Source organism: Dendrobates tinctorius, unplaced genomic scaffold, assembly GCF_039654945.1.
Source record: "Dendrobates tinctorius isolate UK_male_01 unplaced genomic scaffold, ASM3965494v1 ptg000028l, whole genome shotgun sequence".
Classification (NCBI taxonomy): domain Eukaryota; kingdom Metazoa; phylum Chordata; class Amphibia; order Anura; family Dendrobatidae; genus Dendrobates; species Dendrobates tinctorius.
In genome coordinates this window covers 22,677,555-22,749,643 of record NW_027361696.1, presented here as the reverse complement: position 1 = coordinate 22,749,643, position 72,089 = coordinate 22,677,555, and positions in this window count along the sequence as shown.

The window sequence follows — 72,089 nt, the reverse complement described above, 5'->3', positions numbered from 1 at the left end:
CCACAGATGATCCCGCCGGGGTTTGCTGCACCGGAAACGGCTGGAAAGATGTCCAAAGAGGGGGGTCCTTGGAACAATGCTCCATCTTCTGGCGGCAGTGGTCGGTCTCCAGTACCTTCTGCTGAGCCCCTAGCAGCGCTCTCACGGTCAAACGTGGACTGGCATCCAGCAACTGGCAGGGGAGGCCGCAAATGAGTGTCCAGTGCTCGGCCTTCCACCCTCCTCATGTGTGCAGTACTCACAGACTCTGGGAGCACGGCACCTCTCTCACTCTTGGCTCCACTGGCGATGACAGGAGCCAGCAGATGCAGTCTGGCACAGCGCCGATACTTAGGAAGCGGAACACCGCTCACCCTGTTGCACACTGCCCGTTCGCACCAAACTGCCTGTTGCTGTACTAGCTTTTCCTTTTATAGTTCTACCCAGGTCATGAGGTTGGTCCAGTCCCTCATTTCTTCCCCCAGGAAACATGGTAGGCAGCCCTAACAGTTCTGGACCTGGCTCAGTGCAGGCACCCGCAGTCCGGTCGTCCTCCTTACACTCCTTCTCTCCTTTAGCTCGCCATTCCACGGGCAAGAGTTCTTGCAGTAGACGTCGACACTCATCCATCTCTTGAATGATTCATTGCCAAATAAATTGGTCTTGTTCATAACGATTGGAAGGTATTCCAGCTGTTGTTCCTTCTGTGCAGTGTAAATCAGGTTGGGTGGTCGAGTCAGGTTGGGCAACTGAAGATGGGGACTCGTCTGAGTTCAATGGAGCAGTGACCTCGGGAGTTTTAGGTCTTCACGCTTCCCCTGAGCCAGTGGGTAGCTGACTGTCCAAATCAGGGAGTAAGGCAGGCGGTTCTTCTTAATCACAATTGAAGGTCACTGGAGCGGGAATTTCGGGAACACTTTGCACTCCCTCTTCTCTTCCTGATCTCATGACAGAAATGGATGTACTGTAGCATGCTTCGGTGGACCACTCGGGTAGGGACCCCTTCTTCCCCCTCAGGTTGAACTTCATAGACTTCATAGACGAGACAATTAGATCCAATTCAGTGTTTCACCCGATACAGAGGTTTTTCCCATCGATGGTCTAACTTGCCTCAAGGTTGCTTGTCTAGGACCAATACTCGGTCTCCAACCTTGAGAGCTGTCACTCACAGGGGCATGACCTCAAGGTGCTCAATTTCTCGAAACTTGATCTGTACCAGTCAATGTAGAATCTACAAATGATGTCAATATTCATGGACCCAGGTGGACACCCCCCGTCCATTGGTAGTCCTCCTCTGGGTCCAGCTCTAGCTCGGTAATCTCTCATACTTTTTGGATGAACAGCAAGGTGTATGGCGTGTATCTGGTTGCACTGCGCACTCGGTTATTGAACACCCAGACCAACTCAGCTACATACTCGACTTTCCTGTCTTTCTCCAACATTCTCAACATCTGAAACAGCATCCGATTGAAACATTCACAGGCTCCATTCCCCTGTGGATGATAAGGTATCGTTCTGGACTTTTCAATCCGATACAGGCGGTGGAGCTCCTCCATCACTCGACCTTGAAAGCAAGAGACTTGGTCAGAATGGATCTTTTTTGGGCATTCATACACCCAGATGAAATCTCGACAGATTGCCTGCGCAACTGACTCCCGAGTCGAAGTCACCACAGCAAACTTAGTGAAGTGATCGGTCATCACGAGACAATGTTCATATCCAAGGTAAGCAGGACCCACGGTCAAGTAGTCGATCATTAGCAGTTCCAGGGGACCAGAGGACCCAATAGTCTGTGTAGGGGCTGTCTGCTCGGGAGGTTTAGCTAATTCACAACTTCGACATTGTTGACAGGCCTCTGAAGACTGCAGTCTTCAATCGGGAATGATAGACCAGCTTCTGTAACCACTGAAATGTCTTCTCCAGACCAAAGTGAGCTCCTCTTACATGGGCTTCCATGGCCACCTCACTGATCACCTTTTTGGGAAGTACCACTTGCCAGGTGACTCCCAATTCTCATAGCAACTGTACCTTCTGATACAGCAAACCATCTTCCAGTTGAAGCCTCTTACACTGTCGGAGAATATGCAGCATTCCTGGGGACAAGGCATCTTGCTCACTCCAGCTGGGAAGTTATTTTAGGGCCACCCATTGTCACAACTGAGCGAATTCTCTGTCTTCCTGTTGAAGCCGCACCCAGTCATCTCGAGGTCGTCCCAACAGGTGTTTTATTGATGCCTTTTCAACCTATTCCCACGTCGTCACCAATGTCCTGGTGAGGTTCAGGAACCCAGAGATCTCTTCTGCCTCCAACTCTTTGTGTCAGTCACGGCCAGGTCGCTCGCAAGTCATCCTGGACAGAGCATCGGCATGTGTATTCTCAGCTCCTTTTCAATATGCAATTTTGTAGCGGTATTTTGCCATACGGGCCACCCATCTTTGCTCCAAGGCCCCCATTTTCGCATTATCTATGTGGGCTAGAGGATCGTTGTCGATGCGTACCAAGACTTCGGATCCGGACAGGTACTCGGTAAACTTCTCGGTCATTTCCCACACTAGCGCCAGTAATTCCAACGTGAAAGAACTATAGTTGTCTGGGTTTCGTTCTGAGTCCTGGAGAGACTAGCTCACGTAGGCAATCACTCGTTCCCTTCCATTCTGCATCTGTGACAATACAGCTCCTTGTCCCAGTAGACTTCCATCAGTGTGAAGAATGAAAGGTTGAGGGAAATCTGCATAGGCCAGTACGGGTGCTTCGGTCAGGGCCATCTTCAGGGTTCGAAAAGCTTCTTCCTGGCTATTGTCCAACTTAATGGTCAAATTCTTCGCCCCAAACGGCACTCCTTTCAACACTTCCAGCAATGGATTTACTATGCGAGTGAAGTTTTTCAGGAATCATCGATAGCACCCAGTAAGCCCCAGAAAGGCCGCACATCCTTCACTGCCTTCGGGGTGGGCCAGTCCTGTATTGCTACTATCTTCTCACGTGCAGGTCTTACTCCCTCAGTGGATACAACTTGTACAAAATATTCAATCTGTTTGCGGAAAAGGTGGCATTTCTGAGGTTTCAATTTCAGACCATGCTTCTGCAGCCGACTCAACACCTGCTCCAGAGATGCTCCTCAAAAGTCGCTGCATAAACAATGATGTCATCCAAATAAATAAGGGTAGCTTCAAAGTTTAGGTCTCCTAAACACCGCTCCATCAGCCGCTGAAAGGTTCCAGGCTTGTTGGTAAGACCGGAGGGCATCCGGTTGAATTTAAACAACCCCATAGGCAGTTTTAACACTGTCTTCGGCAGGTCTTGCTCAGTCACGGGCACTTGCCAATATCCACTGGCCATGTCTATTGATAAGAAGTACTTAGCTTTTCCCAGGGCCGACAATGATGCTTCAATTCTTGGTAGGGGGTAGGAGTCCCTCACGGTACAAGCATTGAGTCGCCGGTAGTCGACACAAAAACTCAGGGTTCAATCCTTCTTCTGCACTAGAACAATGGGGGCTACTCCCGGGCTCTGGCTCTCCCATATAACCCCACCCTGCAGCATGTGTGCCAACATTTCTTTCACTTCCTGGTACATTTGCGGCAGGATCTATCAATAGCGCTCCCAAATCGGTGCCGCTTTTCCCGTAGGAATCTCGTGGGTTATAGTTTTGGTGCACCCAAAATCATCGTCATAGCGGGCAAATACATCCTGGTACCATCCAAGCATAGCTTCTACCTGTTGCACCTGTTGCGACGAGAGTCCGCCAATTCAGTTCGCATCTGTTCCAGGATCCAGTGCCCTTCTCTCATGGTGACGGACGAAGGCTCTGCGGACACGGTGATGGCTACAGTCCAGGATCTCCTTGCTTAACCAACTCTCTAAGGGTATATTTCCACGTACTGGACTGTCAGTGATTTGGACGGAGCGGTTTCCACTTTGCCCAAAGCCCCTCCCCCTTATGTATGCGCGATGATTCCGGATGTGATCATTGAACACATCCGAAATCGCCGCAGCGTATCCATAGAGTAGGCTGTTTACCTTGCGTAGACCGAGCGTCTCCACAAGGTAAACAGACATTTTTCTGCCTTCATACACGTTGACACAGTGTGCACTCTAGCATACAGCATAAACCACGGCTCTGCTTCCAAAATAAGCAGACTGTTCTCTGTAGTCTAACTTGTTTATTTGTGAAGAGTATAGAACATGCGAGCGGTAAAACTATAAAGAATACAAACGACATGCGTAAGTATTGGGCAGATGATCACACAGATAACACAATTACAGGAGTATTCAGTGTGATGCAACTTACATAGAAAAACCACAGGTGTCTAATTATATATACTGAGCACTGACTGCTATACGGCTAATAACATCTCTATACACAGTGCATTGTAAGAAAGATATTAAGCTTAGCAGATATGCTTTACCCAGATAATGAACTCAAGTTGGAGAGTTAACAGGAGGACAGGTAGACAACGTGCGTCCTATGATATACACAGAATAAAATGGCAGCTTCTTTATCCCAGAATACATTTCTTCCTTCCTACAAAGCATTGCTTCAATCCCATGTGCATTGCTTCTGTCAAAGTCACAGACTGTAAATGCTATTGCAGACACAGCTATAAATTCAACCTCCACTAGATGGTGCTATAACTAATCCAGCACATAATACAAACACATTTGCCCTATTGAGAGGGCAGAACAAACATGCTGCTGTCTAAAAAGATACACCACATGTCCGGTTAAGCGGGTGTGTCACCCACGTAATCGGATGCATAGTGGAGACGGGATTTTATAAAATCCCCTCCACCATGCTGGAACATCTGGCCGCTGCGGCTGTACATGTAAACAAGTCTTAAAAGGTCAAACTCCCAAATCGTTGCCACCCACATGCCGAACCAAAATATCCAGAGCTCTGTTCAGTCGAACACTGTTATGTAACTCCCGCAAGACGCTATTCCAGGCCATCCCCCTATAGCCGAGCCACCAGATCAACGCCATCCTTCTTGGAAAGCCAAGCTGTCTACCCTCCTTCCTCACATCAGCTCGCAAGACTTCCCAATGGACATATGAATGGCCAAAAATCCACACCAGTAATGATGAAGAACCGGAAAACACAAACACAAGACTCTAAACAAACAGGATAAACACCACATTTGGACAAAACACAACCGTCAGATGTTAAAAGTCCTCAACCACCGCTTGCTGCCAAACATAACTGTGATACCGTTTGGACTGCAACTTCCCAATATGCCGAATAGCATCAGCCCCTAAGCCTCCCAACACCGCCTCTGTTGCAGTCCCAATCTGAAAAGAGTGAGGAGGAAAACGAGACTCATCTAAACCCAGCAAATGAACAGCCCTCTTAAAAATTACCAAAAACTGATACCAGTATAAAAAAGATTCATCCGTATGACAAAACAATGAGCTCTCCCGACTTGACTGAATATTCCAAAAACACAATAAACAGTTCACCGGACACATAAACGAATCTTTGACAGCCTAACATGACCTGCTTACCTTTCCCCTCGTGGTCCGACTTTGACCGACGCAACCAAAATTCCACCCATCCAGATGAAAATGACACATCTCTAGCCAAAAGCCCCATCATCACCTTTTTACTTGGTGAAACCAGTTCCCCCACTGATAACGCTCCAAAAAATGCAAAAGAAAAGGCTAACCTAAACAGGCAGAGTCCAAAATCTGACAAACATAATGATTCCACAATCCCCCAATCTTTCCAAGAGACTGAGACACCGGATGCCTCAAATCCCCATGACAATGTTTCCTACGAAAACCTTTCACCGCCTGCTTCAACAAAAAGGCCTTTGACAAATCTTGCTGGCCCCATAACGTAAAGCCAAAAGCCAGAGCTGCCATAACCCGTGACACCTTCACAGATGACCAACTATTCGCCGCCCCTCGACTCAACCATGGCAACAAAATTCCCACCTGTTCATCCATCCCCAGCCAACTGGAGCATGCTGCTAACAAACCCTCCCAAGAAGACCATATTGCCTGGTAAGCCTCTCAGGTCTTGGAAGCCAACGACGACTTTATCAAAGATTCAGCATCCCGGATACCAGATTCCAGAGCTCCGCAGGACACTCCAAGCCGACGACCTCCACCTCCGGAGCCAACACCTGAAAGCGATTGAACTGTAAACGAGAAAGAGTCAGGCATAGCATTCTGGACCCCTGGCACGTGAGACGCCATCACATGAGAATTCAATGCCAAACACATCAAGACCAGCTGTCTCAGTACACGAACAACTGGGGGTGACAACGCAGTCAAACCATTAATTGCGCATACCACTCCCATGTTGTCAAAGTTAAAACAAACCCGCCTGTCCCGAAACTCCTGTTTCCACAAATGTACCACAACTAGAATGGCAAAGATCTCCAGCAGTGCAATATTATGGACTAAACCTGAAGAAACCCAAGCCTCCAGTCATTTAGCCGCACACCACTGGCCCTTAAAATAAGCCCCAAAACCAATCCCTCTCTCTGCATCCATGAACAAATCCAAAGTACCACTGTCAATCACCTTCTCCATTAGCAATGAATAGCCATTATAATCCTCCAAAAACATAGTCCACACAGCCAAATCCTCCCTATGCTCTGCTGACAGTCGGATAAAATGATGCAGAGCCAGAACCCCAGCCGTGGCACCAGCCAACCTCCTCAAAAAAAACCCTCCCTATCGGCATAATCCGATACACAAAATTCAGAGACATTTTCTTCAACCGACGTGCCCATACCACCTCCTTCTTCAACGCGACCACTTTCTCATCCAGCAATCTAAATTCCCAATTGACAGTATCGATAACAATGACCAAGAAACGTAAACACATGCTCGGGCCTTCTGTTTTACCCAGAGCCAAAGGAACACCAAAACGCTCAGCCACCAATTCAATCGCTCTCAAAATCCTGTTACAAAGTTCCGACCCGGCCTGGCCAACACACAAAAAGTCATCCAAATAGTGAATGACGAAATCGAAACCTGAGACATCCCGAACCACCCATTCCAAAAAAGAGCTAAAAGCCTCAAAACAGGGCACACAATAGGGAACAGTCCATAGACAAACACCTATCTACAAAAAAAAAGCATTCCAATAACAACCCAACAATTTAACACTGTCTGGATTAACTGGCGAGAACTGAAACAGTGATTCAATATCCGTCTTAGCCATGAGAGCCCCTTTACCAAACTTCCTTAGCAGAGGCGTAGCTAGGGGTTCATCTCGGCGGTGTGAAACATTTGAGTAGGCCCCTAACAGGAGGACATATCATTGGTGCAACCTGCGCAACCGCACATGGGCGCAAGAGGTAAGGGAGCCCATATCTACCTCCAAAGAAGGTGCAATTTTGCATTTTTAGGAGCTCTTGGGCTGCAAAGGGACCATATATAGTTCTTGCACAGCGGCCTTTTCTGTCTGTGTCTCCTTGTGGCCTCTAACTAGGTAATCATGATTATGGCTATGGTGGTATAGGGGAACCTCAGGAGATGACCGGCCTGTTATTGAAAATAACTCTCTATACAAAGACCAGCACTTATTTTACCGCCTTATGGTGACACATAGTGGTAGATACCAGTCCGACAGAACATATAAGAGATTACAGTACAGTTATAGATAGTGACTTACAGCAGACGTTCTTTCCGATGGAATCGTCAATGTGCCAATTCTTTGGAATGCACTTCCCAGGTCAATACGATTAGTCCCCAATCTCCACAATTTTAAGCGTGCCCTGAAAACGCATTTATTCAGACTGGCCTATCGCCTCAACACATTAACCTAATCTATCCCTGTGTGGCACAGCCAAAAGTTTTAACATAACCAGGTTCCCCGAATCATGTTCCCACATGCTTTATGCATCCATTAGCCCTCTGTGTCTGTACTGTTACACACTTAACATTATGGCTGGTCCATACAATCAGGGCAACTGTTACCACCCACCTCTCGTGTCTACCTCTTTCCTCATAGACTGTAAGCTTGCAAGCAGGGCCCTCATTCCTCTTGGTATTTGTTATAATCTATGTGATTATTGTTATGCTGTAATGTCTATAGTCTGTACAAATTCCCTCTGAAATGTAAAGTGCTGCGGAATATGTCGGCGCTATAGAAATAAAATTTATTATTATTATTATTAATCGTCCACATTCCTCCTGGCTGCCCCAGGCCCAGCTGTCGGGAGGGACCATGCAGTTTCCCACTCCCTTCTATCTTGGAAGGCGGCCAAGCCTTGTCTCTCCAGCCAGAAAGACAAGTCCACCTCCCTTCCCTCTACAACGACCAACTGCTCTCCCTTTTTAAGGGCCTCCTGGAAATGGTGGTGCAGAGCCCAGAGGCAAGGAGACACCCACCCCGAGAAACCCCCTGAGCCCCAGCCGCGACCCCTGCAAAATACAGGGATTTGCAGCTGGGGGGGCAGATGGGCCAGTCCCCCCCTCACTTACCACTCCAACTCCAGCACTCACACCATTCACTCCACCACTCGCACCCTCACCCACATCTACATCCATACCCCCGTCACTCTCACCACCATTCACCCCAGCCACTTCATTCCTACAAATGCCGTTATTATTGATTTTTTAATTTTTTTATTTTTATTTTCACCTACCCTCTCACTTGCCTCTGCTCGGGGCCCCTGCTGGACAGTGCTTGCATTCGTGGCACTGTTTTCATCCATGTGTAAAGGTCAGCCAGGGTGGTAGTCGTGGCTGAGGTGGTCGGGCATTGTACACCCTAGCCTCCCTCTACAGGAAAGCCGCACTTTTTCTCTTGCATGTTACAATTGGTACTCACGGTGCTGTCAGCTTCTTCTTGGATGCTCTGACTGAATCTGGTCCTGGATCCCAAAGAATTGAGACACAGTCCAGAGCAACTCTTAACTGACCATATTTATTCATGGGTCGCCCTCACATCCAGGGCTGTGGAGTACTCGGTACCAGGCCCGATGAGCTTCAATGGGAGATGTCACGGCAGCTGGGACCCGGCCCGTGGCCCTGGGCGCCCATTGTAAAAGGGAAATGTTCAGTGTGCTTATGATGAGTGGTTCGTGACACCACCTGTGGTGTTCAGCAACAGAGATGTAAGCCGACGCTGCAAACAGATCCAATGGGACAGATGGTGTGGTGCAGCAGTGATGTTATAGCCCTCCACAGGCAGGGGTGCAATTTCTGTACCTTTACTTGATACTGCAGTGCAGGGTCCTGATTACAGATGGTAACGGAGCAGGATAGCCTGGAAGCAACTCTGGGATTCTCTCTCTCAGATGGGCTGTGCAGTCTCCTTCCCAGCGCTTGTATGGTGTGAAGCACTCCAGTCCTTAGTTACTCTGGAGTTCCTCCAGTCAGATGTTCCTAGAACCTCACTTGCACGGCAGACAGCTGTAGCCTATCTCTGAGACTCTCCTTCCCGGCTCTCTATCCGTTTTGCTGTTGTGCCTCAAGCCTTAGATGGGAGCAGGGCATTTACAGCCTCCTACTCCTCTGGTATCTGTGGCAGGACCTTTAGTATCCGTGCCACCGTGGAGACCAGGCTCAAGTTCATGCGCTCTCAAGCTGAGGGAGCTCGCCTTCTGCAGCTCAACCTCCAGCTTCGTTCACCACGTCTGCACACTTCACCCTCCGCAGACTAACTAACTACCCTTCCTCCTGGTCCTCAGAGGGCACTCCTCCCCTTAATCCTGGTTTAGAGTTTCCCCTGCTGCCCCGGAGTGGAACTGTGTTGCATGTAAGGATTGACTGTGAGAGAGATCCATCATTGCCTCCAAGCCTGGCATTACCCTCCCCTGGAGGAAGGCAAAGCCAGTGTGGCGACCATATTCCTGGGGGCGCCACATTCCCCCCTAGTGAAAGTCAGCACTCCTGGGCTGAACAAAAAGAAAAACATGAATAACATACAAACAATTAAACAATAATAATTGTACAAGATTGAAAAAGAGAAAAATGCACAAAAAACCAAATGTTTCGAAAAATGGTCCTATGATGACAAGTCCAACATCAATGTCCGTGGTCCATTCCTGGGCAAATGGCAACCATTTCTAAAGAAAGTTTTTGACCACACACAAGTCCTGTGGTTCAGTGTCCATAAACAAAACTGGTAACTTTTAAAGGGAACTCTTACAGGTTACCTGTAGGCACAAAACTGGGAAAACAGTTACATATTTACATTCAATTTCAATATTCACATTTACTTTACATACGGAACCTGACTGGTAGTATTCCCTGTGTGGTACGAGTAGATCTACGTAACACTGGTGCTGTAGTGGTCCCTACCGATTGGTTCTAACTACCGGTGTAGTGTGCAAGGTACTGGATACACTACTGGGTGTTCTACATGGCACAGGAGTACGTGATTGTCTAGTAACTCTTGGACTCACCAGGAGCACAACAGGTTCACCACTGGCAGGGCGAGGGTTCTCTGGCTCCACTGCTGGTGTGACTTCTGCTACCTGATTTTCCTGATCCTCTCGAGTCACGTCCTCCTGTGCTTCCACTTGGGGGAATAACAACACTGGCACCGCTATTGCGTCATTAATTCTAGTCCAATTCACAGGGAACTCCCCAAGCACTGTGCTGACCCTTGCTTCTGCCTCTACAGGTTGGATGTCATCTGACTCTTCTGCTCTTGCTTTCAACTGGTCAGGGCATAACTTCAAATGGTCCCTGGATACAGCTGCTGAGGTCTCTCCTCCATCTTTACTCACAAGGCATACTTTAGTATTATCAAAATTTGAGGGCAGAATGGTATAAGGTTCAGCCTCCCATTGATCATCCAGCTTGTGCAATCTTCTCTTTCTTTTGAGGACTTGTTCTCCCGGCGAAAAGGGAACAGCAGGTGCATTCTGATTGTAAAGCTTCTCCTGCTTTTGTCTTGCCTGGGCCAGACTCTTCTCCACACACTCCTGTACTCTTCTGTACTGCTGCTGCCTTTCTGTGTCCCAGTCAGCTTCTGGGGACGAAGCTTCTGGCGTGAGGACTCCCATGTCCAAGTCAATAGGCAGTCTGCCCAGTCTTGCTCTCATCAGGTATGCTGGAGTACAGTTGGTAGAGTTCACTGGGATGTGGTTGTAGAGATCTACCAGGTCCGGCAACTTTTCTGGCCACAGATTCCTCTCCTCCAAGGGCAGCGTCTTCAGTAGATCAATCACTACCTGGTTCATCTTCTCGCACATGCCATTGGTCTGTGGGTGATAAGGTGTTGTCCGGATCTTCTTACAACCATACAAGTTGCAGAACTCATGGAACACTTCTGCCTCGAAAGCTGGACATTGATCTGTGAGTACTCTTTCAGGATACCCATGTGGCCTACAGAAGTGTTGTTGGAAGGCTCTGGTTGCTGTCCGTGCAATTAGATCTTTGACAGGCACAACCACCAGGAATCTTGAATAGTGGTCCACAATAGTAAGGGCATAGAGGTAGCCTGTTCGGCTTGGAACCAACTTCACATGGCCCAGGGCGACCAACTCGAGGGGCTGTTTGGTGATGATTGGCTGCAAGGGAGCTCTCTGACTGTCTCGATCCTTTCTGCGCAGGTTACACCGTCCACACTCTTGGCACCACCTCTCAAGGGTCTTCCTCATACCAGCCCAATAAAATCTCTCTTGAAGCAATGCTTCCAACTTCATCCATCCGAAGTGTCCGGCTCCATTGTGGTATGCTTCCAGGACCATTGATGCCTCTCTCTTTGGGACTATTACCTGCCAGACCAGTTCATGTGTGCGGGCATTGATACTTCTCCGACACAGCTTCCCTTCATAAATGAACAGCCGACCCTTCTCCTTCCACAGCTGCTGGGTTTCTTCAGTAGCATCTGACTCTGGGCGTGAGTTAGCTTGTGTCAGCAGCTCCTTCACCAGGCGGACTGCAGGGTCACTATCTTGCGCTTCTGCCCAGTCATGATGGGGCAATGGGTTCAGGGTGACCTCCTTCAAGCCAGACCGCCGGTCCCTCACTCCTTGAGCACGTTGGGCCGCAAGTGGCCGGTGGAAGGGAGGTAGTTCTATTTCTTCAAGAGCCTCTGGGTCTTCTCCTGCATCTGGTAGGTTTGGCATTCTGGACAGCGCATCAGCATTGGCATTCTTGTGCCCTGCCCAGTACTTGATCGTAAACTCATAGTTAGATAGCCAAGCCATCCACTGCTGCTCCAGGGCACCCATTTTTGCAGTGTCCAAGTGGGTCAACGGATTGTTGTCCGTGAAGATTGTAAACTTGGCAGAAGCTAGGTAATGCTTGAACCTCTCGGTGACAGCCCAGACTATGGCCAGGATCTCCAGCTTGAAAAAACTGTAATTATCAGGGTTCCTCTCAGTGGGACGCAGTTTCCTGCTGGCGTAGGAGATCACTCTCTCTTTTCCATTCTGTATCTGCACCAGTACTGCTCCTAATCCCACGTTGCTGGCATCCGTGTACAGCACAAAGGGTTTCTCATAATCTGGGTAGGCCAGAACTTTGTCACCTGTGACGGCCATCTTCAATCTGGTGAAGGACTTCTCCAATTCTTCAGTGCATTCAAACGTGGAATTCTTCTGCTTGCCTTTCTTGGACTGCCCCAACAGAAGGTTTTGCATAGGGGTGGCTATTTCAGTGAAGCTCTTGATGAATCTTGGGTAGTAACCTACCAGACCAAGGAATTGGCGCACTTCATGGAGGTTGCTGGGCTTCAGCCAGTCCCGGATGACTGTTACCTTATCAGGATCTGGTGCCACACATTCTGCGCTGACCAGGTGACCAAGGTACTGTACCTTAGGCTTCAGGAGGTGGCATTTGGAGGGCTTCATCTTCAGGCCAAAATTGGACAAAGCTTCAAATATTTCAGCCAGGTGTTTCAGATGCTCTTCGTAAGTCTTGGAGAAAACAATAACATCATCCTGGTACAACAGGACCGTTTCAAAGTTCATGTGTCCCAGGCAGCACTCCATCAGCCGTTGAAATGTTCCAGGAGCAGTGCAGAGCCCAAATGGCATATAATTGAACTCACAGAGACCCATTGGAGTAGTAAATGCGGTTTTCTCCTTATCTGCATCTGCCACGGGAACCTGCCAATACCCACTGGTGAGATCAAAGGTGGAAAAGTAATTAGCAGTTTTAAGTGCAGCTAAGGATTCCTCAATCCAAGGTAATGGGTAGGCATCTTTATGTGTAATGGTGTTAATTTTTCTGTAATCAACACACATTCTCATGGTAGCATCCTTTTTCTTTACAAAAACTATTGGAGCTGCCCAGGGGCTACAACTATCTCTGATAACCCCAGCCTCCTTCATCTCCCTCAACATACTCTTAGCACACTGGTACTGTGTTTGGGGTATAGGTCTGTACCTCTCTTTTATGGGTGGATGGTCCCCCATGGGGATATGATGTTGAACCCCTTTTGCCTGCCCAAAATCTAGTGGGTGTTTGCTGAATACCCGCTCATACTCTTGTGTCACTCTGTAGACCCCATTTCTCTGGTATGAAGGTGTAGAGTCAGTTCCCACCTGCAGTTGCTGACACCACTCCTCTGGCTGTTTCACAGAACCATTGTCCTCCACCGGATCGGATGAGACCAAGGGTTCTGCTGCCTGCAAAGAGTTGTTATTAACTGTGAGCAGCTTAGCAACTGTGGCGTCCTCTTCCCCACAATTCAAAAGACGTACAGGTACTCTCCCTTTTCTGACATCAACCACCCCTCTGGTGGTCAGGACAGTGGGCCTGCTTTCAGAGTATACTGGTTCTACCAATGCCTGGTAATCTCTCCCTTTAAGGCCTATGGCTGCCTGACACCATACCAACATTTCACATCTGGGGGGTATTGCAATGGGCAATGGCGGATCTTAATAGGGGCGGATGGGGCGGTCGCCCCGGGCCCAAGGTTTTTTGGGGGCCCAGGGGCAGGGGCGGGCTGGGCCGGGTGGCAGAGAGGCAAATGCCCCCGGACCGCTCCCCCAGCACCTGTACAGGGCCGGCCGTGCCCTGTGCTGTGACGCCGCCGGCAGCAGACAGCCGCCCGCGTCACATTCTATGAGGGGCCGGGAGCTGTGCACGGCGCACGGTGCACGGCCATCACCTTGACGGCTGCTCAGCTCCGGCTCCCTCCAGCTGTACTTCCGGGTCAGATGTCGGGTGTGCGCGATGATGTCATTGTGCACGCGCCGACATGTCCCGGAGGATGCTGAAAGCAGAGGCGCTGCTGGGGAGCGAGCCGGCTGTGAGGTAAGTATGGGGAACTTTTTTTATTTTTTTTATTTATAAAATGAATTAAATGGGGGAGGGGGTGAGTGGGGGCTGTACATGATGAAGGGGGGTGACTGGGGCCTGTATATGATGAAGGGGGGGTGACTGGGGGCTGTATATGATGAAGGGGGGTGACTGGGGGCTGTATATGATGAAGGGGGGGTAACTGGGGCCTGTATATGATGAAGGGGGGGTGACTGGGGCTGTACATGATGAAGGGGGGGTGACTGGGGCCTGTATATGATGAAGGGGGGTGACTGGGGGCTGTATATGATGAAGGGGGGTGACTGGGGGCTGAATATGATGAAGGGGGGTGACTGGGGCCTGTATATGATGAAGGGGGGGTGACTGGGGGCTGTATATGATGAAGGGGGGTGACTGGGGCCTGTATATGATGACGGGGGGGGTGACTGGGGGCTGTATATGATGAAGGGGGGTGACTGGGGGCTGTATATGATGAAGGGGGGTGACTGGGGGCTGTATATGATGAAGGGGGGGTGACTGGGGGCTGTATATGATGAAGGGGGGTGACTGGGGGCTGTATATGATGAAGGGGGGTGACTGGGGCTGTACATGATGAAGGGGGGATGACTGGGGGCTGTATATGATGAAGGGGGGTGACTGGGGGCTTCACATGATGAAGGGGGGTGAGTGGGGCTGCATATGATGAAGGGGGGTGAGTGGGGTCTTCACATGATGAAGGGGGGGTGAGTGGGGCTGCATATGATGAAGGGGGGATAAGGGGGACTGCACATGATGAATTAAAGGGTAAATGGGACTGCACATGATGAATTAAGGGGTAAGTGGGACTGAACATGATGAATTGGGGGTAAGAGGGACTGCACATGATGAATTGGGGGTAAGCGGGACTGCACATGATGAAGTGGGGGTAAGGGGGACTGCACATGATGAAGTGGGGGTAAGGGGCACTGCACATGATGAATTGGGGGTAAGGGGGACTGCACATGATGAATTGGGGGTAAGGGGGACTGCACATGATGAATTGGGGGTAAGGGGCACTGCACATGAAGTGGGGGTAAGGGGGACTGCACATGATGTGGGGGTAAAATTAACTGCACATGATGATGGGGAGTGGGGCTGCACATGAAGTTGGGGGGAAGGGGACTGCACATGATGAAATGGAAGGGGGGATAAGGGGCTGCAAATGATGAAGCAGCACTGCAGATGAAGTGAGTGGGTGATAGGGGACTGCAATGGATGAAGTAAGGGGACTTCAAATTAAAGTGGGGACATTAAAGTGGATCCCCTATGGCCAGGATCACGTTGGGCGATTTTGTGCGTATTGGCTGTAGGCCTACAGCTTATGTGCAACGTCTTTTTAGGCCATGTCCACACGTGGTGGAATGGTGGCGGGTTTTCCGTATGGACCCACAGCAAACCAAGTGCTGCGGTCCGTACGGCTGTCAATTCCCGCATGGGGACTGCAGCGCTCAGGTGGGAAGGGAGGTACAGGGGCCCAGGTTTTATGAACAGCCCCGGGCCCATAGTCCACTTAATCCGCCACTGGCAATGGGGAAAGCATCACTCAGTCTGACGATGCCAATCTCTCCTCCAGAGAGCTCTACCTGTTGCCTTTGCATCAGGGCTCGGATCTCCTTCTGCAGGACTCGTTGTTCTCCGGAACCAGCAGTCTTAGCCAGAAGTTGCAACAAGACAATAACCTCGGACAGACAGTTTTCAATTACATTTGTGCCAAGAGTCATCATGGGATTACATTCACGTTAATCAATATCAACAATTATCAGACCTTGAGACTTTAACTCCACCGTCCCCACTTTAACAGTAATCTCCTTACATCCAATCTGCAGTAAGGTCTGACCATTACTAGCAACTACTGTCAGTTCATCAGTGGGACCACGGGTGAGTTCAGAATCAGCCCAATACCTCTTGTAAAGAATATAGGGCATGGTGGTCACCTGGGAGCCAGTGTCCAGCAAAGCGTTCATGGGGATACCGTCAATCAGCACTGGAAGGATTGGTCTCCCTCCCACATACTTGGCTCTCCAGTTCCTTGGGCCTGGGGATCCTACTCCTGGGGGTTGGCCCTCTGCCCAAGGGGTTGCTCGTTTAAAGGACATTACCTGGCAAGATGACCTGCCTTGAAGCAGCGACGACAGATGGGACATCCGTCCTGGTCATAGCGATCGTTGTTCCTTCCTCGAAGTGGCGGGGCTCTCCTCCTCCGGAGCCACGGGACATCCTCTGGACTGGAAGCAAGCTGGATCTTTTCTTTGGAGGACACCTGCAGGGACTGCACAGTTTTGGTAAGTGCAGCTGTGGTGCCCCTGAGGCTTCAGTCGCCACAGAGGTACTGCACCTTCTCCTAAGGTGTGGTACCCCACCATCCAGGTAAGGTGGGAACTCCAACCACACTCCACACCTGCACCCCACACACAGGATGTTCAGTAGGGCCACATAGCAGCTTCAGACTGGGGGTAGCAGAGCACCCTTCGTGGAACCCTGCTTCGTAACACGAGATGTCCTGGGAGGCGGGTGGAGTTAGTATAAAAGGGGGAAAGTCAGGAAGCAAGTTAGGTAGTCTCGCAGGAGTGTGAGAGGGAAGAAGTCACTCAGACAGGAGTGAAGGTCCCTGGAAGAAGGGATGGAGGAAGGAGTGCTGCAGCTGCCTCAGTGACCTGAGCCAGCTGGCACGGGAAAGGAGAAGGAGAGAAGGAGAAAGAAGGAGAGGCTTAGAACTGTAACCTAAGTTTCCATAGAAGAGAAGTCAAGTACGGAACGAAGGAGAAGAGAACAGGGAGGAGGAGTGGGTTGAGAGAGTACCCTGCCTATAGGTTCTCAGTGCAAAGGCCGGGGCCCGGTCCCCGAGGTTGATCGGATCTTTCATATCCAGCAACAGACACCGGTGGAGTAGTGAGCCGCTAAAGCTTTACTCCCATCATAGACTTGGGACACAACAGAACTTGGATAGTGAGCCGGGACTCTAGATACAGAGTTCCCTGATCAGGCTACAGCTGTCTGTCATACAAGTAGAGACTAGGAACACCTAGAGAGAGGCATTCCAGGGTAACTAAGTACTGGAGTGCTTCGCACCTAAAGGCGCATTGGAGGAGTCGTTCAGGAAGGTACATGTTGGCGGAGTGTTGGAGGAGAGAATCCCATCTTGCCTGGAGGTTGGCTGGAGCCCTGACCTGGAGAACACGGCGCGGAGGCAGGCATTTGTGTGAACTGCAAACAGTGAGTAAAGCTTTGGAACCGCACACTCTGGTGTCCTCCAGTTATTCCCGCACCGCAACATCTGGGTACCTGCACCTACACCATCTACCCCTCCCCGCCATTCACCTACACTGCCCTGGGACTACAGCTCCACCTGTGGGGAGCTTTACCATCTATGCTGCACACACCATCAGTCCCAGAGGATCTGCATGCAGCGTCGGCCTAACATCATATTTGCCGAATCCCACAGGTGGCGTCACGAACTATCCATATAAATGACATCATAAACCACCATTGATATTGGGCGCCCAGGGCCATAGACCAGTTCACCGCTGCTGTGACACATTCCCCTGACACCGGCCCAGTTCCGAGTACCCAACAGCCCTGGGACGTGAGGGCGACCCACAGCCATCCCCTTGGTCAACTCCTGGACCTGAAGACGCAGCTCCTCAGTGGGGTCTTTATCCAGAGTCTGGGCATCAGCTTCCACAGGGATGGAAGGAAAAGATGTTGCTTCCTGGTAGTAGGTTATCGCTGGGCGCCTAGGGTGCGTTGGATGGCTGTCAGTGGATTCCTGCAGTACCCGAATAGCCCTGTCCTTAAAATCAGCAAAGTCCAAATCAGGGTTTTGCAGGGTTATGATGCGCAACTGTCCCCTGTGGGAACTGGACAGGAGTCCTTCGATGAACTGCTCTTTTAACAGCTTCTCTTCTTCCTTCACACTGTCAGGATCAACTTGCTTAACTGCTCGCAGCGCCTCCTGCAGGTTGAGGGCATAGTCCCTGATACTGTCCTGGGCCCTCTGCTTACAGCCAAAGAACCTCATCTTGATTTCAGCTGCAGTGCAGGTGTCAAAAGTGCTTCTCAGCTTGGCCAGGATCTTTGCAACAGTGTCTTTATCGGTGTCCTGCCAGGCTTTCACCTCCCTCAGTGCTGCACCCGTTAGCTGTCCAATTAGGATATTCACTTTCTGGCTTTCAGACAGGGGGTAAACTTTAAACAAGCTGCACAGTCTCTCTTTAAATTCACTCAGGGTATGTGACTCACCCGAGTACTGCGGTAGCCAGGCTGCTCCGGGTATGTAGGGCATGGATAGTGGCATTATGGGACCGCTGCGGCGGGTGCTCCGCCTGGCGGTACCGCAGGGTTGGCAGCGGCGTCCAGCATTTACAGCCTCCTACTCCTCTGGTATCTGTGGCAGGACCTTTAGTATTTGTGCCACCGTGGAGACCAGGCTCCAGTTCGTGCGCTCTCAAGCTGAGGGAGCTTGCCAGTTTCGTTCACCACGTCTGCACACTTCACCCTCCGCAGACTAACTAACTCCCCTTCCTCCTGGTCCTCAGAGGGCACTCCTCCCCTTAATCCTGGTTTAGAGTTCCCCCTGCTGACCCGGAGTGGAACTGTGTTGCATGTAAGGATTGACTGTGAGAAAGATCCATCATTGCCTCCAAGCCTGGCATTACCCTCCCCTGGAGGAAGGCAAAGCCAGTGTGGCGACCATACACCTGGGGGCACCACATTAGGTGCAAGGGATGTAGCAGTGCTGGGTAGGTTGGCGCAGGAATAAGTGGAGAACACCAGGGCATGTAATTCCAAAGCTTTACTCACAGTCTGTTGCAGGTACAGGTGCCCACATCCGTGCCGTGTCCTCCGGGTCAGGAGCTCAGCCATCTTCCAGGCAAGATGAAGTACTCATTTCCAACACTCCGCCAACATATGTGCCTTTTCTGAACGTCTCCTCTTATAGCGCCTTTGAATGAAGTACTCCTAGTACTGAGTTACACTGGAGTTCCTCCTGTCAGGTGTTCCTATGAACTCTACTTGTACGGCAGACAGCTGTAGCCTGCTTCGGGGACTCCTTGCTACTAAGTCCCGGCTCACTAATATGTTGCTGTTGTGCCCCCAAGTCTTGTGTGGGAATAAAGTGGTCACTACTTTTATTCCTTCGGTGTCTGCTGCAGGACCATTAGTATCCGTACAACCTCGGGGACCGGACCCCGGCCTTGCGCTTACAACTTGAAAAGGGTTCTCCTCTAACCCTGGTCCTTGTTCTCTTATTCTCCTCACGTTCCATGCTAATCCTTCTTCCCAATGGAGAATCAAGCTTCCTTTCTCTGTCTCTTCCCTGTGCCAGCAGACCCAGATCACTGTGGCCTGCTGCAGCGCTTGCTTCTTCCATCCTTCTCCCGGGGATCTTCTCTTTCTCACACTCTGTCCTTCTACATCCTCACTCACTGACTGAATGAAGGACTGACTCAACTCTTCCCGCTCTTTTATGTGAACTCAACTCCACCCACCTCCCAGCATGTTTCGTGTTCCAAGCAGGGAGCCACCAAGGGGTGCTATGCTACACTCCAAGTAGGGAGCCACCAAAGGTGCTTTGCTACACTACTTTGTGGTGTGGAGTGCAGGTGTTGGAGTGTGGTCAGGCGTCTCCACCTTACCTGGATAGTGGGGTACCACACCTCAGGAGGAGGTGCAGTACCTCTGTGGTGACTGAACCCTCAGGGGCGCCACATGCCCCCCGTTAAACACAGCACGTCCGCGGGCTGCAAGAAAACAAAAGTTGACAAATACAGGAGCATACAAAATTTTTGTAATGCAAAACAAACAGTTCTTATCTAATCTTCTCAATATGAGAGGCACTGTCTCTTGAACGTTGCAAACAATTTTAACTAACTATATTTAAAGTTATGCTACCTAATTTAAAGTGCTATTTCAAGCATTATCACTTCTCCTTACACATTTTCTACTTTCTTTTATTAACCCTAAGTGACAACCGTGGATACCTGGTTCGTCACCTGCATTTTTCAAATCTTCATCTTTAAACATTCCTATTAGTCATTGCTATTAACTAGATTCTATATGAAAGCTATTCTCTATTAATACTGTCATAAGGCACATTATAAAATACTTCACAATAATTCTTGTAAGTGCTGGACACCGCTCCCACCCGGGATCTCTTGCAGTGTCCTTTTGGTACAATGAGGTAGTTCTTATCTATAAAAGACCTATGTAAAACCAAGAAAGGGCACCTAGCCCTCCGTTAGGCGCAATATAGATTCTCCTCAGTTCATGCGCAATGTGCCTGACAAGCACAGGTCAGAAAACCACCTATAGTAGCTACATATTTCAATTTCAGGACTATAGAAGTAGTCAGTGACCTTCATAGGAATGTATTAAAAGAGATTACACCAAATCAGATGCAAAAAAAAACATTTATTAACCATAAACTTATTAAAACTAAAAGTACCACTTTTCGGTAGTACCGCCAAATAGGCTCCAGTTATCTTTACTTAACTATTGCTTAAATATAAAATTATGGAAAAAAACTTAAAGGATATTGCACTTAGATGTTACTTAATTATTTTCTACTCATCTTCAGTGGTTTCAATTGCAGCAGAAGCAGCACAGGTACACTTAGAAAAGCAAGGCTGGCAGACGAAAGTTGCATGGGAAAGGCAGATTGATTCTTTACATATTTTGCAGTCATATTTAGAAAGCCTTCTGAAACCAGATACAAATGAGCAGGTAGTACAACTGCGTCTTTTAGAAGGTGGTAGAGTTGGTGTTTGTTCTGGAACGTCCTTGGGACGTCCTTTGTATTTTTATCTTTGCCCAAATAATAAGCTAGATCTGTGTCTGTTTCCTCTGTATCAGTGTCATCACCATCCTGCTCTGTTCCAGAATCAGTGTTACATTCTGCTACCTCATCTTCAGATGAAATGTCACTAGATTCCTCTAAATCCTCAGTTACTGCTGGTTCTTCCTCATCATCTTCTAACAAAAAAATCTTCATTTCTTCTAAATGAAGGGGTTTAGATGAATCATACTGTTTTCTGGCCATTGCAGCAGAAAATCTGAAGCAAGAGAGAAAGAGTATGTGTTAGGGCGCAATGTGCCTTAGAAGCCACCCTCCTTTTGTCTAAGAAAACAGTACTTATGTACACTAACTTAGCATTAATCCTTCATAAAACAAGCTAAATACACAATCGTGATGAATAAAAAAAGAAAATACTAACCTTTCAATTTGTGTTGAAATCAGGCACAATGTGCCTGAGAAGCCAAAGTGTTGATATCTGCTCACTAGAAGGTCTGCTGAGTCACTGTGATATCAGGTTTCACAGAGCCTGTAGAGTCAGGAGATAACTAGGAGGGGTGGGGTTTTCTGATAAGTGGGCAAGGGGAGAGAAGTGAAACTAATTACTGTGTGCCTGTCAGATCTATTGCGCCTGATGGAGGGCTAGAGAGGTGAAAACTATTTCCAACAAAGTTCTGGATCATTCAATGTCCATGATCTCCACAGTTCAAGCATGAAAAATGCTGCCAATAAAACTGGGCAACAACTGGAAAAACAAAAAGCATGATAAATAAACCAAACAAAATAGAAAAACAGGCACAAAGGTGCAAATACCCTCCTGGGTAACAAAGTTAGTTATTCAAACATTATAGCTAGTTGTCCCCTCCTGGGGTTCTGGAAGCTGGTTTTCCTGGCTGCTGCTTCCATGGAAGAATTTCTTGACATCCTCTTCCTGCTGTTCACCCACAAATTGCATATACTCTTTCTCCCAGGAGTTAAATTGGTATCTGCTTGTGAGGGTAGCATTTCAGCTGCTGCTGGTGGTATTTCTGCTACCAGTGGTTCTGCAGGAGTTGCAATGGGTACCAATGGCGGTGGTTCCTCCATTTCAGGTGGTACCAGAATTTTGACTTCCGGCCTGACGCCTGGTGTCACTGGCATCTGTGGGCGCTTGTAAGGGTTAAGGCGAGGGCCCGGAACTTGTGGCCAAGGAAACCCATGATGCACAGTAACACCCATTAGCTGCTCAGACTCCTCTGCTGGGATCAGAAGATGTTGAATGGGGCGCGCCTGCTCCAGTCTCACTCTTTTCAGCAGGGATTTCTTCCACTTCCCCATTGCAGTAAGCTTAGTGCTTCTGAATTGAGGGCATAGCTCATCTAATTGTCCCATTTGGAGTTCAAGCATGCCGGCCTCACCATATGAAAACTCGGGAGTTAACCCGTTGGGAGGGGTAGCGATCATACCTGGAGCCTCCCGGCGGCGTACAATGTTCACTAGTGTAACCGGACTCAAGATCGAAGATATTGGTGGAGCGGTTGGCGGCTCCGGGTCCGCGGGGGTCTCCGGTGGGACCTGTGCTGCCGCGTCAGGTCCAGGCGGGAGCTCAACTACTTCCTCCACTTCAGCTCCCAGGCCCTCGGACAAGCCCTCCTGGCAGGCCTCACCCAGCGGTGATGACAGTGGAGAGCTGAGGATAGGTGCTGCCGGTGGGATTGCAGCAGCCACAAGCTCAACAGGGTTTGCCTGGAGGAGATCCGGTGCAGCAGCGACGGGTACCGGTGACTGGGGTACCACGGATGACGGCCCCTCCAGGGCGTGCTGCCATTTCCTCTTCCAGAGCGCCTCCTGCTTCTGCCACAGTTCATGAGTCAGCCGGGTTATTTCCTCCTCCAGCTGCTGACGATTAATGCCGGAAGCCAGATCGGAGCCTTCAGCCATTGCGCCAGGGAGATTCAGCTTAACCTCCTCGCGCTCTTCAGGCCTCCTCTCTCCTTCCATCATGGCGTTCTCTCCTTCTTCTTCTTCCTGTCTCGCCTCTTTTCCCGCCACCGGCTCCCGCTCCTCCTTCTGGGGGTGGCATCTTCTTCCTACTCCTCCATACCAGGCCAGTATACGAACCTCTCGGGGGGTGGGCCATGTTGCTGTCACATAGAAGTTCAGACAGGGGAGGCCCAAGACAGTTTGCGCTCTTTTCTTAGGACCACCCATTTTGTCACGCCCTTCTTCTCCACGCTGGCGGCCATTTTTAGCATTCATGTTACAGTCTATCAAATTGGGTCTTTTCCACATTTCCACAAACTTTTATGTCCAATAAATCACAGGCACACAGAACCTGGTGGAACCGGGCTTCGTCATCCTGTTCGTGACGCCAAAAATGGGTCTCCCTCACACCCAGGGCTGTGGGGTACTCGGTACCGGGCCCGATGAGCTTCAATGGGAGATGTCACGGCAGCTGGGACCCGGCCCGTGGCCCTGGGCGCCCATTGTAAAGGGGAAATGTTCAGTGTGCTTATGATGAGTGATTCGTGACGCCACCTGTGGTGTTCGGCAATAGAGATGTAAGCCGACGCTGCAGACAGATCCTCTGGGACAGATGCTGTGCTGCAGAAGTGATGTTATAGCCCTCCACAGGCAGGGCTGTAGTCCCAGGGCAGTGTAGGTGAAGTGACACGTAGATGGTGTAGTGTCAGGCACAAGGGATGTAGCACTGCTGGGTAGGTTGGTGCAGGAATAAGTGGAGGACACCAGGGCATGTAGTTCCAAAGCTTTACTCACAGTCTGTTGCAGGTACAGGTGCCCACATCCGTGCCGTGTCCTCCGGGTCAGCTCAGCCAGCTTCCAGGCAAGATGAAGTACTCCTTTCCAACACTCCGCCAACATATGTGACTTTTCTGAACGTCTCCTCTTATAGCGCCTTTGAATGAAATACTCCTAGTACTGAGTTACACTGGAGTTCCTCCTGTCAGATGTTCCTATTAACTCCACCGGACCCCGGCCTTGCGCTTACAACTTGAAAAGGGTTCTCCTCTAACCCTGGTCCTTGTTCTCTTATTCTCCTCACGTTCCGTGCTAATCCTTCTTCCTAATGGAGAATCAAGCTTCCTTTCTCTGTCTCTTTCCTGTGCCTGCAGACCCAGATCACTGTGGCCTGCTGCAGCACTTCCTTCTTCCATCCCTCTCCCGGGGATCTTCTCTGTCTCACACTCTGTCCTTCTACATCCTCACTCACTGACTGAATGAAGGACTGACTCAACTCTTTCCGCTCTTTTATGTGAACTCAACTCCACCTATCTCCCAGCACGTTTCGTGTTCCAAGCAGGGAGCCACCAAGGGGTGCTATGCTACACTCCAAGCAGGGAGCCGCTGAAGGTGCTTTGCTACACTACTTTGTTTTGTGGGGTGCAGGTGTTGGAGTGTGGTCAGGCGTCTCCACCTTACCTAGGTAGTGGGGAACCACACCTCAGGAGGAGGTGCAGTACCTCTGTGGCGACTGAACCCTCAGGGGCGCCACATTCACTTCAGGGCACAACACATCCACATAGTATCCAGCATTTCCATCGCAGTAAAGAAAGCACATTACTTCATCTTTCCCTTCACTGTTCCTTGTGTCACTTAGCTTTTCCGCGGTGTGGGGGGTTTCAGACAACCTCTCACTGTCCTCCCGGTGCAGCATCGCCACGGTAGAGCATTCTCCCGTTTGCTTCGCCTCAGACAACAGAGACACAGCCCACGAGGCTATCCACCACATACTGGAGTGACCTGCCCATTCACTTTTACGGTGACCTTCCATCTTCCTTTACTTCCTTCTTTTCCTCTCTACTGCTGGTTCTGCTGTACCTGGTTCTTCTCTAAGTTCCCCCTGTGGATGCCTGGGAATACCTTTAAATGTTACGGGGTAGTTAGGCAGCTCGGGCACATTGCCCATCCGAGCAATGTGGGACTTAACCAACTGAGCTCTGTGCCCCCATCTAGTGGAAATTCTGTACACTGCACTGTCCCTATTATGTACACTGTGCAGAAACACAGCTGCATAAGAAATATAAATAATACAACTGAATTAAATATATATAAACACATATATACATACATGTTTCATAAAATGGAGGCTTAAAGGGGTAAGACGCTCAACCCCCTACACATGCTGACACTCCAGCCCAGGAGCGCCATTGTCCCAAGCCGACCTTAATAATTACACTCTGCCTGGTCTCAGGAGATGCAGCATTAACCGAGCTCAGAGCAGAGCCAGGAGCAGAGCCAGAAGCAGGGATGGACATAATACCTGCCCCCAGCACCTCACCAGACACCTACCTCACCTGAGATGCCAGAGCCGCTGCTGCACCAGACATAGGTAAGACATGGAGAGTAGGGGACCCCAGCAACCCGGCACCCCCCGCCGTTGGAGTGGGTGGGGCTACCGCTAGGAGGTCACATCCATTTTTCTTGTCACGCTCTGAGTGGATGGGGCTACTGCAAGGGAGGCCACACACCCCAGAGCCAGCTACGCCGGAGCTCCCGAGACAGATCCAGTACTGGATCTGCACCCAGGGGTCATGATACTGCAGCGCAGGATCCTAGAGATGTGGCCCCTACACCTGCTGCCACCACCACCGACCTCTTCAGTTAAGGCTTCTTCCCTTCGGCATCCAGAGGCAGCAGGGCCCCCAACACAGACCCATGACTGGGTCTGCGCACAGGGGTCCCTGACCCAGCCACAGACACCGCCAGGGGACTAACCACCACACTGCAATTCATCCTCAATTTTGGTGTTGAAACAAACTAAGCCCCCTTTTTCTTTTTTGGTCCCTGGGCCCCAGAAAGTGATTCAGGTAAATCTGATCCATATGTGGGGGAACCTGACACCTCAGCACACACAGTCGGAGATGCGACCCCAGCTGTTAGCAGCCCACCAGAAGTGCAGGAAGCAGCGGCCACCACGCACGCCGTGCACCAGGTGTCAGGCCAGTCCTCCCTGCCACGGAGGACTTAGCCCGAGCACCTAAACAATTATTACCGCCCGCTGCCGGGCTGCCCACCGTACCACACTCCATATCATTGGCCGAAGCTGAGCAACCACCAACAGATTGCGCCCTGCTCCAGACAGACATTGTTCTCCCAGCTCCCTTGCTGCAGATCCAAAACAGGGCCCGAGCTGGGGTGGGCGATGGGTTCCACAAAATGGGACAGGGGGTCCCAGGAAGGGGAACATAGACAAATTTATCTATTGCCGTATTTGCCTTCTTGGTGCTCCTTTTCTTTTGCTTCTTCCCCTTACCAGTTGCCTCATCCTCACAGACCTCATCCCCGAATGTTAGTTGGCCAAACCATACCAGGGACTCGATCTACTGTATCTGTTGCATGATAAGGCAGCCCCCCTTGCTACTGCTCCCTCTTCCGCCATTCTCCCCCTCGCTTCTGACATGCTAGAGTCAGATGGGAGAGCCACTTGCTCAGGGGCTACCCCGCTATGCGCTGCCTGGGGTTCACTCACCAGGCCTCCAGGTGGGTATGGCGCAAAGGTCTCGCCATCATCCTCTTCCACCTCCTTCACCTGGATGGGACTTCGTGACCCCTCAAGAGTCCCACCATTCAGGGATGACGTCATTGCGCAGCTTCTCCCCAAAGGGGCCGCTCCCAGCAAGGATGACAGCTTTTCTGTCCTCCAACTTGCTGATCGACCTCTTCAACCTCTTCACCACGGCGGACAGCTCTGCTGTTTTTGAGCTGGATACTCGGTTCTTGGCTTGTATCCTCACCAACCTCAACTCCTCCCGTAGTTGCCGCAGCTGTTTTGCGGCTTCCTCATACTTGCTGAGGTGTGCATGTATGCGGCAGCCATAGGTGGTAACTGGCTCCCCTGCTCCCTTAGTGCCCCAGTCAAGGGGCACCACTGCCACACCTCCGCTGGACGCCATCCTACCTCCAGGAGGAGGAGCCACCGTCGCTGCAGCTTCAGGTATCTTACAGCCCCTTGAGGTCCTTATCTTTTGGCTTGCTTGGCTTGCTCCATCTCAGGGCCGGCCAGATCTCAGTCAACCACCATGAGGCCTCCCACCCCCCTGCTGATTTGGACCAGGAGGTGGGAGCTGGGGGCTCAGCTCTGGGATCCAGTCCATAAAAACATCTCTCTGGCTGGGAAGGGGACAGACAAAAGTCCAGGTGAAAAATCTCCCTTCCCAGCAGCAGTTCCTCCAGACACCTCACACACCAGCAGTACACCAGCAGACCGCACCTACAACCAAGCTCCTCCCATGGCTGTTGGAATGGACCCTCCTGCTGTTTGCAATGAAGGATGCCACATACACTACCTGCCTGCCTAGCACTGTATATATATATATATATATATATATATAGCACATGTTTTTAAGTCTCTCACATATGTTTATAATTACCCTGATGGGAGTGGGATGTATATAAGGTTCCATGTTTGGAAAGCAGATTAGATTCTGGACCGTGAAGAAGGCGGGTTCTACCGCTGAAACGCGTAGTCCTATCTGCATGACTTTCCTGCGTTATTGCTGTTTTGAACTGCTTGGACCATTGCATTTTAATGGATTTATGAATAAAAAGAAAAAAAATTTTAACAGCATCCTGGATTGCTCACGTTATTGCTGGACTTTGCTTTGTCGTTGTTCATATACATATATATATATATATATATAGCCACATACACTGCCTACCTAACTAGCATTGATATCTATATACCCCGTAATTAGTTCTTAAAAGGATTGTTGGTTTAGCTGGATTTGTGTATTCATTAATGGCATACCCACACTAACTAATACACCACCGGTGCGGATATAGACCTTATGATGCTCTGTGGCCAGCCAATCACTTTAATGCTGTAGGAGGGTGGACTGACCTATGGACCTGTCTGATGCAGATGGAACATGTAAAATATGTTGCGTACACTGTTTGCTGCGAATTCATATGCATGTCTAAGGAAACAGCTAGAATTAGTAAGAGACGGTGTAATACCGGGTTTTGGCCACAAGATGGAAACATAGGGTAGTGAGAACATTTCTTAACAGCAGCTTTAGGCCAGGGGAAACGCAGAGTCATGGTGGGTGGAGTTACGGGACTGAGAAGGGGATTTCCGAGGTAAGGAGATAAAAGGAAAGAGAGTCCCAGGGTTAGGGCAGACACCCAGGAGGAGACAGAGGAGAGAAGAGCTCAGGAGAAGACAGAGGAAGGAAGAGCTCAGGAAAAGACAGAGGAGAGAGACGGATAGTTGGGAGGTCGCTCTAACAGGACAGCTGCAGACCAAAGGACGCTGACTAAAGGATGCCTGGGGTACCAGATGGCTGGACACTGAAGGGGTAGTAAGTGTCGCAGCGGGCGGACTCGACCAGGGGAAAACGCTGTGGCTGTGAGCCTAATGGCAGCCACGGTGAAAGAACTCAGAGTGTCATCGCCGACAGGAGTAGGAGGAGGTGATAGGTACCCGGGCCAAGGTGCAGAAGCTGTCATATTGCTGTGGATGTCCAAGAAGACACTCAATAAAGTGGACCTGATTGAACGTGTTCCTGCGTCTGTCATCAGTCTGTCTCGCGGTCGAAAGGGAACACCCCCCAGTTGGCACACGTACTACAATGCCACAACCAACATGGCTGCGGCATTACAGTGCGTGGCAGACAATTCCTGCATGTTGATTGGTGCTCTAAAAAGCATCAAACATGCAGGGCAGGGACCGCGAGCACTGCAATGCTTGGGCTAGCACCTAGCATTACTGTGCGTGCTCGCCCATCACTATTCACTAATCATGCTGTAGTGATTTCTCCATATAGGAAGCTGACAGCTAGTAACTCTACACTGACAGCAAATTCTTGTCACCCTCACCATGTTATCAATAATATTCCTTTTGAACAATTAACAAAACTAAAACTTACTTGTACAGATAAGGAAATTTTTAACAAGGAGCCTGCTGAAGTCTGTGAGAGTTTAGCAAAACGGGGATTTCCGAAATGGAATCTTGATAAAGCCAGAAATACAGTGACTAAACTTGATCGTAATCAATTGTTGGTTAGTAAAAGTGGAGCCAATCGTAACATGTATTTTAACAATCTTGGTGTTATTTTTACTACACAATATAGTTTACAATATAATGAAATAATTTCCATTATCAAGAGATATTTATCAATGCTGAACCAGGATGATAGGTTAAAATTAATTCTCAAGATTAATGTTTGATTTGCTGCTAAAAAAGCACCCAGGTTAGGTTCAATTTTGTCCCCGAGTCTGATTAATAGCAACCCAGGCATTAAATATCCACAGAGAAACTGGTTGCATGTTAAAGGTTTTTTTTTTTAATTAAATGTGGAGCCACAAAATGTAAAGCAAGCGATTTTGCACGTAAAACGGACTGGTTTCTCTCTACACATAATTCCTCTGTACACCCTATTCAGGATTATATTAACTGCAGTACACCAAACGTGGTATATGTAATAAAATGTTCCCAATGTAAATTGCGGCATACGGGATGTACTACCTTCCCTCTTAAAGTACGCATCAGACGTCATCTTTCTGATGCTGTGAATCCTATTGCGATATCGTTGTCTGTGGCTTCCAGACATTTTGCTAATTCTATGGAGTAGAGAAGGTCTACAAGCCACAGAGAGGAGGTAATCACAAAAGCAAATTGCTGAATCCTATTATAGGGAATCCTATTGGATATTCACGCTGTAAACTCAAATTCCTTATGGTCTAAAAGTGAGACAGGACCTTATCAAACAATATTAACATGTCTCTCAGTATATAATTATTGATAGTGCATATTATTATATTGATTTGATTCTCTTTCTTCTTTTTTGAATCAATTAGTCCGTTTTATGGTTCTTTTTTAAGGTGGTTTATAAATGTGATTGTTTGGAATTATGTTTATTAAATGATTTTAATTGAGTGACCAATGAAACCATCGGGCACATTATATATATTCACCATTTCTTGTTGGAAGGTTAGATCATGATGAAGACTGTTGTTGACTATTGCTGAAACGCGTTGATCTGCTTTTCTGTGTTCCAGTGCCCGACATGACCGCATATGGCCAATATGGGTTTCCCACCTGTCACCTCCTTTCCACCACCATCCTGTAACAAAAACGACACCCTTGTGTGGACAATAAAAACACAACTCATTATATTCTTTGGATAATTTTTGCCACAGCGGCCAGTTTATTAACAAACAATGACATATATAACATATATAACAATGAATATGCAAAAACCTGAGGGGACGGTTCTAGTGTAGGGAAGGTGACCTGACGGACGGACTGTAGGGAGAAGGGACGGTTGGTGCACTGTAGACGGATGTTTGTATTAACAGAAGGGAAACAGCTGGGGAAAACGGAAAAGGAGTGCAGTACCTAAGTTAGACCACAAGATGGTAGGGCTGAGCGTGAGAACAGGACTTGACAGTAGCTTAGGGCTACGAAAACGCTTAGTCATGGGGGGGCGGGGAGATAGGAACCCAGGAGGGGATTTCCCGAAGAGGAAGATAAATAGGACAGGAGTGGGTTACAGAGGGTTCCAATCCCGGGAGGAGCTCAGGAGGAGAAGAGTCAGTAAGGAGAACGGACAACGGTGGAGAGCTCGATCAGGGGACTGAGGAGAAGAGACAATCGGGGGGGGTGGCACTGACACAAAGAACTGCAGGACAGACAAGGCCCCGGGCGTACCAAACGGACGACGGCCTCGGACTGGTGAAACGCTGGCAGTTGATAGGACTAGGGCAGCCCCAGCGAAAGAGCCGCGAGGACCGTCACTATGACAGAAGAAAGGAGCAGGTACCCAGGCCTGAATACGGAGAGCTGTGAAGGTGTTGCGGTGTCTGGCTATGCCCGGAAAGCAACCAACCTTTTGTACTCGAGGTGGACGCTTCCTCGACAGGTGCTGGGGCAGTATTGTCCCAGAGATTCGCCTCCGGTCGTCTGCACCCTTGTGGCTTCTTCTCGAAGGCCTTTTCTCCATCTGAGTGTAACTACTCGATCGGCGACCGGGAGCTTCTGGCCATCAAGTTGGCCTTGCAGGAATGGCATCACCTCCTGGAGGGAGCTGTCCATCTCTTTGTCATCTTCTCGGATCACAAGAATCTGGCCTATCTCCAGTCTGCCCAGGGACTCAACACTCGTCAGGCCAGATGGTCCTTATTTTTCACCCGATTTGACTCCGAGCTCCGTTTCCATCCCGGCAACAAAAATACCAAAGCCGACGCTCTGTCCAGGGTCTTCCAGCCACATGAAACCACGGAGGAACCCTCGCATATCACTGACCCCACTAGGATCATCACAGTGGCTCCAGTGACCTGGCTTGCTCCTCCTCCTGGCAAAACGCTTGTGCCTGAGAACCTCAAGCGAAAAGTCCTCCTATGGGGGCACTCCTCCAAACTGGCCGGGTATGCCAGGACTAAGAAGACCCTGGATCTTATCGCGCGTCACTACTGGTGGCCCACGCTTCGCCAAGATGTACTCGATTTTGTGGCTTCTTGTCCATCCTGTGCAAAAAACAAAGTGTCACGAAGACCTCCGTACGGCTTGTTGCTGCCGTTGCCCGTCCCTGCAGTCCCTTGGGAAAACATCGCCATGGATTTCATCACCAACCTACCCTGCTCTTCTGGCTGCACAGTCATCTTAGTGGTGGTGAATTATTTTTCCAAGATGGCCCACTTCGTCCCTCTGCCCGGAGCTGGCCAAAGTCTTCATCCACTAAATCTTCAGACTCCATGGACTACCTCAACGCATTGTGTCTGACTGAGGGGTTCAGTTCACCTCCAAGTTCTGGCGATCACTTTGCAAGCTCATGAGCATTTCCCTTGACTTCTCCTCGGCCTACCATCCACAGTCCAACGGGCAGGTGGATCGTACCAACCAGACGTTGACTGGGTACCAACGTCATTTCTCCAATGCCCACCAGAACGATTGGGTTGACTTACTTCCCTGTGCGGAGTTCGCTTACAACAACCATGCTGGCGAGTCCTCGGCCAAGTCTCCGTTTTTCATTGTGTTCAGTAGACATCCTGGTGTTCCCCTTCTGATAACCCCTGCCTCCGTAGTACCCGCTGCCAATGCTTTGTCCGCCGAATTTTCCAAGATTTGGGCCGAGACCAACACGTCACTCAAGAGGTCCGCGGATGAAAAATTATGCCGACAAAAAGAGATTGGATCCTCCACCCTATCTTGTCGGGGACAAGGTCTGCTCTCGTCCAAATTCATCCAGTTGAAACTGCCCTCCTACAAGTTGGGTCCACGTTATATCGGTCCGTTTGAAATTCTTGGACGTATCAATGAAGTTGCCTACAAATTGAGGTTGCCTGCTTCGCTCCGGGTCCCGAACACCTTCCACATCTCTCTCCTGAAACCTGTGGTGCTGAATCGCTTCCATTCCTTGCCTGATTCCGGTCCTCAGCTGGTGGATGCCGATGATGTCTTTGAAGTGGAGGACATTATCACCATGAAAAAGGTTAGAGGTAGGACATTTTTTCTTGTTGACTGGAAGGGCTTTGGTCCTGAGGTGAGATCCTGGGAACCTCGGGAGAATATCAATGCTCCCCGTATCCTCAAGAGATTTCTTGCTAATCTCCTGGGAGGGCGGCTTAGGGGAGGGGGTACTGTCAAGCCGTGCCGACATACTCACCCGACCTCCGCTCCCACGCCGTCTTTGCATACTAACTCGGTCATCGCTCCCACGCCACAGCCTCTCGCCGCCCGACAGCCACGGCGGTCACCTCTGACAGGCGCGCGGCCGACGGCATCTCTGCATGCAATGCGCATGCGCCATAGGCCGCGGCTGTGCCTCCCTTCTGCTTCTTGTGCTCTGGCTATGCCCTGACCTGGAAGCACCCCCTGACCAATGGCAGACCAGACAGGGGCATATCATGCCGCTTTCCCCTGAGGGAGGCGCCTGATCATTGTGTTTCCTAGCACACTGGGCCCCGCTTCTTCGTGTGCTCTCTGCAGTCTCACAGTCCCGTTCTCGTGTGCTCCCTGCAGCAGCCTCGCAGTCCTGCTTTCCGTGTCTCCTGCTGTACTCCGTCCTACTCCAGTCCTGTCTCCGGTGTCCCTGTTCCATCCTGCTCCAGTCCTTCCGTCCTACTCCAGTCCTGACTCCGGTGTTCCTGTTCCATCCTGCTCCAGTCCTTCCGTCCTACTCCAGTCCTGCCTCAGGTGTTCCTGTTCCATCCTGCTCCAGTCATTCCGTCCTACTCCAGTCCTGACTCCGGTGTTCCTGTTCCATCTTGCTCCAGTCCTTCCGTCCTACTCCAGTCCTGCCTCCGGTGTTCCTGTTCAATCCTGCTCCAGTCCTTCAGTCATACTCCAATCCTGTCTCCAGTGTTCCTGCTCCAGCCATCCCTCCACATTCCAGTCTACAGTCTAACTCCACTCCTGTCTCCTGTGTTCCAGCTCTGTCCTGTCATCTACACTTCAGTCCCACACTCCTACTCCAGTCCATCCTGAGCCGCCTCTCTTGGTACCGGCTACCGTGGTACTCGAACCCTCAGGCCTGCTCCTAATGGTCCCTGTATAGGGATCGGTCCCACCTGGCAGCTTGCCAAAGGCCCCTCGGTGCCACGGCCCAGAGGGTCCACTCCTGGAGATTCCGGCTCCAGACCAGCCCCGTTAACACACGTCATCAAGTAGGGACTCTAATGCCCAAAAAAGGATTATCTTTGTTACTACATATCACCCCCTCTCCAAAATAATCCAATCTACCATTCATAGACATTGGAACATCCTGTCCAAAAGTTATCCTAAGATCCCGGAATTTCAGGCCCTATTTCTACCCTGCTTTCGCAGGGCTAGGAATCTCAAAGATAGGTTGGTGAAAGCAGACATTGGCTCCGCCTCAACTCTTCCATGACAGACATTCTTTCAAACTCAGAAAGATGGCACTTTTCCCTGTTTGAACTGTTTACAGTGCAACAACATTCAAAAAGGCTCTAATGTATTCCACCCTCAAATGGGTAAGGGGATTCCAATCAAGGGGTTCTACACTTGTGAGCCATCCTTTGTTGTATGCATCATCAAAATGCCCCTGTGGACTCGCTTACGTGGGCGAAACCACTCAGACAATTAGATACAGAATATCACAGCACAAATCCACTATCTGTTGCAAAAAAACTCATTTGCCCCTTCCATTACATTTTCATGATAAGAATCACAATATATTACAGCTCAGGTTTCAGGTTTTGGAACTGGTTGACATCAGTAGGAGGGGCCAAAATAGGTCCAAAATACTAAAAAAGAGGGAGGCCTTTTGGATATTCACTTTCAAGACTCTAGCACAAAAGGGACTCAATAGGGAATATAATAATATAATAATAAATTTTATTTTTATAGCGCCGACATATTCCGCAGCACTTTACATTTCAGAGGGGATTTGTACAGACAATAGACATTACAGCATAACAATAATCACATACAGTAGATTATAACAAATACCAAGAGGAATGAGGGAATATGAGGTTTCTGAATTTTTATAATGTTACTGAGTGACCTGTTTTCTTATTCATGATCTTCACCCTAATCTTTTATTTTTTTCTTTCAGAATCGTTAATCTTCACACTATGTCTCTCACTGGTCACCTCTGACTCCGTACACGGTAATGTATATGGTTCATTTGGCAGCAGTTACTGCATTACAACCCTCAACACCAACATAAACATTGTGAGGTCACTTTTGAGCATCATATATACAGACATGAATATACTCATTTGTCCCCATCAATGACCGACCTCTCATTTAATATGCCTGAGGCTCTGTGCTTCACCACATAATGATGCTGTATATCTCACACAGACACCTACACAGTTAACTAGTCACCCTTAATTAGGTTATATCTAATTAAATTTTATAGTCCACATTCACACCATTGTATGAGACTAAGGGTACCGTCACACTTAGCGATGCAGCAGCGATCCCGACCACAATATGACCCGGTCAGGATCGCTGGTGCATTGCTATGTGGTCTCTAGTGAGCTGCCATACAGGCAGATCTCACAGCGATATAGCAGCGGTCGGGGGTCGCTACTTACCTGTCAGATGAGGCGATCCTGATGTCCTCCCACCCGCGTCCATGCGTCGCTCGTTGGCGCCACAGGAAGGCCAGCAGGAAGTGGCTGACGAGAAATGGTCTAGGACGTTCTCGCGCGATCAGCGATAGACAGCGGGGGAGCCGGTCGGAGGTAAGTATCACATGCAGCGATATCGCTAGCAATATCGCTGCTATGTCACAAAACCAGTGAGGTTATAGCGATATTGCTAGCGATATCGCTATGTGTAATGGGCCCTTAACTTCCCCTATTCACTGAGGCAGTTATACACATAGTGGCGTCTTTTGTCTTCTTGATCCCCTCCTGGCCTCATTGTTCAGCTCCACTCCACAGAGCTGTTTGTTTACATCCTGTGCAGCTTAAGCTCCCATCACAAACAACGAGATCGCTAGCGAGATCGCTGCTGAGTCACAAGTTTTGTGATGCAACAGCAATCTCACCAGCGATATTGCTGTGTGTGACAGGTATCAGCGACCAGCCCCCCCACCGGGTATCGCTGATCGTTCTGGAAAGCCTGGACATTTTTTTGATCGCTAGTCTCCCGCTAGCCAGCAAGCATCGCTGTGTGTGGCAGGCTGGAGATGAGCGATCAGCGAGCTGGAGCTGGTATGCAAGGTAAACCGCAGGTTTCTAAGCGTCACGCGGCGCTTAGAAACCCACTGTTTACCTTGGCTACCAGCTCCCTGCACCAGCGCGCTGGTATCTAAGGTACACAGCGGGTAACTAAACGATGCCCTCGCTTGTTACCCGCATCGTCGCTGGTTCTCATCGCTGGTGAGATGTGCCTGTTTGGCAGCTCACCACCGATCATGTAGCGACACACCAGCGATCCTGACAAGGTCATATCGTTGTCGGGATCGCTGGTGCGTCGCTATGTGTGACGGGGGCCTTACAAAGCGGCACAGCTGGAGTTAATTTCTCTCCCCCGCTCTACTGTGCAAGCTCTCACTTCTCCCTGGTCATGTGACCGCTGTGATGCACTCCAGGACTGTATTTAAACCCGGAAGCGCTCACTCCTCAGAGCGTCTTCCACACAGGGCAGCCAGACCACGGACCAGGGTGTCACCAGGTAACGACCAGCACAGCACTTTTGGAGTTATCATCGCCTGACTCAGCAAAAGCTCCCTTGGATAGTACCTCTACTAGCCATCTCTCTCTTCTTTGAAGCTTTGACGAAATTGGAACATATATTTTTGTCATGTCTTTTGTTAGTATGTATTTCTCTGATGATGTGGACAGCAATTAACGCCTTGTTTTTGTTCTTCTTTTGTATGCATATTTCAGTAAACAAGATTTTTCTGATGAAGGTCCTATGCTGGGCCGAAAATGTTTAAACCTTTCTGTCTGGATGCACGAAATAAAAGTGTCTGAATATTTCACACATTGAGCGCCAAGATTTTTGTCATTTTTGATTGATGGGTTGGATACCCGATTTGAGCACCAAATAATATTGCACACCCCACTTTTCAGTTTTTGAATTTCCTCAAAAATTTAAAATAAGCAATAAATTTCATTCAGCTTCACAATTGTGTCCCACTTGTTGTTGATTCTTCGCCAAAAATTTACATTTCGTATCTTCATGTTTGAAGCATGATATGTGGGAAAAGTTTGAAAAGTTCCAGGGAGCCAAATACATTTGCAACGCACTGTAATACAATAGAAGAAAAAGACATTAACTATAGAAAATGTTGTCATAATGTGAAGGGCGCTACTTGCATTCGGTGCATTAAGGTTGATATGTGAGACTGTCTGGTGCTCTTCAGAACCTACCTCTATGGTGATAATGTGATAGAAAGAATAATAATTTCACTTTTTGTATTTCCCTGTGCAAGGATGGAATATAATGGATCTATAGATGCATAAATGGCATCTTAATTCCTAGTCAGAATAAGGAAAGATGTATATCTTTGTACCGTGTTAGCCAGTAGATAGAAAAATATTCAGGATTGAGAGTCCTCAGTGGTTGATACCTGTTAATGGCTAACTGAAAAGATGGTAACAAATTGCAAGCTTTCAAGACTACTCAGGTCTCTTCATCCGGCATTGACTAATACAACATCTGAAGAATCACATATTTATACACAACACAGCACAGAAATAACACAATAGATAAGACAAGTGATGTGAAGCAGAATTATCATTATGGGAGAGGGATAAACATAAATATTGGACCAGTTCATAGATAAGGAGTCTGGATGTTTTATTGTCCTCTGACTGATTGGGGTCTCCTAATGTGTTGTGATGCCCCCACAAGGGCTTAGGAATGAATGTGTCGCATGGAGTTATGTCTTTTTACATCAATTAAGGCATTTGCTCCTAAGACCTTGTGGGGGCATCAAAAACCCCAATCAGTGGACAATAAAACATCCGGACTCCTTATCTATGAACTGTTCCAATATTTATGTTTATCCCTCTCCCATAATGATAATTCTGCTTCACGTCACTTGTCTTATCTATTGCATTAGTTCTGTGCTGTGTTGTGCATAAATATGTGATTCTTCAGATTATGTATTAGTCAATGTCTGATGAAGAGACCTGAGTAGTCTCAAAAGCTTGCAATTTGTTACCATCTTTTCAGTTAGCCATTAAAAGGTATCAACCACTGAGGACTCTCAATTCTGAGTATTTTTCTAGTCAGAATAAGGACATGCACAAAACAAAGCCGATACTCAGGAGCTTGGCTTCAACCCCAAATGTCATATTAATTACATTTGTAGGTCAAAATTAAGTGTCATTGAGATTAAAATAATTGTAAAGACCAGGGGCAATGATCAAACTGGCATCTATTCTGATCACATTGCTCCTTCTCTGTTAGGGTTTCATTGTAACAAAACAGTTGTGCTCTCCTATTAGCAAAATAGCAGATAGAAATGAGCACAGGAGATAATGGAGGGTGTAGTCACTTCTCTCTGGAAAAGTTGTTCCTTTTTAGGGAGTTTTAGGCAACATGGGAAAAGTGCACATCCATGATTTTATAAAGGCTTTACAGTTGTCTGGTCTGCAGAAATGGACCTTCTTCAAGTGAGGTGAGACAAAAACCTATATAAGTTTGTGGGGTTGGCATCGTAATATATTAATCTGGTACAGGTGACGTTAGAAGTCTCATGGCCACTGGTACAGCTTGTGTATGACCAGCATAAGGTAAAATGATGTTAATTATGTATAATATCCAACATCTGATTATCAAAAATTGTTATTTTATCTTATTGTATTTTATTATTTATTTAAAGGCCTTCAGCTCGGTCTTGACCCATGGCAACTTGATAGATGAATGCTCTGTAGGAGTATTGATCATGTGCAAATCTAGATAGGTCACCAGGATCTTCTCCACTTCATCGTATCAAGCCATCAGGTTGCTGTTCTTCCTCTTCAAAATAGAAACTTATAAGGTCAAAATCAATTTATTCTGTCAGGGAACCTTATACATATGTAAACTCAGATAAAAATTACCTTTTATTATGCCTATTTAAAACACAAGACATTACCAAGCATAAAACCAACCAACCGTGTTGGCTACCATAACCCTAAATGTAAACAACTAATACAGTGCTTTGCGAAAGTATTCGGCCCCCTAGAATTTTTCAAACTTTTCCCACATATCATGCTTCAAACATAAGGATAGCAAATGTAAATTTTTGGTGAAGAATCAACAACAAGTTGGACACAATTGTGAAGTTGAATAAAATTTATTGGTTATTTTAAATTTTTGTGGAAATTCAAAAACTGAAAAGTTGGGGCGTGCAATATTATTCGGCCCCTTTACTTTCAGGGCAGCAAACTTACTCCAGAAGTTCATTGTGGATCTCTGAATGATCCAATGCTGTCCTAAATGACTAATGATTAGTGTTGAGCGATACCTTCCGATATCGTGAAATATCGGATCGGATTGGATCGGACCGATAGCCAAAAAGTATCGGATATCGCCGATTCCGATACCTGAAACCAATGCAAGTCAATGGGACATAAATATCGGAATTAAAATAAACCCTTTCTTTCCTTGTAGGTTAATTCTACATGAAGAAAAACAACTAATAATTAAGTAGAATGTATTGGGGGAGGTGGAGGAGACATTAAAGGCATAGAAGTTTAGCCTTATCAAATGAAATAGCAGGAATATTTTTTTTTTTAAGATGTTCGGAGTTACAAAGATATTGACTATGTTAACCTTTTTTATATTTTGTCAGATATGTATGTTTCACTACTTCCATGCTCTTCACCTTCTTTTTTACTTCTCCCACACTTTCTCCTTCATGATCCTCAGCAGCAGCATCTTTTTCATCAACTTCTTCTTCACCTTATTCATCTTCTTCTTCTTCTTCACCTTCTTCCTATTATTCTTTTTTTTTACATTCTTCATATTCTTCTTATTCAACTGTTATTCTTCTTCATATTCTGATTCTTCATCTTCTTCCTATTCTTCATCTTCATCATATTCTTATTTGTGACAGGCATTCCTGTAGCTGTTATCTATAAAAGTTTGAAGATTACACAAGCCGTTCTGCCTGTCACAAAAGATTTACAACAGGATTTGTCGGCGTTCAGTTTGGCCTGCAGCAGCAGGCATTTTCCAGGGGCACCATGAGGAGGAACGGACTCACCCCCATACACTGCTTAGTCTTCTTCTGCTTATAATTTAGATAATATCTTTTGCTCTGATTTTTAGTCTTATGCTTAATGTTCTTCTGCTTTTTGTTCTTCTGCTTTTTGTTCTTCTGCTTCTTGGTCTTCCGTCTCTTGTTGTTCTGTATCCTGGTGGTTGTCTTCATGTTCTTCAGGGTCGTCGTCAGAGAGATCCAGAGTGATTACCAAAAACCATTTCAAAAAGTTTGAACTTGGAAATGTAGCGGAAGGTGCAAGAAGGCTGAGGAACTACTGAGGACCAGCTGATGCTACTGGAACACGGTTACTAAGCAGGAGGTACCTGTGCTAGAAAGCAATACCAAGGACCAGCAGACGTTGCTGGAACTCGGATACAGAGAAGGAAGCACCTAAGCCAAAGGCACTGCCGAGAACCAGCTGACGATGCTGGAACCCGGATGGGTAGCAGAAGGTACCCATGAAAAACAAAGTTGCAAGGCCGCGAGCCGGCCGCAGTTACCGAAACCCACAGTCCTACAGGGGGTGCTTGTCCTATTGGCACTACGGAACCAGCCTTTATTGCCAGAACTCGCAGCTCACATAGGAAGCACCTATACCGCAGGCACCATAGAGTCGGCTAACCCAACCGCAACACGGCAGGACAACGTATTGGTGACAAAGTGACGATGACACTTTCCGGAAACAGCTGGCGCGCTGGAACCAGGCTGGGCAGGAGGGAGTACCCGTGCCAAAGACACTGCCGAGAACCAGCTGATGGTGCAGGAACCCGGAGGGGTAGCAGAAGGAACAAGGGCCAATGGCACTACCGAGGACCAGCTGATGGTACTTGAACACGGTGACTTAGCAGGAGGTACCTGTGCTGGAAAGCACTACCAAGGACCAACAGACGTTGCTGGAACTCGGATACCGAGATGGAGACACCTAAGCCAAAGGCACTGCCGAGAACCAGCTGACTGTGCTGGAACCCGGAGGGGCAGCAGAAGGAACAAGAGCCAATGGCACTACCGAGGACCAGCTGACAGTACTGGAACCCGGTGACTAAGCAGGAGGTATCTGTGCTAGAAAGCACTACCAAGGACCAGCAGACGTTGCTGGAACTCGGATACCGAGATGGAGGCACCTAAGCCAAAGGCACTGCCGAGTCCAAGCTGACGGTGCTGGAACCCGGTTGCTGGTGTAGTATATTCCATTGTTGAAATTTTGCCTCCCTGTGTTGTATTATTTGGTTGCCCTTGCACATTACTGTATTCCCCTGTGTGTACGCGGTGAGGTGCATTTCCGTTATCCCTGTCCATACTTATTTGTGGGGTCTGGTGTTTGGTCTCCTCACTGGGTGGAGGGTGGTGGGTTCAGCTTAGGGCTGGACAGGAGACAAGGACAGGGTGGAGGCCCAGGCAGGCACACCTTCAGTGTAAACCCTGGGTTGAGGGACAGACAGGGTTTCCCCTAGTCTGAGGGACACCTCAGGGGCCCCAGGGTTTCAGCCTAAAGTTACATAGGCTTCCCATGACATTATAGTCGGCCCAAAAAGAGAAAAAAAAAATAGGACTTATTTACCATGGATCCTATAGTCTCCATAACCAAGCAGCTGGAGGCTCTGTCCATACAGGTCACTGAACTGAGGGGGGGGTCCAGCAACAAGGCCTCTCAGTTCCTGCTGTGCAAACTGAGGCAGCAGTCAGGGCAGCTGAACCTAAGTTACCTCTCCCTGAACGATTTTCTGGTGATCGCTGTAAGTTCGTTGTATTTCGTGAATCCTGCAAATTGTATTTTCGCATGCATCCTCTCTCCTCAGGAAATGAGGCTCAGCGTGTGGGCTTGGTAGTTTCCTTGCTGAGTGGTGACCCACAAGCATGGGCGTTTTCACTACCTTCTGATTCACCTGCATTTGAGTCCGTAGACTTTTTTTTTTCTTCTCTGGGTTTAATCTATGACGATCCTGACAGACTGGCGTTAGCAGAGTCTAAAATACGCTCTCTACTCCAGGGTGAGTGACTGGCGGAGGATTATTGTACGGAATTTCGTCGCTGGGCTGTGGACATGCAATGGAATGACCCTGCACTAAGGAGTCAATTTTTGCATGGGGTTTCTGAAAGGGTAAAACAAGCTCTGCTAATGTATGAGACTCCCGCTTCTGTGGAGGCTGCTATGGTGCTTGTAGTACGCATTGATCGCCATTTTTGTCAGAGGTCGCAGGAGACATTGCCTGTGGGGGTAGGGGCAGTCTCTGGTGAGGTCGCCTCAGGTGAATCCGTGGAACCTATGCAGATCGCTGGTATATCACATACACATAATAACACGCATAAATGTCCCTTGCCCAGAAAGCAAGGGGTCTGTTTTTTTTGTGGCAAAAAAGGACATTTTATTAATGCTTGCCCCCTGGTACCTAAGAAAGACATGCCGGCGGAAAACTGCTAGGCTCAGATGGTTTAGAGAAATCTAGTCTGAGCCTTTGCATATCCTCCGTGGTGGTCTCCCAGTGTATGCTCCCTGCCAAGGTAGTTATCGGGGGTCAAGAGCTGTCGATTACTGTATTTGTAGATAGTGGTTCAGCCGCTAATCTCATTGATGAAAAGTTTGCGCGTACTGCGGGATTTAAGGTGGAGACGCTGCCTAATCCTATCCGGGTGGTTACCATCAATGCCTCCCCTCTCTCACAAGGGGAGATTAAAGAGTTTGTGGCTGATGTAAAACTCCACATTGGGGTCCTACACTCTGAGCGGGTAACATGTAAGCTGCTCGGTAATTTACCTGCTCAGATAGTTCTGGGGTTTCCATGGTTGTCTATGCACAATCCGGTGATTGATTGGAAAACCCAGGACATAATTCAGTGGAGCAGATACTGCCAGGAGAGTTGTCTGGCCACGTGTATCTCCGCTGTGACTCCCAGCATCCCGGAGCCACTGCTGGACTTTGCTGATGTATTTTCTGAAAGAGGTTGTTCAGAGCTGCCACCGCACCGACCCTATGACTGTGCTATTAGGTTAAAACCGGGGGCCAAGTTACCTAAAGCCAGGATGTTTAATATCTCAGGTCCTGAGAGGCAAGCTCTCCAAGAATACATTGCAGAAAGTCTAAGCAAAGGGCACATCAGTCCTTCATCATCTCCATTGGCGGCGGGGTTCTTCTTTGTCAAGAAGAAAGATGGCGGATTGCGCCCGTGTCTGGATTTCAGGGAACTCAACCAGATTACGGTTCGTGACCCCTACCCGATGCCACTGATACCCGATTTGTTCAACCATGTGTCTGGTGCCAAATGGTTTTCCAAGCTTGACCTCAGGGGGGCGTACAATCTCATAAGAGTCCGTCAAGGGGATGAATGGAAGACGGCATTTAATACCCCTGAGGGTCATTTTGAGAATTTGGTGATGCCATTTGGGTTGACGAGCGCGCCAGCAGTATTTCAACATTTCATAAATGATGTCTTTTCTCATCTCTTGGGGAAATTTGTTATTATATACCTTGATGACATTCTTATTTACTCACGCGACCGTGATGCACACATAGAGCATGTTAGGCAGGTGTTGCAGTTGCTCAGGGAAAACAAGCTCTATGCCAAGCTTGAGAAATGTGTATTTGTCGTCCAACAATTACCTTTTTTGGGTTATGTAATTTCCGCCTCAGGGTTTAAAATGGACACCGCTAAGGTGCAAGCGGTGCTGCAGTGGGATCGGCCTGATAATCTCAAGGCGCTTCAGCGATTCCTGGGCTTTTCAAACTATTATAGGAAATTTATTAAGAATTTTTCTATGATTGCTAAGCCGCTCACCGACATGACTAAAAAAGGTACCAATTTTTCTGACTGGTCTGAGGCTGCTGTGCGCGCGTTTGAATTCCTCAAAAACAGTTTTGCTTCAGCTCCCATCCTGGTTCAGCCTGATGTCTCCCTACCTTTTACCGTGGAGGTGGATGCATCTGAGGTCGGAGTGGGGGTGGTACTGTCTCAGGGTCCATCCTTGGGCGAATTGCATCCGTGTGCCTACTTCTCCAAGAAACTGTCGCCGGCCGAGCGTACTAACGATATTGGTAACAGGGAATTGTTGGCCATCAAGTTGGCATTTGAGGAATGGCGACACTTCTTGGAGGGGGCTGTCCATCAGATTACTGTCATAACAGACCATAAGAATCTGCTTTATTTAGAGTCTGCTAAACGCCTGTCCCCCAGACAGGCTCGCTGGGCGTTATTCTTCACCCGGTTCAATTTTTTTGTGACATACCGACCAGGTTCTAAGAATACTAAGGCGGATGCCTTGTCCAGATGTTTTCCGGGTGGAGAGCCATGTGAGGATCCGGTGCCTATCCTCCAAAAGGGAGTTGTGGTCTCGGCTCTCACGACAGAGGTTGAGGCAGAGATTGCTGATGCTCAGGAGGAGGTACCGCCGGATCTGCCTCCTAATAAAGCATTTGTGCCACTACACCTACGCTTAAAAGTGTTAGGGGAACATCACGATACTGTCCTGGTGGGTCACCCAGGAGTTAAGGGCACTCTGGAACTTGTATCACTTCGTTTTTGGTGGCCCAAAATCCGGCAGGACGTGGCCTCATATGTGTCAGCCTGTACCACGTGCGCACGGGCCAAGACACCACGCTCCCGTCCTGCCGGCACATTGCATCCTCTGAGTGCCCAGTAAGCCATGGACTGAGATTTCCATGGATTTCATTACGAATTTGCCCTCCTCGGCTGGGAACACGGTCATTCTGGTAATAGTTGATCGGTTCTCTAAAATGTCGCATTTCGTTGCTTTGCCATCTTTGCCCAATGCGAAGACGCTTGCTCAGGTATTTATTCGCGAGGTGGTCAGACTTCATGGTGTCCCGTCTGACATTGTATCTGATAGAGGTACACAATTTGTGGAAAAATTTTGGAGAGCTTTTTGTTCACGCCTAGGGATTAAATTGCCTCATTCATCGGCTTTCCATCCTCAGTCGAATAGGCAGACTGAGCATATGAACCAAAACCTGGAACAATACTTACGCTGTTTTGTGTCTGACAATCAGGAAGAGTGGTCGGCGTTTCTTCCTCTGGCTGAATTCGCGATAAACAATCATTATCAGGAATCGTCTGGGGAATCTCCTTTCTTTTGTGTTTATGGTCAACATCCTCAATTCTGTACCTTGCGCCAAGGGAGCTCTGCGGGCGTCCCTGAGGAGGACCAGTTGGGAGCACAATTGTCATCCGTTTGGAGGAGAGTAAAGCAGCGCTTGCTGAATATAGGTTCTAGGTATAAACGTGTGGCTGACGGTAGACGTGTGCCTGGTCCGGACCTGTGTGTGGGTGATTGGGTGTGGTTGTCTACAAGGAACATGAAGCTCAAAATACCATCGCTTAAGTTGGGGCCCAGGTTCATTGGTCCATATAGGATCTCCGCAATTATCAACCCTGTGGCATTTCGTTTAGCGTTACCTGCCGTATACAAGGTACATAATGTGTTTCACAAGGCGTTACTTAAGAAAGTCATGGGTGCTGTTGATGTTTCTCCCGTGCCGCCACCTCCAGTCTTGGTGGATGGCACGTTGGAGTTTGAGGTGTCCAAGGTTGTTGACTCTCGGGTAGTGCGTCGCACTCTACAGTACCTGGTCCACTGGCGTGGCTATGGACCTGAGGAGAAGACTTGGGTGCCGGCCTCGGACATACATGCGGACTGACTGATTACAGTGTTTCATCGCCGCCATCCGGACAAGCTGGGTCCTCGACATTGTGAGGTTCCTGGGGTCCCTCGTAGAAGGCGGGGTACTGTCATGTCGGACATTGTTCGCACCAGGGTGTCTGGCAGACAGCGGTAATACCCCATCCTACCACATGGTTCTCAGCGGGGCTGGTTGCTCTTCTGATCCGGCTTGGATTGGGTTAACCAGGAGGTCATTCTGGCTGAGGGCTTAGCCATGCCCTCTGTCTTTAAATTGCCCTGCGTGACTATGGGCGTCGCCGACTATAGCTCTTGCCTTGTGCTAAGCAATACCGGTCTGGAGTGGTGGCCTAAGGAGCATACGGTTGCTGGTGTAGTATATACCATTGTTGCCATTTTGCCTCCCTGTGTTGTATTATTTGGTTGCCCTTGCACATTACTGTATTCCCCTGTGTGTACACGGTGAGGTGCATTTTCCTTAACCCTGTCCATACTTATTTGTGGGGTCTGGTGTTTGGTCTCCTCACTGGGTGGAGGGTGGTGTGTTCAGCTTAGGGCTGGACAGGAGACAAGGACAGGGTGGAGGCACAGGCAGGCACACCTTCAGTGTAAACCCTGGGTTGAGGGACAGACAGGGTTTCCCCTAGTCTGAGGGACACCGCAGGGGCCCCGGGGTTTCAGCCTAAAGTTACCTAGGCTTCCCATGACACAGCCTTTATTGCCAGAACCTGCAGCCCACATAGGAAGCACCTATACTGCAGGCACCATAGAGTCAGCTAACCCAACCGCAACACGACAGGACAACGTATTGGTGACAAAGTGACGTTGACACCTCCCGGAAACAGCTGGCATGCTGGAACCAGGCTCGCCAGAAAGGACTACCTGTGCCAAAGACAATTCTGAGCAGCAGCTGGTGGTGTTGGAGCCCAGGGATTACATTTCAAACAGAGTGGAGGAAGAGTCCTAATTGCACAAGTTTAAAATCTTTAGTTGTGTGAGTGTGAACAGAGCAGGAGACATTGCTGCACACACAGCTGGGGATCAGCTGACATTACTGAACCCCAATAACACTGGAGCATATGTTGACTGTGCAGATGGCACTTCTGAGCAGCAACTGGCGGTATTGGAGCCCAGGATCAATCATGGTGTAGGCTGAGGCCTAATTGGAGCAAGTTTAATATCTGATGTTGTAGTGTGAATGTGGAGGGAGCAGGAGACATTGCCGTACACACAGCAGGGGAGCAGATGGCATTACTGAACCCAACTAACACAGGAGCTAGTGAGTGTTTTTCTCTGTGCAGATGGCACTTCTGAGCAACAACTAGCGTTGTTGGAGCTCAGGGTCAATCATAGAGTAGGCTGAGGCCTAATTGGAGCAAGTTTAATATCTGATGCGGGGTGAATGTGGAGGGAGCACGAGATATTGCCGTACACACAGCAGGGGAGCAGCTGGCGTTACTGAACCCCACTAGCACAGGACCTAGTGTTTTTTTCTGTGCAGACGGCACTTCTGAGCAACAACTGGCAGTGTTGGAGCCCAGCAACAATCATGGTGTAGGCTGAGGCCTACCTGGAGCAAGTTTAATATCTGATGTAGTGTGAATGTAGAGGGAGCAGAAGACATTGCCATACACACAGCAAGGGAGCAGCTGGTGTTACTGAACCCCACTAACACAGGAGCTAGTGTTTTTCTCTGTGCACACGGCACTTCCGAGCAACAACTGCCTGTGTTGGAGCCCAGGATCAATCATGGTGTAGGCTGAGGCCTACTTGGAGCAAGTTTAAAATCTGATGTAGTTTGAATGTAGAGGGAGCAGAAGACATTGCCGTACACACAGCAGGGGAGCAGCTGACGTTACTGAACCCCACCAACACAGGAGCTAGTGTTTTTATCTGTGCAGACGGCACTTCGAGCAACAACTGGCGGTGTTGGAGCCCAGGGTCAATCATGGAGTAGGCTGAGGCCTAATTGGAGCAAGTTTAATATCTGATGTAGTTTGAATGTGGAGGGAGCAGGAGACATTGCCGTACACACAGCTAGGGAGCAGCTGGTGTGACTGAACCCCACTAACACTTTCTGTGCAGACAGCACTTCTGAGCAGCAACTGGTCGTGTGGGAGCCCAGGGATTACAGTTCAGGTGGTAGAAAAATGAACACAACAGGAGACCTGGATACTGTTGCCAACCAATTATTTAATCTGGAAGAGGACTGGCAAATTCAGGAGAGATCCAGGCCTTGTTCATTTTCAGAAAAGTACACCACCTGCGGCACTAAAGACGCGTTCCGATAATACACTAGCAGCAGGGCAAGCCAGCACCTCCAATGCATACTGGCTAAGCTCTGGCCAGGTATCCAGCTTAGAGACCCAAAACTTGAATGGGTAAGAGCCGTCTGGGAGTACATTGAGAGGGCAAGACATGTAGTCTGTCACCATCTGACGGAAACGTTGCCTCCTGCTGACTGGAGCCGTCTGTGATGGTGTAGACATTTGTGGCGGGCACACAAAACTTTGCCACATTTTGGCCATACTTGTCTTGCCTTGTGCTGAGGCGCTGCTTCTGCTCCCTCTTTGTGCAGAGCTTCCTCCACTGCCTTGATGCACAGAGCTGCTTTGTAAAGCACTAGCAGCACAGCTGTTATGAATGAGTCACCGTAGGAGGCAAAAACAGAAATACAAGCTAAGTCCAGAAAAGCAGAGAAGTTGGCAACTATCAGATTGCAGACCCCTGAACCTATCAACACAACTAGCAGTAGCCGTGGGGGGTTCCTATGATGCCCTAGACCCCTCGATCACAGCCGGAGAATTAAATAGGCCTAAAGAAAGAAAGGGGAACTCTAAACTGCCCCAGAGCAGACCCCAAAGCAATAGGCAGCCCCCAACATATAATGACGGTGAAGCAAGATGAAAACACTAACACAGACAGAAAGATAGACTGAGCAAAGACGGGGCCCAAAACTACCTAGATAGGAAAGGACAGGAAGGCTGCTGTCTGCAATCTGCCAAAACCCTATCAAAGACATAAGCCAACAAGCTGATATGAAAAAGGCCCTGAAGCAGCTAGGCTTCAAAAACTAAATCAGCACTCAGGTATTTTCAGAAGACAGAGCTAAAGGAATTCAGCACACCCCAGCAGGGAATGGCAGAAATCCAGAAAAACAAAGCAAAACAAAGGCAAAGCACCAATGCAAAAAAGCCGAGCAGCAAACTTAGCTTTAGAGGAGCAGGAATTCAGACTGGTCTCTAAGGATCCCAGAGAGAAATCACCCGCAGGGCAGAAGGGCGTCGGCAGCCTTATATCCAGTCAGTAACTCCACTCAGCCAGTCATCATCATCAGCCTCAGGTGTTTGATTATCAGGCTCACTACCTTTTTTTACCAGAAGAGGGAGTTCCTCGGGCCTCAGTAGTGAAGGGGAAAATGAACTCACAACAGTACCTCCCCCTTGAGGAGGGGTCACCGAACCCTCAATTATGCCACCAGGGCGATCAGGGTGAGCCTGATGAAAGGCACGCACCAATCTTTTGGCATGAATATCAGAGGCAGAGACCCAGGAATTATCCTCCTGACCATAACCCTTCCACTTAACCAAATACTGGAGTCTCCGTCTAGCCAGACGGGAATCCAGTGCTTTCTCTACCTCATATTCCATGTTACCTTCAACCAATACAGGGTCTGGGGGTGCCACCCCCGGAACAGCAGGTTCAACAAACCTCTTCAACAAAGATTTATGGAACACATTATGGATTTTAAATGTGACAGAAAGAGCCAAACGAAAAGAGACCGGATTAATAATCTCCACAATCTTGTAAGGTCCAATAAATCTAGGCTTAAACTTAGGAGAAGCCACCTTAATAGCAATATTTTTTGATGATAACCACACCATATCACCAACCTTAAACTGGGGACCAATGGTCCTATGTCGGTTGGAAAACCGCTGGGCCTTTTCCTGGGAGAGAGATAACTTATCCACCACTTGGTCCCAGATCTGGTGCATTCTCTCCACCACAGTGTCAACACCTGGGCAGGCAGAGGGCTCCACCTGCCCTGAAGAAAATCGAGGCTGAAACCCAAAGTTACAAAAAAAAGGTGACATCAAAGTGGCAGAACTAGCTCTATTATTTAAAGCAAATTCGGCCAAGGGCAAAAATGAAACCCAATCATCCTGATCAGCAGAAATAAAACATCTCAAATATGACTCCAAGGTCTGGTTTGTTCTCTCTGTCTGCCCATTGGACTGAGGGTGAAAAGCAGAGGAGAAGGACAACTGAATTCCCAGCCTGGAACAGAAAGTTCCCCAAAATCTAGACACAAACTGGACTCCTCTGTCAGATACAATGTTCTCAGGAATCCCGTGCAAACGAACCACCTGTTGTAAAAACAGGGTCACCAACTCAGAGGAAGACGGCAACTTAGGGAGTGGTACAAGATGAACCATCTTAGAGAACCTATCACAAATCACCCAAATAACAGTCATCCTTTGAGAGACAGGCATATCAGAGATGAAATCCATTGAAATATGGGTCCATGGCCTCTTGGGGACAGGCAAAGGCATCAACAACCCACTAGAGCGAGAACACGATTTAGACCGGGAGAACGTCACACAGGACTGCACAAAATTCCTGACATCACGAGACAAGGAGGGCCACCAAAAAAACCGACTCACCAGATCTCTAGTACCAAAAATACCTGGATGACCAGCCAAAGCAGAGCAATGAACTTCAGACATCACTCTCTTCTTCCACTGGTCAGGAACATACAACTTTCCACTGGGGCAACGCTCAGGTTTGTCCTTCTGGAACTCTTCCAGAGCACGTCTCAAATCGGGCGAGATGGCAGAAAGAACTACCCCTTCACCTAAGATGGTAGCAGGCTTGGTCACCACTAGAGTTGAGCGACTTTTGTTTTTTTATGGTCGAGTTTCGTTTCGTGAAACTCAACTTTTCCAAAAGTCGGGTCGAGCAAGATCGTCCGATTATAGGGAAAAGTTGGGGTCGTCCCGAAACACGAAACCCAATGTAAGTCAATGGGGAATAAAAGTCGGCAGTGAGAGGAGGACAGGAAACACACCTACAGTGCTCATTTGAATGCCAAAAGGATCAATTCTTCTTACCTAAGCTGGTCAACCTTAATTAACTTCATAATACAAGTTACGCACTGAAAAATGGGGGTTATTTGGCTAAAGTTGTGGGGGGGTAGGGCTGGCTCCTGGTTTTCATGTGCCCTGGGCGAAAGAGCGCCCCTTTAACACATAATACCACAACTCATCATGCTCCGATACGGCAGAGAAATAGCGGTATAGTACAATGAAAAATACTTCACTTTTTACATCTCATGACGAGGCCCATCTATTTCTCCATACAGAATCATTGGTCCCATATAATGTTTGAAACAGTATATGATGAGCTCCACATAATGCTACAGTATATGTTGGTCCCCATGGATGAAGCTCCACTGTCTTATGGGCCCAAATAATGCTCCAAACATAATGGGCCCCATTTCTAATGCTCTAGTGTATAATGGGCCCTGTAAATGCTGCTCCAGTGTCTGATGTCCACCTTTGGAATGTTCCAGTGTATGGTGGGCCCCATCTATCATTCTCCAGAGTATAGTGCTCCCCAAAAATTGCTGTCCCAACATTGAAAACAATCAAATAAGTCTCCTCGCTAGGGAATCCCTGTACTAGTCTGGACTCCTCATCGTCCCCATCTTCCATCTCACTGCACAGTATTTCAACCTTGCAAGTGCTGTGATCCTGAGCAAGCAGGGGGGCCCACTCGTTGGCGACGGCACTGGCACAGGGCCCCTGATAGTACGGTGGTGTGTCTGATGGCGGGTGGGCCGAACCTGCACTTTCATCTGCAGCTTCCTCTTTGTCACCGTGTAAGATGAAACTGTATATGGGAAGGGTAACCTGAGTTTCATCAGGGTCAGATTCAGGCCGGGTAGCGTGCGAGGGGAATGTAGTGGTCTGGGTCAATGTACCAGCAGATTCATCGAGCAGTGGCTGGGCATCAATGCACTTGTGTCGCCCCCAGGAGTACGGTCGCCACAGTGGCATTACCTTCCTCCTAGGGAGTGTGATGTCATGCTTGGGAGCAACAAAGAATCTCTCTAGCAGGTTAACTGATTGGGCGGCGCTATTCCCACGAGTCATGACCCTCCAAACAGCGTTCATGAAGGCAAAGTGTTTTTTTTACGTGGGCAGTATGGTTGCAAAGCTGAACCTTAAAGGAATGTCTAGAAGGGCACCACGAGGAGTGGAGCCTACGGCGTAATTTGACTCAACACGGGCAACCTCAACCATGCCAGCTACAGAACAGATGCACACATTGCAAGCTTAATTCCGTTAACGAATGAGACTCCGTCATGCCCCACGGTCCGAGTCAGGCTTACTAGAGGGACACGTGAGGCTCTGGCACATGAGATTGGCCAATAACTGGTGTGTCATGCCCTTACATGTCCGTGGCTGCATGTGCGCTACACTGAAAAGGCCAGCGTTTGTCGCTTACAGGTGCAGATAACCCGCTGAACAACGTTAGTGATGGGGATCACTGATTACAATTATTACTCGCGAACGATGATTTCCCAGTAAGTGCAGGTCAACCGCAGTTCCGGAATTAGGCCTAACCGTCATTCCTGAAAAAAATGAAAAACTTACGTGTGCAAACCAAAGGTGCTGTAGCTTGCTTAACAGCTCGCCAGCCATTCTCACGCCCAGTATGGGTTACACGTGATTGCACAAAGGTGAGAAAGGGTACCGTATCCCCGGATAACATGTATGGATAGCGTACACATTCAAAAGATATGTCTATACATCAGGAGGCAGGCTCAGACGGTGTTAGGCCCATTATGGCTTGCACGTGATTGCACAAAGGTGAGAAAGGGTACCGTATCCCCGGATAACATGTATGGATAGCGTACACATTCAAAAGATATGTCTATACATCAGGAGGCAGGCTCAGACAGTGTAAGGCCCAGTATGGCTTGCAAGTGATTGCACAAAGGTGAGAAAGGAAACCGTATCCCCGGATAACATGTATGGATAGCGTACACATTCAAAAGATATGTCTATACATCAGGAGGCAGGCTCAGACGGTGTAAGGCCCAGTATGGCTTGCAAGTGATTGCACAAAGGTAAGAAAGGGTACCGTATCCCCGGATAACATGTATGGATAGCGTACACATTCAAAAGATATGTCTATACATCAGGAGGCAGGCTCAGACGGTGTAAGGCCCAGTATGGCTTGCAAGTGATTGCACAAAGGTAAGAAAGGGTACCGTATCCCCGGATAACATGTATGGATAGCGTACACATTCAAAAGATATGTCTATACATCAGGAGGCAGGCTCAGATGGTGTTAGGCCCAGTATGGCTTGAACGTGATTGCACAAAGGTGAGAAAGGGTACCGTATCCCCGGATAACATGTATGGATAGCGTACACATTCAAAAGATATGTCTATACATCAGGAGGCAGGCTCAGACGGTGTAAGGCCCAGTATGGCTTGCAAGTGATTGCACAAAGGTGAGAAAGGGTACCGTATCCCCGGATAACATGTATGGATAGCATACACATTCAAAAGATATGTCTATACATCAGGAGGCAGGCTCAGATGGTGTCAGGCACAGTATGGATTTGACGGCCCAGACGACACAGCGGAGGAGCAGGGAGAGGTAAAGATTGCAAATGCTGGGGCCCTGCCCAAACAAGGGGGGCCCACTCGTGGGCATCGGTACTGGCACTGGGCCCCTCATAGTACGGCGGTGTGTCTGACGGCGGGTGTGCACCACCACCGTCAGAGACACTTGATTGCACTATGAGGGACCCTGTGCCAGTGCCCGCGCCCAAGAGTCGGCCTACCCACCTGTCCAGGGCAACGGCACTCGCACGGTGTCGTGTGCTAGGTGGTGACCCCGGCCATGGGGGGGGGAGGCAGCACAGTTAGGGAGTTTTAGAAAGTGGCATATGTTGATGTTGGACATTCAGCTGATGCAAAAGGCGAAATAGGTCAAGTCCCAGGAAGAGGTGGACCAAAGCAAGCCATTTTCCTGTCACCCTATGTGTCATCAGGGGAAGGTGGGACAAAATCCTTGGAAACCCATGCATGGTTCATTTTAATGAAGGTTAGATCATCCACATTTTGGGTTGACAGACGGGTCCTTTTTTTATGTCAGGATTGATCCAGCTGCACTGAAGACTCTTTCCGATAGCATACTTGCAGCTGGGCAAGCGAGCTCCTGTAAGGCATATTGTGCCAATTCAGGCCAGGTGTCCAGTTTAGCAGCCCAATAGTCAAAGGGGAATGACCTGTGTGGGAGAACATCGATATGGGAGGAAAAGTAGTTTGTAACCATAGTTGACAACTGCTGTCTCCTGTCACTTTCCATCGATGCTGTATTACCAGTTGTGTGAGCGGTACTTGAAAAATCAGTCCACAACATTGTCATGAAACCCCTGTCTCCAACGCCACTTCTGCTGTGTGCACCATGAACACCTCTGCCAAGCTGCCCCCGGCCCGTACGGCTCGTGTGAGAACCATCACCGCTGCTGTGTGCTGGGAATGCCTCAAGCAACCGATTTATCAGAGTTGCTTGTTTATTAGCCAATATTAGGTCAAGGTTCTCCTGTGGCATGATGTTTTGTAATTTGCCTTTATAGCGTGGATCCAAGATGCTGGCCAACCAGTAGTCGTCATCGTTCATCATTTTGGCAATGCGGGGGTCCCTTTTTAGGATCCGCAAGGCATAATCTGACATGTGGGCCAATGTTCCCGGTGTCAATGATGCACTGCGAGTGCTGGTTGGAGGAGCACTTTCTGGCAAATCCACATCCCTCCAGTCACGCACAAACCCTGTACCAGACCTTGCCACGCCAACATTTTCACTTGCCCCACGAGATGCATCCTCCTCCCCTAAGTAATCATCCCCATCATCATCCTCCTCCTCCTCTTCTTCCTCCAACTCGTCCAGGAGAGGTCCCTGAGCAGACAATGGCTGAATGTCATCAAGGATTCCCTCCTCCTCTTCCTCCTCGTCAACATTGGCTGCAGACGCCTGCTCCTTAAGGTGCATCAAAGTTTGCATGAGCAGACGCATAAGTGGGATGCTCATGCTTAGGATGGCGTCGTCTGCGCTTACCAGCCGTGTGCATTCCTCAAAACACTGAAGGACTTTACAGAGGTCTTTCAGCTTCGACCACTGCACACCTGTCAACTCCATGTCTGCTCTCAAAGTGCCTGGCCGTGTATCCTCCCACAAATGCATTATGGCCTGCCTCTGTTCGCACAGCCGCTCCACCATGTGCAGGGTGGAGTTCCACCTTGTTGCAATGTCGATAATGAGGCGGTGGTTGGGAAGGTGGAGTAATCGCTGCAGCTTCTGCATACGAATGGAGTGTACAGGCGACCGGTGGATGTGCGCGCACAGTCTTCGCACCTTATGGAGCAGGGCTGTTAACTCCGGATAATTTTTGAGGAAGCACTGCACCACCAGGTTCAAGGTGTGAGCCAAGCAAGGTATGTGGCTGAGTTTTGAAAGGGCTATGGCTGCCACAAAATTACGGCCGTTATCACTAACTACCTTGCCTGCCTCAAGATGTACACTGCCCAGCCATGACTCAGTTTGTCGCTTCAAGTACTCGGCCAGCACCTCGGCGGTGTGTCTGTCGCCCAAACACATCATCTGCAACACAGCCTGCTGACGCTTTCCACTAGCTGCTCGGTAGGGGGACACCTCGTGTGCAACAGTGGCAGCTGCAGATGGAGTGCTCGTATGACTGCGCTCTGTGGACGAGCTTTTGCTTCTGGAGGAGGAGGAGGAGGGTGGAACGCCTACAGCCAACTGTTTCCTATACCATGGGCTAGGCAGCACTGTCCCACCACCACTGTCCCCTGTGGACCCTGCATCCACCACATTAACCCAGTGATGGACACGTAACGGCCCTGGCCATGCCAACTGGACCATGCATCAGTTGTGAGGTGCACCTTTCCACTCACTGACTGCTTGAGTGCATGGACAATGCGGTCTTTCACATGATGGTGGAGGGCTGGGATGGCTTTGCGAGAGAAGAAGTGGCGACTGGGTAGGTCATAGCGTGGTACTGCATAGGCCATGAGTTCGCGGAAAGCTGCGCTTTCCACCAACCGATAGGGCATCATCTCAAACGAGATTAGTTTGGCAATGTGGGCGTTCAAACCCAGTGTACGCGGATGAGAGACTGAGTACTTTCTTGACCTACTCATAGTGTCTGGGAGGGTGAGCTGGACTTGAGAGCTGCATATGGTGGAAGTAGCGGTGGACAGGGCGGACTGAGAGAGGGTTGATGATGGTGATGGAGTTGGTGTTCTTTCTCATGGTCTAGATTCAGTATTTCGTTGATATAACAGTGGGATTCCCTGACTGCTGTGGCCTTGCAACGACACCTCAACATTTGCTGCTGTGCTAACCGGTGGGCTTACAGTGGGGGAAACAATGTAGCGTTGCTGACTACCTTCTTTGTGATCAGTTGCACATGTGGCACTTGAGGTTTGGTGTTGTGTCCACGCTTGCAAGTGCATGCTGGTTGAATGTCTAAGCATGCAACTGGTATTCAAATTTTTCAGATTTTTCCCTCGGCTAAAGGTCTTTGCGCACTTCTTACAGATAACCTTGGCCTGATCATGAGGATTTTGTTCAAAAAAGTGCCACACTGCACTCTTCCTACTTTGGCAGACATTTTGCGGCCTAGCACGCTGTGATGTTTTGACCCTCTGGACAAGCTGTCCAGCAACTCTTTTGATTTTTGGAACCTGTCTTTGGAGTGCTCCGGGCCTGCCAGATAACAGCTGTTGCGATGTCGATGTCTGCTGTGGATGCTCCTCATCTGAGCTATTGGAAGCAGCACCCTCTTCCCCCAATGGATGCCAATCTGGGTCAACAACTGGGTCATCCATCACCTCCTCTTCAATGTCATGTGCACCTTCCTCTCTGTCACTGTGTATGGTGGTATAGTGTGCGGGAAGGGGCACCTGAGTCTCATCAGGGTCAGAATCTGGCTCTGTACACTGCGAGGACAATGTAGTGCTCTGAGTGAATGTACCAGCAGAATCATCTATCAGCGGCTGTGCATCAGTGCACTCCATGTCAGATTCATCTTGGCCTGGGTAATTCATCATTTCACTTGATAATCCAGGCATGGTATGTGAAAACAGCTCCATGGAGTAATCAGTAGTATGGCCTGCGTCATCCTTCAATCTTGGTTGTGGTGAAGGACACAAGGAAAGGTGTGGTTCATGAACATGAGCCTCCAATGACGACTCATAGAATCATAGAATCATAGAATCGTAGAGTTGGAAGGGACCTCCTGGGCCATCTGGTCCAACCCCCTGCTCAAAGCAGGATTCGCTAAATCATCCCAGTTAGATGTCTGTCCAGCCTCTGTTTGAAGACTTCCATTGAAGGAGAACTCACCACTTCTCGTGGCAGCCTGTTCCACTCATTGATCACTCTAACTGTCAAAAAGTTTTTTCTAATATCTAATCTGTGTCTCCTCCCATTCAGCTTCATCCCATTGCTTCTAGTCTTTCCTTGTGCAAATGAGAATAAAGACTCAGTGCTTTTACTTTTTACAACTTCAGAAGAGGAGGCGATAGAGCTGGAGGCTGAGTCAGCAATGTAAGACAAAACTTTTTCCTGATGCTCTGGCGTTAAAAGCGGTTTGCCAACTCCTAGAAAACGAAGCCTTCGAAGCCTTATGGAGCCAGACGATGACGCAGGCTCAACACCTCCTGCATTCGGTCCTATTTTGCTTTTGCCACTACCATCAGATCCACCACCAACACCATCATTACCAGCTGCCAACCCCCGCCCAATTCCACGGCCTCTTCCACCAGCCTTCCTCATTTTTGGTAGAAATGTAGACAAAATCCTACAAACTATATATAGTAATGTAAAACAAGGTACAAGGTGTCTATAGGACAGGGGAGATTTAGATTTTCTGCAGACACTTGTGGACACTGGACACTTGGATTGTGTGAGGCCCACTGAATATCACAGCGCTATGTCACAGGCTCGATGGCACAGGTGTGAAAAAAGTGACTACAGGATAAGGGAGATTTTGAATTTCTGGGAGATTTTGAATTTCTGCAGACACTTGTGGACACTGGACACTTGGATTGTGTGAGGCCTACTGAATATCACAGCGCTATGTCACAGGCTCGATTGCACAGCTGTGACCAAAGTGACTAGAGGATAAGGGAGATTTTAAATTTCTGCAGACACTTGTGGACACTGGACACTTGGATTATGTGAGGCCCACTGAATTTCACAGCGCTATGTCACAGGCTCGATGGCACAGATGTGAAAAAAGTGACTACAGGATAAGGGAGATTTTGAATTTCTGCAGACACTTGTGGACACTGGACACTTTTGGATTGTGTGAGGCCCAATGAATATCAGAGCGCTATGTCACAGGCTCGATGCAGCAGGTGTGAAAAGTGACTACAGGATAAGGGAGATTTTGAATTTCTGCAGACTCTGGACACTTTTGGATTGTGTGAGGCCCAATGAATATCATAGCGCTATGTCACAGGCTCGATGCAGCAGGTGTGAAAAAAGTGACTACAGGATAAGGGAGATTTTGAATTTCTGCAGACACTTGTGGACACTGGACACTTTTGGATTGTGTGAGGCCCACTGAATATCAGAGCGCTATGTCACAGGCTCGATGGCACAGGTGTGAAAAAAGTGAATTGTAGAATTGGGCAAAATAGGAATCTCCCTAGAGTGTAGGTCTGTAAGAACGGAACAAGTCCTCCACTTATCCTTCCACAGTGACACACAGATAGCTTCACTGTGGCTGTGATAACAGCCGTTACACGGTACTGTGTGAGGAGCGTACACTGCTGTATGGTGTGAATAAATGCACGCTCAGTACCTTAGCAGGACAAAAAAAAAATTGGGATTGCTTTTAAAAAAGCAGTTTGCAGAGCAGTGGGGAAACAGCAATGCAGCTGTCAGGAAACCTTAGAAGGCAGCCTAACAACCAACACCGCTGATCCACCACAATATAGCCTCCCCTTGCACTGCACACACAGTGACTGGTGTGTTGCACAGGCAAAATCGCTAGCAGCAGAAGCAGTTTTTTTGTCTTCTTCCCTGCCTAACGCTCTCCCTACAGAATCAGCAACCTCTCCCTATGCTAAGATCGGCAGAAGTAAGATGGCGGTCGGCGTGCATGCCCTTTTATAACCCCTGTGACGCCCACCAAAGCAAGCCAATCACTTGCATGCCCTTCTGAAAGATGGTGGCGACCCTTGCCTATGTCATCACGTTGCCCACAGTGTCCGTGGATCCTGATTGGCTGAAAAAGAGCGCTAAACAAACTTTTGAAACGCGACTTTGGCGCGTAAGTCGCCGACCTCGTGGCCGACCTCATCCTAGGGTCGGGTTTCGTTTCATGAAACCCGACTTTGCCAAAAGTCGGCGACTTTTGAAATTGTTCGACCCGTTTCGCTCAACTCTAGTCACCACAGGAGAATCAGCAAAGAAGCTCCTAGAGAGGGCGTCTGCGTTGACATTCTTCGTTCCAGGAAGAAAAGAAACCACAAAATCAAAACGTGTAAAAAACAAGGCCCACCTAGCCTGTCTAGGGTTCAAGCGCTTAGCCGACTCTAGGTAAATCAAATTCTTGTGGTCAGTAAGGACCACGACTTGATGCTTAGCTCCCTCCAACCAATGTCTCCACTCCTCAAATGCCCATTTCATGGCCAACAGTTCCCTATTCCCCACATCATAGTTACGTTCAGATGGAGATAACTTTCGGGAAAAGAAAGCACAGGGATTCATTTTAGATATTACAGGATCCTTTTGGGACAAAACATCCACCTCTACCTGGAATGGAAGTGAGACATCAGGTTGCCGCAAAACCGGGGCGGAGGTGAATCTTCGCTTCAGCTCCTGAAAGGAAGAAACAGCCTCCGGAGACCAATTTAACACATCAGCACCCTTCTTAGTCAAATCAGTCAATGGCTTGGCAATACTAGAAATTTTGCTATAAATTTCCGATAAAAATTAGCAGAACCCAAAAACTTCTGGAGGGCCTTCAAAGAAGTGGGCTGAACCCAATCGTAAATGGCCTGTATCTTGGCCGGGTCCATTTCAATAGTTGACGGGGACAAAATAAATCCCAAAAAAGAAATCCTCTGTACTCCAAAAAGGCATTTAGATCCTTTGACATACAGAGAATTCTCCCTCAAGATCCGGAACACAGTCCGAGTATGTTCCACATGAGAATCCCAATCCTTGGAGAAGATCAAAATATCATCCAGATAGATAATCAAAAATTTATCGACAAAATCTCGGAAAATATCGTTCATGAAGCACTGGAAGACAGAAGGGGCATTAGTGAGCCCAAAAGGCATCACCAGGTACACAAAATGTGCCTCCGGAGTATTAAACGCCATCTTCCATTCATCCCCATGCTTAATGCGAATAAGATTATACGCCCCCCTGAGGTCAAACTTGGTAAACAAGCAAGCACCTTTAACTCTGGAGAATAGATCAGAAATCAGGGGTAACGGATACTGATATTTAACAGTAATTTTGTTGAGGGCACGATAATCAATACAAGGTCTTAATGATCCATCCTTTTTGGCTTCAAAAAAAAACCCGGCACCTAAGGGTGACGAGGATGGTCTAATATGACCCTTCTCCAACACCTCCTTAATATAGGATCGCATAGCCTCGTGCTCGGGTACAGATAAATTGAAGAGCCGACCCTTGGGAAATTTACACCCCGGGCTCAGTTCAATTGCACAGTCATAACTCCTATGAGGAGGCAGAGACGCAGACTCATTCTCACTAAATACATCATAAAAGTCCGCCAAATAATCAGGAACATCATGCGACTGAGGAGAGGTGGAAAACACCGGAGCCTCACTAAAGGCACACCGACAACCCCAACTCACCACAGACACAGATTTCCAATCCAAAACTGGATTATGAATTTGTAACCAGGGAAACCCCAGAACAATAGTATCATGCAGATTATGCAACACCAAAAATCTGCACTTTTCTTGATGGTCTGGGGCGACCCGCATTACCACCTGGGTCCAAAACTGAGGTTTATTTTTAGCCAAAGGAGTAGCATCAATCCCCCTCAAAGGAATAGGCGTCTGCAGAGGTGTCATCGGAAATCCACAACGTTTAGCAAAATCCAAGTCCATTAGGTTTAGGGCTGCTCCCGAATCCACAAAAGCCTTGGCGTAAAATGTGGACAGGGAGCAGATCAGAGTAATAGCCAGAAGAAACTTAGGTTGCACACCCCCAACAGAAAACGTGTGTGCAAAGCGTTTCTCTCGTTTAGGACAGACAGAAATAATATGCGAGGCATCTCCACAGAAAAAACACACCTTATTACGCCTTCTGAACTCCTGACGCTGCTCTCTGGAAAAAACTCTATCACATTGCATAGGTTCAGACATTTGTTCAACAGGTGGCAACACCTCTCATGCAGCTTTGCGTTCGCGCAAACGCCGATCAACCTGAATGGCTAATGACATAGAATCATCAAGACCAGAGGGAACAAGAAATCCCACCATAGTATCTTTTACGGCTTCTGACAACCCCTTCCGAAAGAGAGCAGCCAAGGCATTATCATTCCAGGTAGTAAGTACTGCCCACTTTCGGAATTTTTGACAGTACAATTCTGCAGAATCACGACCCTGGTTCAATGCCAGCAGGGTCTTTTCAGCCTGATCAATGGCATTTGGTTCGTCATACAACAACCCCAAGGCCTGAAAAAATGCGTTCACATTAGTCAGAATAGGATCATCTGGTTTCAAAGAAAACGCCCAATCCTGGGGATCGCCACGCAGCAAAGAGATGACAATTTTAACCTGCTGCGCGGAGCTCCCTGACGAGTTAGGCTTCAAGGCAAAAAATAATTTACAATTATTTTTGAAATTCAAAAATTTAGACCGATCCCCAAAAAATACATCAGGTGTAGGAATCTTTGGTTCAGCAGCATGTGAATGAGCAAGGTAGGCGGAAATTCCCCGCACTTCCGCAGCGAGCTGCTCCACACGATCAAACAATTGCTTTATCTCCATTGAGAGAAAAAAAAAATTCCCCCTACGGCCTCAGAGATATAGAGGAAAAAATATACACACTTTTTTTTTTTTTTTCTTTACAATTCTTTCCTGCTATTGAGTACCCTAGGATCTGCGCTATGGCGGGTGATTCTGTTATGAATGCGTCACCGTAGGAGGCAAAAACAGAAATACAAGCTAAGTCCAGAAAACCAGAGAAGTTGGCAACTATCAGATTGCAGACCCCTGAACCTATCAACACAACTAGCAGTAGTCGTGGGGGGTTCCTACGATGCCCTAGACCCCTTGATCACAGCCGGAGAATTAAATAGGCCTAAAGAAAGAAAGGGGAAATCTAAACTGCCCCAGAGCAGACCCCAAAGCAATAGGCAGCCCCCAACATATAATGACGGTGAAGCAAGGTGAAAACACTAACACAGACAGAAAGATAGACTGAGCAAAGACGGGGCCCAAAACTACCTAGATAGGAAAGGACAGGAAGGCTGCTGTCTGCAATCTGCCAAAACCCCTTTCAAAGACATAAGCCAACAAGCTGATATGAAAAAGGCCCTGAAGCAGCTAGGCTTCAAAAACTAAATCAGCACTCAGGTATTTTCAGAAGACAGAGCTAAAGGAATTCAGCACACCCCAGCAAGGAATGGCAGAAATCCAGAAAAACAAAGCAAAACAAAGGCAAAGCACCAATGCAAAAAAGCCGAGCAGCAAACTTAGCTTTAGAGGAGCAGGAATTCAGACTGGTCTCCAAGGATCCCACAGAGAAATCACCCGCAGGGCAGAAGGGCGTCGGCAGCCTTATATCCAGTCAGTAACTCCATTCAGCCAGTCATCATCATCAGCCTCAGATGTTTGATAATCAGGCTCACTACCTTTCTTTACCAGAAGAGGGAGTTCCTCGGGCCTCAGTAGTGAAGGGGAAAATGAACACACAGCTCTCGGGTGGAATGGAGAACATGATGGAATGCACCAGTGTGTCTTGGTACTCCCGCATTTTACGCTCCCGATTCAACGGTGTTATGAGGCTTTGTAAGTTGTCCTAGTAGCGAGGATCTAGGAGGGTGTACACCCAATAATCAGCCGTGTTGAGAATGTGGGCTATGCGGCGGTCGTTTCTCAGGCACTGCAGCATGAAATCAACCATGTGCTGCAGACTCCCAACTGGCCAAGAAACGCTGTCGCCTGCTTGAGGCATCATCTCTGCCTGCTCTGCATCACCCCACCCTCGCTCTACATACTGACTAGTAGAGCTTTGTGTACCTCCCTCCTCTGGAGAGATGTCTTCCTCCTCCATTGACTCCTCCTCATCCTCCTCACAAAGTGTCCCCTGCCTAGGCCTTTGTGAGGAACCACGTTGCACAGACTGTCCAGAAGCAGATGGCATTTGAGACGCCTCATCCTCCACCTCTTCCAAAACCTCCTTTCTTAGTGCTTGCAGTGTTTTTTGAAGCAGGCAGATAAGGGGGACAGTCATGCTGACTAGTGCATCATCTGCACTCACCATCCACGTGGAATCATCGAAGGCACGGAAAACGTGGCAGATGTCCTTCATAGAGGCCCACTCAGTGGTGGTGAAGTGTGACCGGCGCGCAGTGCGACTTGTTTGCGCCTGATGCAGCTGGTACTCCATTACTGCTTCCTGCTGCTCACACAACCGCTCCAACATATGTAATGTTGAATTCCACCTGGTGGGTAGGTCACATATGATACGATGTTCCGGAAGGCGGAATCGGCGCTGCAGATATGCAATGCGCGATCTTGCCATGCTGGAACGCCGCAAGTGAGCGCACTCTATGCGGACCTTGTGCAGCAGTGCATCAAGATCCGGATAGTCCCTCAGAAAGCTCTGCACGACCAAGTTGAGCACATGTGCCAAACATGGGATGTGAGTGAGGTTGCCTAGGCCCAGAGCTGCCACCAGATTTCGGCCATTGTCACACACTACCAAGCCTGGCTGGAGATTCGCTGGCACAAACCACACGTCGTTCTCCTGCTTGATGGCATTCCAGAGCTCCTGTGCTGTGTGGCTTCGATTCCCCAAAGAAATTAATTTCAGTACGGCCTGTTGGCGTTTGGCCACAGCTGTGCTCATATCGGTCGTAACAGGTAAGCGTTCACGGGTCCATGTGGAGGTAGACCGTGACGGCTCATGCAACGCTGATTCTGAGGAACTGGAGTTTGAGGAGGAGTCAATGTGTACAGACTGGATTCCTGCAATCCTTGGAGTTGGCAGAACACGTACAGCGCCACTCTCAAGATCTGTACCTGGCTCCACAACATTGACCCAATGGGCAGTGAGGGAAAGGTATCGTCCCTGTCCATGGTTACTGGTCCACGCATCGGTGGTCAGGTGGACCTTGCTACTGACGGCGTTTAGTAGCGCATGTTTAATTTTTCCCTCCACATGCTTTTGCAGGGCAGGGACGGCTTGCCTGCTGAAATAAAAGCGGCTGGGCACGGTGTATTGTGGGACTGCCAATGCCATGAAGTTACGGAAGGTGTCAGTCTCCACCAGCCTGAATGAGAGCATTTCAAGGGCCAGTAGTTTTGCAATGCCAGCATTCAGAGCCTGTGCTCAGGGATGGTTTGCCGAGTATGGCCGCCTTTTCTCCCATGCCTGTGCTTCCGATGGCTGTAGAGTGGCCTGGGAGTGTGAGGATGACAGGGAACGTGGTGCTGTGGGTGGAATGTCAGTGGGTCTCTGGATAACAGTGCCAGAGGTTCTTCCATGGCGATCCTGTGTGGAAGCCGAACCAGCTGTGTTTGAGCTGGAGGAAGAGGCTACAACACGAGCTGAAGAGGTGGTAGGTGGTGCTGTAGGTTGGCCTACGTCTTCAGTGTGTTTTTGTAACTCCACCACGTACTTGGTCCGCACATGTTTCCACATCTTTGTGGTATTGGGGTTGCTGACACTTTTCCCTCTTTTGACTTTCTGATTACACAGCTTTCATTTGATAAAGCAAATGTCATGTGCAACTGTGTCAAAAAAGGACCACGCTCTGCAAGTCCTGGGAGCGCCCGTTTTGGGTTTTGGAAGAGGAATGCTCCTAATGGGTGCCGAAGTAGAGGCTACAGGCAGCCAAGTCTGCCCCCTCCCTCTCCCTCCTGTTTTGGCCGTTCGGGGAATCTCTTCCTCAGAGCTGCTACCACCACCTTCCTGTTCCTCACGCCATGATGGGTCAAGGACCTCATCATCTACACTCCCCTCTTCCAACACCTGCTTCTCCTGGGTAGTCTCGCCAGCACAGTACGCACAGTATGCACAGTACGCACCAGAAAGTGGCACCTGAGTCTCATCATCTGATGCGTACTGAGGTGTGCTGACCATAGGCACTGGCCCACCTGCCTCTTCAGATTCAGAGGGACAAAGCAGTTGCGCATCACTGCATACTCCCTCTTCTTCACATTCTAGAATGCTGCTTGGCTGGCCCCCTCTTTCCAAGCCAAGAGATTCAGAGAACAGAAGTAGAGATGGCTCCTGTCCAGGGCTCTCTGACTGCCTCTGCAATTTGGCAGGTGGTGAAGAGACAGATGGTTGCTCTTCAGTGCTCTGGCCCTGAGAGGATGTGGAAGTAATTGAAGTCGATGCGTTAGCTGCCATCCATTCGACAACGGCTTCAATTTGTTCGTCCCGCAGCAGTGGGGTACGGCGAGGTCCTACAAAGCTGCGCATAAAGGACTGTTGCCTGGTAAAACTGGGGGATGCTGAGTCACTGGTGCCCGCAGCAGGCACAGAATCCCCACGTCCTCTCCCTGCTGAAACTCCATGCCCATGACCACGTGCCTTACTCCCTGCCTTCTTCATCTTGGTAGACTTGGTAGTGTGCTTATTCCTGAACAGCTGCTAACAGGTATAAGAAACACTAATTTTATAAAGTGTGTGGACTACACTTTAATATGAACTAATGTGGCCTACACAACTGTCAAGTGGAGTGTTTGGTGAACTTTATTTACGTGTTTTTTTTTTCAAAAAAACAAAAAGGATGTGACCAAAGATGTGAAAGCGATAGTATCACAAACTTTTTGGAGCTATGACAATGCAGGAAGGTAACCTACAATGCAATAGATGAGGCTCCAAAAAATAGGCTAATACTAATCTGGCTGCGGCTGCAGGGCACAAGCCAGAAAAAAGGCTCCTCTATCTACTCCTATATAGTGTTTGCAACCAACCAATGTAAATGGATACAGATGGAAGCACACTAATACGAGAAAAAAATCAGGAAAAATGAGCTGCAATAAAACAAAAAAAGGACTATTTATGAGGCAGTGACGCCTGCTGAGCGGACTACAACCAGAGGTGGCTGCAGAACACACTACAATGTGAGCTGCACTCACACACAGAGACCTCACAGACAGCCGTGAACAGTGCAGAGAACTGGGCACTAGCACTGAAAGGCTGCAGAAAGGCTCCGCTGTCTACTCCTATAGTGTTTGCAACCAATGTAGATGGATACGGATGGATGCACACTAATAGGAGAATTAATGAAAAATGAGCAGCAATAAAACAAAAATAAATATGTATGAGGCAGTGACGCACGCTGAGCGGCGTACAACCAGAGGTGGCTGCAGGACAGACAACAGCATGAGCTGCACTCACACAGACCTTGCAGACAGCTGTGAACAGCGCTGCAAGGCAAAAGAAAGCTACAGTGATTGATAATGTAACCTGGGTAAAGCACAATATTATATAGCAAATCGCTATCTCTAACTGTCCCTCAGAGTCTTGAACAGCAGCCTGTCCATAACTGAATTCACAGCAGAGTGAACCCTAAATGGCGGCGGCTTTTATAGTGCATCATGACATCATTTCAGCAGCCAATCACAGCCATCCCATTAGTTAACATGCCTACATGCCTAACAGGATGTGCCCACACTTCTGAGGATTCCTCAGTGGCTGAATCAAATCAAACTGGCTCATAGCATTATGGGAACTTCCGATTCCGGTATTCGATATGCAAAAAGTATCGGAACTCAGTATCGGAATTCCGATACCGCGAATATCGGCCAATACCCGATATTTGCGGTATCGGAATGCTCAACGCTAAGCTGCACCCATTCCTGCCCCCATCTTTATGTGTTTTTCACAGTTTTTATACTACTATGGATTAAAAGTTAATTTTTAGCCATCTCCGCCTACCGCTGGATCTTTTTTTTCTTTTTTCTCTCTCATCACTAGTAAGGTAGTAGGGTTGGAATATTTTTAGAGAATGTCAAAGTCACTTGGTTAGTACCAAATAACACCTTTTCTGACACATTCGCTCATCACTACTAAGGTTGGTTTCACATTTGCGCCTGTTTGCACAGCGTTTCATCCGCAGCAATCAGCATGCATCATGTTTCCCTATCTTTAACATGGTGTATGCTGGTGCATGCGTTTTCATCAGTTCGCATGCGTCAGCGTACGCATGTGTTGCTTTTCGGTGTGCTTCAGGGTCCAGCGAACGCATCATGTTGGATTTTGGAAGTGGCAAAAATCCAGCAAATTTGCGCAGTCATGTGCATGCAGATGAGTGCGTCAAATAAACGCATTAATATCTATGGAAACGCATGCCTATGCAAGGACATGCGTACGCACATGTGTTCTTTAATGAGTTGGTCCAGGAAGTGATTCACCTGATAATTGAGAGCTCTATAAAAGGAAATGGACAAAGCAAGGCCATAACTCTCTGGATGATACCACAACACTGGCTATGTAAGTATAGAACCTTAGAAAATGTCACCCTCCCTCTCAGCTGTTTGTACTTTCTATTCATTTTTTTTCTGGTACCGTGGTTTTTGGCCTGATACAGTGATTGACTCCTGGTTGGTGTTCCACCCGGTCCCCATCCTGGCGCTGCGTCCAGGTCTACCGCTGTTACACCTGGCCCCCGTCCTGGCGCTGCATTCAGGCCTGCCGCTGCTCTCCGTTCTGGGCACTCACCTCGAGCCTCACATAGGCTGCAGCCGGCCCCCTCTGGATCTCATGCTGCTGCTCAGCTTTCTGTCCTCCCTCCTGCCTCCTCCTCCTGGCGCCCTGTGAGGAGATCTGTAGCTAAGACTATTAGGGCAGGCCTGACGGCTCTCTTGCCTTCTTAAAGGGGCAGCGCGCATTATTCAAAAAATACAATTAACCAATGGCAGCTCACTGGCTGCTTTTTCTGGCCTCTCCTCCATAGGGAGAGCGCCGGAGCAACGAGTATCTATCATTGCTACATCCGGTTCTCATGCTAACCTGTCTGCGCTGCATCTGCAGTCTCTGTGCATTGTCTAATGCTCTCTGTTTCCACAGCATATCAGTATCCTGTGTTACCTGGTTATATCAGCAACTATCTGGGCCTAAGCCATCCCGTTCCGCCTACAGCCATCCGAGTCCAAGGACTGTGTGAAGGTCACTGGAACCGACTCCTTACCAACTAACCGGATCCAGGACCCAGCGCATTACGGACTCAGCTGTAACTTTTTTGTTATCCCTTTTGGTCCCGCTTTGACAGCTGCCACGTGTTCGGGGTCTAACTGGAGGTAGCACCTGTGTCCCCCGGGTATTCCATTCTGGCCCTGCCTGAGGGGCTTTACTATGGGTGCCCGGGCCTCACTAGTCACGCCCCCTTCGGAGCCCCCCGGACCGTGGTCCCGAGGTTTAACTTAAAAAATAAAAACGAATGTGAACTTCACCATCTCTGCCTCCGCTTTCATTCGTTACAGATGGCTCCTGGTTGGCTCCCAGTGCAGCGGGTTTCTCCAGTTTGTCTCCTGATGCTGCTTTCTATTGTGGTGAGGACAAGACTGTCTATGTACAGTTGTGGCCAAAAGTATTGACACCCCTGCAATTCTGTCAGATAATACTCAGTTTCTTCCTGAAAATGATTGCAATCACAAATTCTTTGGTATTATTATCTTCATTTAATTTGTCTTAAATGAAAAAACACAAAAGAGAATGAAGCAAAAAGCAAAACATTGATCATTTCACACAAAACTCCAAAAATGGGCCAGACAAAAGTATTGGCACCCTCAGCCTAATACTTGGTTGCACAACCTTTAGCCAAAATAACTGCGACCAACCACTTCCGGTAATCATCAATGAGTTTCTTGAAATGCTCTGCTGGAATTTTAGACCATTCTTCTTTGGCAAACTGCTCCAGGTGTAGGATAGGCAAGGGGAGGTGACTAGGTGGTGCTGATCCAACAGGACTGGGGGGTGGCCCACTTCGTGGCGCCGGCAGACATGAGACTGAGACAAGGGTTGTGTCCAACAGTTCAGATTTTATTGGCCGCTTTTTGGACGACCACCGTACTTCATCACAGGATTTGTCCACAATTCACTTTTACACAGACCCGGGTACCTTCTCTTTCTTATATTGCAGTTCGTGGCATCCTCTATGGCTCTTCCCACGGTGGCTGCCCTAAGCACTTTCACCACAGCGTTTCACCCTTTAGAGTACGCCGTCCACCTGTTACTCACAGTCTGTCTCTGTTCGCAGCCACTGTCTTTTTGGGTCACCGCCCATGACCGTCTCCACTGTCAGTAGCTCTCTGTAGGCCTTTTTCGTCTTTCTACCTACAGCAAACTCTCCTCTCTAGTGAGCTCCCTTGGCTGACTGGAACTTCCAGAACCTTCCCTGACCTCTTATACTCCCAGTCCCAGTAGCTCCGCCCACTATCACCTGACAGTAACCCTTAGCCAACAGCAGTGACCTTGACCCATGGCAGTTACATTACCACTCTCTCCTACGCTCCCCACTGCCCTCTAATGGTCAAACGGCCACATGTCACCCCTGGCTCCATATCTCAGCCTACACTGCGCTGCTCCTCTGCCTCTCTCCTTAGGCAGATCCGTCCGTCAGACCAACCTCACCACATTCCCTCTTCCTTTGTCTATTGTCATCCTCGACAATCTTACTCTGAGGGATACGTGGTACTGAGGGCCTGACTCATGTACCCCAGTCTGTCTACACTCTTCCTCTCTTGACGTCCTGTCCTCTTAAATACGTCATGGTCGTCATACTGCATGCACCCGGAACCTGTTGAACACACACATTTTTTTTTTTTAAATAACATTTCAGCATGTCAAACTTACTACACACTTTACCACGTTTACTGCAATACGTCTTTTATCAAAACATTTTTTTTTTTAGCCTTTTACCTTTTTCTTTTTAACAAAAACAATACACTCCAGACAAACAAACAAACAAACAAAAATATTAATCAAATGAGGACAGGGGTGCTCCCCCTTCCTTTGAGTAAAACACTCTCATTAGGCATCCCTGATGCACCAGGAGGATATGCTTCCTACGGTGCACTGCAGTCCCGGCAGTCCATTGTACAGGTACTCCGGACCACCTCCTGGCGGCCGATGTTTCGCCAAAACAGGGGGACTCCACAGCCGTAGAGTCTCTGGAATGCCAACAATATTTCTGTGCAAAAAAAACCCTGTTTGGGAGAGAAGAACAGAAATTTGCGGCGCCCTAAGTGCGTAAACACAATATTGTAGTCTTTAAAGGGTGCACAATTTTATGCACTCACCTGATAAGGCTTTTTAAGCGCTTCATTGATGATCTGATTATTATATGGAAGGGGACAGAGGAGGAAGCGGTACAGTTAATAAAGGAGCTCAATAATAACACCTGGGGGATTACCTTTACATCACAAATTAATAAAGAAAAAATGGTGTTTCTTGATCTAGAGATCAGCCATAGTGGGAAAAAAATTATTACAAAAACCCACTTCAAAAAGGTGGATTCAAACGGCTTTTTAGATTTTAACAGTGCACATTACAAGAAGTGGAAGGTTAATATACCCCACAGCCAATTTTTTCGTATAAGAAAGAATTGTACGAGAGAATCTGATTATGTAGCTCAGTCTAAAACTCTAAAAAGAAAATTTAAGGAAAAAAGATACCCAAAAAACTTGATAATTAGTGCATATAGGGATAACAAAGTAAAAACACAGGAGGAATGTTTAAAAGGAAAAAATAGGAAGGGGGATAATTTGACCATTGGTAAAGAAAAAAGTGATGATCGCTGGAAATTGAATTTTGTGACCACATTCAATAAGGGGAAATTAAGTAATAAGAACTGTGCTTTCAAAATATTGGTATATCTTGAAGCGTGACCCTGTTTTGGGAAAACATCTCCCTGATAAACCAGGGATTACATATAGAAGGGGGGAAACTTTGAAAAATTTGGTGGCCCCCAGTAAATTAAAAAAACAGTTGGATTCAAAAGGAAAAAACTATAAAAAAAAGTATGGATCAAATTTTATGTGGTGTTTCTCAAGGAACCGGAGTTTTTAAATGCACCTCTAAAAAATGTTATACCTGTGGGATCCTAGATCACGGGGCTAAAACCATCAAATGTAATAGTACTGGTGAGGTCTTTGAGATTTCACAAAGACTCAGCTGTAACAGTGATTTTGTTGTATATGTAATCACATGCAGTTGCGGTTTGCAATATGTGGGACGCACTGTGCAGACACTGCGGTCACGCATTAATGGTCACAGAAATAGAGCAAAAAACGGCTTTTTAAAACATAGTCTCTCAAGGCATCTACTAATTAACCCCTTCACCCCCAAGGGTGGTTTGCACGTTCATGACCGGGCCAATTTTTACAATTCTGACCACTGTACCTTTATGAGGTCATAACTCTGGAACGCTTCCATGGATCCCGGTGATTCTGACACTGTTTTCTCGTGACATATTGTACTTCATGTTAGTGGTAAAATTTCATTCAAATAACTTGCGTTTATTTGTGAGAAAAACGGAAATTTGGCGAAAATTTTGAAAATTTCACAATTTTCCAACTTTTAATTTTTATGCCCTTAAATCACAGAGATACGGCACACAAAAAACTTGATATCTAACATTTCCCACATGTTTACTTTACATCAGCACAATTTTGGAACCAAAATTTTTTTTTGTTAGGAAGTTATAAGGGTTAAAAGTTGACCAGCGATTTCTCATTTTTACAACACCATTTTATTTTTAGGACCATATCACATTTGAAGCCACTTTGAGGGTCTATATGATAGAAAATACCCAAAAGTGACACCATTCTAAAAACTGCCCCCTTAAAGTGCTCAAAACCACATTCAAGAAGTTTATTAACCCTTTAGGTGCGTCACAGGAATTTTTTTGAATATTTAAAAAAAAATGAACATCTAACTTTTTTTCATAAAAAAAATACTTCAGGTTCAATTTTTTTATTTTACCAAGGGTAACAGGAGAAATTGGACTGCAAAAGTTATTGTGCAATTTGTCCTGAGTACGCAGATACCTGATATGTGGGGGGGAACCACTGTTTCGGTGCATGGCAGAGCTCAGAATGGAAGGAGCGCCGTTTGACTTTTTCAATGCAAAATTGGCTGGAATTCAGATTGGACGCCATGTCACGTTTGGAGAGTCCCTGATGTACCTAAACAGTGGAAACCCCCTACAAGTGACCCCATTTTGGAAACTAGACCCCCCAAGGAACTTATCTAGATATGTGGTGAGAACTTTGAACCCACAAGGGCTTTACAGAAGTTTATAACGTACAGCGGTACAATTAAAAAATCATATTTTTTCCACAAAAATGATCTTTTCACCCCAATTTTTATTTTCCCAAGGGTAACAGGACCCTAAAAGTTATTGTGCAATTTGTCCTGAGTACGCTGATACCCCACATGTGGGGGTAAACCACTATTTGGGCGCATGGCAGAGCTCGGAAGGGAAGCAGCGCCATTTGACGTTTTTGGCTGGAATTGAGATCGGACACCATGTCGCGTTTGGAAAACCCCTGATGTACCAAAACAGTGGAAACCCCCCACAAAT